This window comes from Dromiciops gliroides, chromosome 1, assembly GCF_019393635.1.
Source record: "Dromiciops gliroides isolate mDroGli1 chromosome 1, mDroGli1.pri, whole genome shotgun sequence".
Lineage (NCBI taxonomy): Eukaryota > Metazoa > Chordata > Mammalia > Microbiotheria > Microbiotheriidae > Dromiciops > Dromiciops gliroides.
In genome coordinates, this window is record NC_057861.1 from 197927290 (window position 1) to 197999378 (window position 72089).

Below are 72089 nucleotides of genomic sequence, written 5' to 3' on the forward strand. Positions count from 1 at the left end.
TACGGAAGAGTTCCAGGGAACTCGTGATAGAAGAGGATCTCCAAATCCAAGAAAAAAAAACAACAACTGCGGAGTATAGATGCTAAATGAACCATACTATTTCTTTTGTTTTTGATGTTGTTGTTTTTTTCTATTTTGAGGTTTTTCATCATTGCTCTGATTTTTTCTCTTATAACATGACTAATGCAGAAATAGGATTAATGTTATTATGTGTGTATATATATATCAGATTACCTGCTGTCTAGGGGAGGGGGGAGGGAGGGAGAAAAATCTGAAATTATAAAGCTTGTATAAACAAAAGTTGAAAACTATCTTTACATGTAATGGAAAAAAATAAAATACTTTATTAATTAAAAAAGAAAGAACTTCACAATCAAAAAAAAATAAAGGAGAGTTTTAAATTAAAGGATTGTTAAGGCCCTTTCCTGATCCAAAATGCTATTAATCTAATGTGGCTTCATTCATTGTTTTCTACTTGTTTGGACCTAACATTAAAGCATGCATTCTTACCAATTTTTTTTTGTGTGTTTTTTTAAATATGTGAATCATGCAAGTGAGTATGCATTATATTTAAAGCATATATCTTTATTAATAATTTACACCAAATCCACAATAATTATGTAAAGGAAAATTACTTTAAAAAATATCAGAACTCTTGGGGCAGCTAGGTGGTACAGTGGATACAACATTGGCCCTGGATTCAGGAGGACCTGAGTTCAAATTCGGACTCAGACACTTGACACTTACTAGCTGTGTGACTCTGGGCAAGTCACTTAACCCTCATTACCCCACCCCACCCCCCCAAAAAAAAGAAAAAAAGAAAAATATCAGAACTCTCATCAAATCATGACTTCACAAGAATGATAATACATTTTCAAGGGAGTGGGGAGTCAACTCTTAACTGCTCTGAGAGCTGATTGTTAAATTTTCAGTGTGAGTTTTTAGACTTTGAAAATGGGTAAACACTACAAATCAGGGCTAGATTTATATATGCACATATACATATGCATATATATGCACACCATATATATATAATATGATAGATAATAGATAGATAGATAGATAGATAGATAGATAGATAGATAGATAGATAGATAGATAGATAGATAGATGATAGATAAACAGACATTAAAATTTAACAGCATGTCCCTGCCTACCTCCCACCTCTTGGCAGAGAGGTGGTAGAGGAGAGGTACAGAATAAGACATGTAATTTCAGATCATTGTATTGATTTACTTTGCTTGATATGTGTTATGAAGGAGGGCTTCCATTTGGGGGTCAAAGTAGCAGGGTATAGGTTAATTGATAGTGATATAAATGAAAAAACCAGTATCAATAAAACATTTTATAAATACACAGATGAAGAGAAAAAGAACAGAGGGGGCTGAGAGAAATAGAACTCTTCTGTCACTGCCTTGTTAAATTATGCTTTTTTCTTAAAAGAAATCAAATACATAAAAGTCTCTTTTCTTTTTTTCTTTCTTTTTTTTTTTTTGCGGGGCAATGAGGGTTAAGTGACTTGCCCAGGGTCACACAGCTAGTAAGTGTCAAGTGTCTGAGACCAGATTTGAACCCAGGTCCTCCTGAATCAAGGGCTGGTGCTTTATCCACTGTACCACCTAGCTGCCCAAAAGTTTATTTTCTTATACAGTCCTTTCTAGGTGGCACAGTGTATAAGGCATTAGACCTGGAGTCAAGAATATCATAAATTCAAATCTAGCTTCAGACAATTGCTATCTTTATGGCCCTGGGCTGATCACTTAACCTCTGTCTGCCTCAGTTTCCTCAACTGTAACATGCAGATGACAACAGCATCTATTTCACATGGTTGTTGTGAGGGTTAAATGAGATAATATTTCTCAAGTGCTTAATCTCAGTGTCTGGTACATAGTAGGTGCTTAATAAATGCTTGATCTCTTCCTTTCCTTATGTGTATTATCTGAAATTAATTTAAAGTTCAAAGTTAGGATAAATTATACTAATGAAGTATATTTTTCAAATCAATCAGTTTATAAGACTAGAACTGTTGTTTTTAATTATCCTTGAATAAAAATGTTTACTATTATTTATAGGGCCTTTTCTTTTTTTGTTGGTATTTGGTATTGATATTTCTCTTTTGCTATTGAATTTGGTTCAGTTCTCCTTTAGATTCTAGATGTTTGACATTGGTCCTATTCTGAATGGATTTAGGGGCAATACAGATAGGGGAAAGAAACAAATGAAAGAGAAAAACTCCAAGGTTTATTTTTTGGTGGGGGGGGGGGGCTAAAATCTAAAATTATATGATGCCTCAAATATGGGCCAATTTCTTCTTTGAAGCTAATCATATGTATTCCCCTCATATTACTGTCTAAGTCTTGAATTATCCTGTGCACCTCCATGAGATAATCAGAATGAGATGGTGTCCTATTATATGGAATTAGATGAAGAAGAGGTAATCCTGTGCCAAGTGCCTCCAAGAAGTATTTCAGACTAATATGACAAGATCAGCATTTTAGGGCATGTGGAGGGAAGTCATGTAACTTTATTCAAAAGGCATATAGAAATATTGAAATGGTGAATGAGAGAACCCTCAGAGAGCTTGTTTACTTTGAAAAATCTTTATTGATCCTCACCTGCTTTGCACTGTATTAGGGTCTGGACACCAAACAAAGTTTCTCCTTGTCCAATTATAGGAAGAAAGAGAGAGGGAGGGAGTGCACATTTAGCACTTCAATACTATCAGCTCTGGTACGTGTTTCAGTCCTATTACTGAAGTCACCACAGTTGCTGCATTCCTACTGAGTAGCTGAAAGTGTTTTACAAACATGAGTTAATTAATTCTAATGCCTTGCACTTATTTATGCATTGCCTTCCATTGCCTTGTTCAACATTTCTTTAAAGGAATTTTCATTTACCCTCATTGTTCTCTTGTATTGAATAATAAAATACAGTATCAGACAAATTTTTAAAATGGAAAAATACACACCTTTTGCTAATTTAATATTCAGTAATATGTTTCTCTTTCCTTTAGACACTGCCCCACCCATGGATGCTCTCATATTGCCCACATCTCATTACTCCCTTGCAATAACTAAAGTTAGAATAGAAGATAGGATTAAATTCAAATTTATTCCATGTAACGATTTGATCTTCAAAGGGCCATTAAGTGTGATATGGTAAAAAGACTGCTAGAGATGGTATTTGCAGACTTGGGTTAAGATCTCCAGTTCTACTTATTATCTGTATGAACTTTAGCAAATCACTTACCTTCTCTTTGCTACAGTTTCCTCTTTTTTAAAAAACCTGCACTTTTAATTTTATAGGTGAAATTTTCCTGGTATGGAAGCTCTTTTCATTGATTGTTGGTCAGTTTTGTCTTACTCCTCATACCTCATTTGGGGTTTTCTTGGCAAAGATATTGGAGTAGTTTACCATTTCCTTCTCTGCATCATTTTACAGAGATGAGAAAACTGAGACAAATAGGGTAAAGTGACTTGCCCAGGGTCACAGAGCTATTAAGGGTCAGAGGCTATATTTAACCTCAGGTCTCCCTGATTCCAGGCTCATGGCTCTATCTACTACACCACCTAACTTAGTTTAGCACCTAATTAGCAAGAATGATTAGTTAAAGTGGGAAGCTACCAGGTGTTGTATTGAGGTGAACTAATAGCTCACACTGTCCCTCTGTTCTCCCCATCTGTCTCTCATTCCACTTCACCCAGACATGATTTGTGGTACTCGCCCCAGGTGCAGAATTTTCTAATCATGGCTTTATTGGTATGGGAAGCCTTCAAGTAATCAATAGAACTAGGTAGAAAATAAGAGTTCATCATTCTAGACCTCACTTATATATACTATGCATTGGTTTCTCACTTGTGATTAATACTATGTCATCAGTCCTGTGTTATAAGTAGAGATAGCACAACATAAAGATAAAGAGCCAGTACTGAAGCCTGGAATACCTTGGTTCTATTCCAGTCTCTTACACATACTGAGCAAGTCACTTAAACTCTCAATGCTCTAGGCAACTTAGTCAAGAAATTGTATAAAAGCTGCTAACCTACATATGTAGAAGGAGTTTCCTCCTCTGGGAGCTTCTTATACCAAAGAAATTAAAAAATCTGGTCCTTATCTCTATTGTTTCGTAAGAGGGAAAGAGGGAAAAAAGTGCTGGCCCAAACGAATTTCTCAAGCATTATTTACCTTTAAATCCCCCAGTAGAAAGTAAACTCCTTGTAAACAGGGGTTGTTCTTTAGTTTGTCTTGTATCCTCAATACCTAGCTCAGTGCCTTGATCATAAACTCTAACTAAAATGCTTGTTAAATTGAATTGAACTAATTTTTAAAGTCCCCTATTTTATTGAAGTGTGGATACTTTCCATCAAAGCAGATCAACTCTTCCACATTTCACAAATTACTCTGACTTAAATAATTTATCACATGTTGGTCACCTTTCTGATAATGACTTTTTTGGAATGAGTTGACAAATATCATCCTCAATCCTGTATTCCAAGCCTTTCCAGCTTGGTGAGAATGACCAGAACTTGGCCTCTCATAGCATTTGAGAGCCAGTTATCAACTTTATACCAAAATAAAATTACACTAGTTCCGATGTTCAATTTTTAAAAATCTTCTATGGTTCTAGATATCCTGTCTCACTGTCAGAAGTCTAGCAATCATTCATTCAATTATCCCAAATCTTAAGTTAGGCTTTTCCAGTTTTATTGAACACTTCCAGCTTTTTCCCCATAGAAAAACTCCAGCAAATGGATGTGCCCACATGAGAAACATAATTCGGGCAACAGCTTTTCAATAAGTTAACTCGCTGCAGATCAGATGTCTGAAAGAACTGAGTAATATTACCTATGGGTCTTTTACTGAAGTGATATTTTCCTGTACTTCTACTCCCTCCCTCCTCTTTATGGTTCAGATTTGGCTAAAAAGTATGATCTTGACCAATTTGAAGATGTGGAAGCCCCTAAATTACTTCCCGTTACTTCCTCACTTCTCAGTCAATAAGAATTTAATTATTATTGGATTTCATAACTAAGCAACATATAAACATGTATTCTGAAGACAGAATTCTAGCTGTCCATATACCTTTTCACATGAATCCCAGGAAATAATGCATATTTTCATTCAAATATTTGGACATTTAAAAAATTCTGTTATGGAAGAAATAATTACAGAAACTAATAGGCAGACTAGTTTAATTCTGGGGAGAATGTAGGGAAAGGAGAAATGGGAACACATTTGTGATTAATAATGCTCATTACTGACTCAGACTTCTGACTGGTACAAATATCAAATTTTCCTCCATATTAGAAATATGAGAAAAATAATAAGAAAAAAACAAGGGGAAATAATATAGTCAGATACATGTCCAAAGTTGGCTAAAACTTTGTTATTTAGGTAACTCAAGGTGCTTTCCACTGGACTTACAAAACATGCCAGGGAGCAGACATACAGTAACTGAATTGTTTCAACTTACCCAAATAGCATTGAAATGGACTTAATTGTTGAACTGAAGGAAAGACCATGTGTCTCCAGAGACTATTAGTGTCATTTAAAAGGCTAAATGTATCATAAAACCTGTCTTTAACAGAATAAAATTGTACAGACCAACACAATTTTAGCTAATGTTTTCCACATTTCTTGTATGAAAAAAGAAAATGGCTGTAAAATAAACTTCTATAGGGTCATTGCATTATTAGGAATATTTCAAATCTATAGATCACTAAGCATCTTTTTAAAAATTAAAAGAGCTTTAGAGCAAGATATTTGCATGATAGTTTGCAGGAATTGTCAATTCCAGAAGATAAATATAACCTATTAGGGTTTCTTTACAATATGCTCTTGAAGCAAACCTGAAACCTAACTCCACACATGGAATCAAATGGTGCCAGTCAAAATGGAACAGGCACATTTGCAGCTGGTTTCATTGACACTTTCTTTTTTTTGTTCTGGTGGGGGTATATTTCCCTATGGTATTTTTTGTTACCTATATTGTACCTGCTGAATGTGTGCTGAGTTTCCTTTTGAGTCAAGTAAATAATTGTATGCTCTTCCTAAACAGAAAAAAAAAAATAAAGGTAGAGAGAAAGGTTTAAGCATTGCTTTTATTCTATCAAAGAGACAAAGGGATATTTCTTTCTTCTAAAGAAGTTCAGAGTATAATGGGGAAAAATCAAGAACAGAGACAAATAGTGGATCAAACCTCAATTGAAAGAACAAATCTTTCTATTTATCTGTCTCATCTTTTCACAGGGGTTGTATATCAACTATCAAGGAAGCTATTTCAAATAACTTTTGCTAACATAATTGTTATTTTATAAGTTTAGTTGCTATGGTAATGAATGATGTAATCCTCTATTACCATCACAATCAGTTACTTTTTTCATACCTAGCCAGCATTTTTTTTCACTTTTCAGTTAGCTCTTTATAATCCAGGAAGGAAGAAATATATGTTATATACGTGTATATATGTATATACATATACATATGCATCACACACATATATTGTTTCATTCTTCTGGAAAGGCTCAGAATCAGGATATAATTACCCATATGCTGGGGCCCTTGTGCTTTTCCTGGAGCTGAAAAGTTTTCAATTTTTCTTGCAACTGCTGCTATTGTCAAGCTTCCCTCATTAAACTGCACGTGAAGGGAAACAACTGTAATTTCTTCATTGTTAGTGATTAAGATGAACTTGGATCATTTCTAGAAGGCAGGGACATTGTGGGGACTTGGTGGTAACTGAATGATGAGACTGTAGCTGCATGTGCTTAAGTAAGCAGCCTTCTTCTAAGACAAGTCTTTTCTCTTTTTTCCCCCTTTTTTGAATTTAAGTATGGAAGAGGCTTGGTGAAGTGAAATTGAGTGGCCCTGATGACTACACCAACCTCACACTGATATTTAAAAAAGGAAATTGCTGCCTAAATATTGCATTTTTAGAAATGTCTTAGAACCTTATCATTCTCCTGTTATCGAGACAAGGATAACACTTTGTTTTTGTTTTTTCCCATGTCTTACTGAGAGACACACTACATATTATTTTACTTATTCCTTAATTACATTGGGGCAGCTAAATGGTGCAGTGGATAGAGCACCAGCCCTGGACTCAGGAGGACCTGTGTTCAAATCCGGCCTCAGACATTTGATACTTTCTAGCATGTGACTCTGGGCAAGTCACTTAACCCCAATTGCCTCAAAAACTTAAAAAAATGTAAACTACCCATTCCTTAGTTACATGAAATCTGGCTTCTGTCCCCAACAATTTTCTGAAACTATTAATTCTAAGGTCACCAGTTGTCTTGGTTGCCAATTGGCCTCTTCTAAGTCCTCATGTTCCTTGACATTTCCACATTTCACACTGTTGATCACTCCTTCCTTCGTCCCATTACTTTCTTCTGTTTCTCCTTCTTTCTTTTTTTTCTCTATATTTTCTCTCTTGGTAAGTCCCAAATGTAACTCACAGTGTCATTGCATTTTAGAGTTGGAAAGAAATTAACCGTTATCCATACCAACCTATATTTACCATGACATGACCAAAAAGTAGTCATCATGATTTTGTTTGAATACCTCCAATGAAGGAGAACCCATAATGTCCCAAGGCAGCCCATTCTATCCTTGGACACTTCTATCATGAAATGTTCTTTTTCCTGACATCAAGCCTATTTGTTTTCCTCCGCAACAACTAGCCATCAATCCTCATTCTTCCCTTTGGGGACAAAACTAATATTTTGGATCCTTCTACATGAGAGTTCTTCAAATGCTTTAAGACAAGCGTGATGTCCCCTTTGGATCTTATTTTTATGGATAAGTATTTCTGCTTCATCATCCAATCCAAAAAGGTGGTACAAAGGATACGAAGGTAGGACCTGGAGTCAGAAAACCTGGAGTTAGAATCTCAGACCACTTACAAGTTTAGACAAGTCACTTAATCTGTCCAGCCTCAATTTCTTCATCTGTAAAATGGACATAATAATAGCACCTGTATTTTAGGGTTGGTTTTTTTTTTTGTTTGATTGTTTTGTTTTTTGTTTTTTTAGTGAGGCATTTGGGGTTAAGTGACTTGCCCAGGGTCACACAGCTAGTAAGTGTTAAGTGTCTAAGGCCGGATTTGAACTCAGGTACTCCTGAATCCAGGGCCGGTGCTTTATCCACTGCGCCACCTAGCTGCCCCAGGCTTGTTTTAAGAATGAAATGAAATAACATTGATAAAATTTAATATACTATATAAATGCTAGCTATTCTTGTTATCCAGTCCTTATGTGGCATGGTCTCAAGGCCTTTATCACAGTTGTACTCCTCTGTACAATATCAATTTCATCAACATCATTCCTAAACTGTCACCCAGAATTTAGTAAAATATTTCAAATATAGTTTAATCAGGGCAGATTACAGAGGCTGTCACTTTCTAATTCTTGTAATCAGTATCTCTCTTAATACAATATGAGATCTCATTAACTTTTGTGGTTGCTGACATGCTGATACACATTGGACTTGCAGTCCATCAAACACGCTTTTCTTTTTCAGATAAACTGTAGTCCAACCATGATTCCCTTCTTCTGTATTCAGGAATTTTTTGTGTTTTAAACTCAAATAGAAGATTTTACATTTATCCTTATGGATTTTTTTCTTATTAGATTGTACCCTATGGTCCAGCATCTCAAGGTCTTTTTGGCACCTTCTCTGTCATCCAGTAAGCTATCCCTCAAGGATTTGTCTGAAAAGCAGATGGATATGCTTTTTCTACCTTTATTTTAGCCGTTGATAAAAATTTGAAAAGCCAAGGGGCAAGGAAAGATCCCTGGAGAAATTGGAGACCACCTGCTAAATGGACTATTTTTTTAAAAAAAATTAATTTCATTCTGAATATAAGAAAACAAACAAGCATTTCCATAACATAGCATAGAAAAAAAAGATGATTTCACATGAAGCTGCAGATTTATTATGCACTACTTGCTATTACTTTTAAATATATACTAAAGTTATTAACTTTTTTATTTTTTCTTCCATTCCCTACTCCACACTAGAGATGGCTACCAATAGACACAATGTATGTCACACACACACACACACACACACACATAAATGGAAAATCATTCTATACATTCTATACAATTCTACACATTCTATGCAATATAAATTCTTTCTCTGGATGCAGATAGTGTGTTCCATAATGGGTTCTTTGTAGTTAATTTGGGTATTTATAAAGGTCAAAATGACTTAGTCACTCAAAGTTGCTCTTAAAAGTATATTGTTGTTACTGTATACAATGTTCTCTTGCTTTTGCTCATTTCACTCTTCATTATTTCATGGAAGTCTATTAATTTTTTTTCTAAAATCTCCAAACTCAATTTCTTATAACTCTGTAGTATTCCATCACAAACATATACCACAAAGAGAGCGGCTATCAATATTTTAGAACATATAGTCCTTTTCCTTTTTCCCTAATCATCTTGGGAAACAGATCTAATAGTGGTACTGCTGGGTCAAAGGGTATAGGCAATTTAATAACTCTTTGGGCATAATTCTAGATAGTTCTCCAAAATGGTGGGATCAGTTCATAATTCAACTAACAATGAATTATTACCCCAGTGTTTCCACATTACCTACAACATTTGTTCCTTTCCCCTTCAATAATTTTAGCCATTCTGATAGGTGTAAAACGAAATCTCAAGGTTGTTTTAATTTGCATTTTTCTAATCAATGATGATTTAGAGCATTTTTTTCATATGACGATAAGTTGTTTTGCTTTCTTCATCAGAAAACTGCCTGTTCATATATCTTTTGACCATATGTCAATTGGTAAATGACACATATCTTATGGATTTGACAAAGTTCTTTATATATTTGAATATGAGACCTTTATCGTAGAAACTGACTATAAAATGCCCCCCCTGCCCAGTTTTCTGCTTTCCTTCTGATCTTGGCTACATTTGTTTTATTTGTATAAAAACTCTTTAAAGTAATTGAAATTATCCAATTTACACCTCATATCATTCCCTATCTCTTGTTTATTCATAAATTATTTGCCTATCCATGTCTAATAGTTAATGTTACATATTCTTCAATTTTTCTTATAATATTTCTCTTTATATCTAGTTCATGTATCCATTTTGACCTTATTTTGGTAAATGGTGTAAGATAATGATCTGTGCCCATTTTCTGCCAGACTGCTTTCCAACTTTCCCCAAAATTTTTTACCAAATAATGAATTCTTATCCCCAAATTTGTCTTTACACTTGTCAAACACAAATTGACTTTGAGCCATTACTGACAACTCTTTGAGCTTAATCTTTCAGACAGTCCAAGCCTCATTGAATTTTGTTGCTGTCCAGTTCACATCCCTCCATTTTTAACACAATAATATGAGATACTTTGTTGAATGCTTCCCTAATATGTAGACAAACTAGTTCTATAGCTCTATCAATTTAATAACACTGTAAAAAAGGCAAATACAATGAATTTAGGATGACCTGCCCTGCAGTCATTCTGCCTCTTTTTAATTTACTCCTTCCTTTGCAAGATGTTCTTCAAACTTTTCATTAATGTTATATTATACAGTTGGTTTTTTCATATATGAGGATGCATTTCATCTAGAACAGGTGACTTGAATTCCTCAAATATAACTTTGTGCTCACTCTCTTTAATTGTGGGTATTATTTTTATGTTAGCTTTTTCGTCATTGTCAGTACAAAGTTCATTTTCATTGGTGGAGAAGACAAAAACAAAGTATAAATGCCTTTCATAGATATCTTGTATGTGCATTGTTATTTGCATATTATACCACCTTTCCTTGAAGACAGCAAGTGAGGGGGAACATACTACTTTCAAAGACAGACTTTCACTTCTGAATAATTCTAATTATTTTAAAACTTTCCTTAATACTCTTTAAATCAACCTTTCTATAACGTACATCTATTTCTACCATTGTGACTTAGTAGCACAAATATAATCCCTCTTTCATATGTTGCTCCTCCATTTAGTCAAACTTTCTCAGGTCTTACTTAATTTTCTCTATCATCATACTAATTTTCCTTGGTTTCTTCAAATAATCCTAATATGAGCCAACCAGTCAGTCAATAAGCAGTTATTAAATACCAACTATGTGCTAGGCACTATGCCAAATTCTTGAGACACAAAGAAAGGCTATGTCCCTGCTCACAAGAAGTTTGCAATCTAGAGCCAAGATGGTAGAGAAAAGCCAGGAAATTGCCTGAGCTTTCCTGTGTCTCCCTCAAAAAATATTAAATCAAGCCTTTAAACAGATTCTGGAACTACAGAACCTACAAAAAGACAGAGACGCAATCCTCCTACTTGAGACAATTTAGAAGACTTCAGGAAAGGTCTGTCTCATATGGGCAAAAGGGGATGGTGGCTCAGCACAGCTCACCTCAGCATAGCTCTGTTCAGCAGACAGCTCAACATAGCTATAGCTCTACATGGCTGAGAGTGGGGAAGTTGAGAGCAGTAAGGTGCTTACAACAGTGACCCATGTGCCCAGGGAGCTGACTTCAACTTTATAAGTTTAAAAATAGGCTACAACATGAGTAAGAAACAAAAAAAGACCCTTACAATTGACAATTTCTATGTTGAAAGGGAAGACCAAAACTCAAACTCAGATGAGTTTATCAAAATGCCTACAAGTGAAGACTCAAGTGGGAAGATAATCTTGTCTCAAGATCAAAAAGCCTTCTTTGAACGGCTCAAAAAGGCTTTTAAAAATCAAATAAGAGAGGTAGAAGAGAAAATGGAAAAAGAAATGAGAGAAATGAGAGTTACACTGGAAAAAGAAGCACAAAAATTGGCCAAATGGGAGAAAAAATTGGCGAAATGGAAAAAGAGGTACTAAAGCTTACTGAGGAAAATAAGGTCTTAAAATTAAAATTGAGCATACAGAAGCTAATAACTCCATGAGACATCAAGAATCTGTCAAGCAGAATCAAAAGACTGAAAAAAAATAGAAGAAAATATGAAATACCCCATTGGAAAAACAATTGACCTGGAAAACAGATCCAGGAGAGATAATCTAAGAATTATTGGACTACCTGAAAGCCATGATCAAGAAAAGAGTCTAGACACCATATTCCAGGAAATTATCAAGGAAAACTGCCCTGAAATTGTAGAATCAGAAGCTAAAATCATCATTGAAAGAATCCATTGATCACCTCCTGAAAGAGACCCCAAAATGAAAACTTCAAGGAATATTGTAGCCAAACTCCAGAATTATCAGGTGAAGGAGAAATACTCCAAGCAGCCAGAAAGAAACAATTAAAATATCACAGAGCCACAGTCAGGATTGCACAGGACCTGGCAGCTTCAACATTAAAAGGTCACAAGGATTGGAATATGATATTCCAGAAGGCAAACGAGGTTGTATTACAACCAATAATCAACCACTCAGCAAAACTGAGCATTCTTTTTAAGGGGAAAAGATGGACATTCAATAAAATAAGGGACTTCCAAGGTTTATTGAAAAAACCAGAACTGAACAGAAAATTCAATGTCCAAATACAAGACTCAAGAGAAGTATAAAGAGGTAAACAAGGGTGTGGGTGTCGGAGGTGGGGGAGGTTGTTCAATGTAGTTAAACTACTTACATCCCTATGAGGGAGGATAATACTTTTAACTCTTGGGATCTGTATCTCTATTAAGGTATTGTTATTAAATATTGACTTCAATGTGATGATATAAAGAAACTTAAGGAGCAGAATAAAAGGAGACTAGGGGAGAGGAAGGGGGAGGTGGAATGGGGTTAATTACATCATATGAAGAGACACAGAAAGAACCCATTACAATAGAGGGAAAGAGGGCAGCTAGGTGGCACAGTGGATAGAGCACTGGCCATGGATTCAGGAGGACCTGAGTTCAAATCTGAACTCAGACACTTGACACTTACTAGCTGTGTGACCCTGGGCAAGTAACTTAACCCTCATTTCCTCACCAAAGGAAAAAAAAAAGAATAAAGAAGGGAGGGTTGAACATTGTTTCAACCTTACTCTCATTAGACTTGATTCAGGGAGGGAATAACATAAACTCATTTGTATAAAAAAACTTAGCTTACTCTTTAAGAAAACAAAAGAGAAAGGGGAAAAGGGTGATATTGATAGAAGGGAGGGCAGAAGCAGGGGGAAAAGGGGGGCAAGAAAAGGAAGGGTGGCGATAAAAGGGAGGGTAGTCGTCAGAAGCAAAATACTGGTCAGGAGGAATAGGGTGAAAGAAGGAAAAAAGAGTACAAACAAAGGGGAAAAGAGGATAGAGGAAAATAAACAGTTAATAATCTTAACTGTGAATGTGAATGGGATGAACTCTCCCATAAAACAGAAGCAAATAGCAGAGTGGATTAAAAAATCATAATCCTACAATATGTTGTTTACAAGAAAGACATTTGAAGCAGAAAGATACACACGAAGTAAAGGTAAAAGGTTGGAGCAGAAAATATTATGCTTTAGCTGAAGTAAAAAAAGCAGGGGTAGCAGTCTTTATCTCAGACAAAGCAAATGCAAAAATAAATCTAATTAAAAGAGATAAGGAAAGAATACAACTTGCTAAAAGGTATGATCGATAAGTATCATAAATACTAAACATATATGCAACAAGGGGTATAGCTTCCAAATTCTTAGGGGAGAATTTAAATGAGTTATAGGAGGAAATAGACAGCAAAACTATACTAGTAGGGGATCTGAACCTTCCCCTCTCAGAATTAGATAAATCTAACCACAAAATAAATAAGAAAGCAGTTAGAGGTGAATAGAATGTTAGAAAAGTTAGACATGATAGATGTCTGGAGAAAAATGAATGGGGATAAAAAGGAATATACATTTTTCTCAGTGGTACATAGCACATATTCATATTAGGGCACAAAAACCTCATAGTAAAATGTAGAAAGGCAGAAATAATAAATGCATCCTTCTTAGATGATGATGCTATAAAAATTACATGTAATAAAGACCCACGTAAAGGTAGACGGAAAATTAATTGGAAACTAAATAATCTCATTCTAAAGAATGAGTGGGTCAAATAACAAATCATAGAAACAATAAATAACTTCATCCAAGAGAATGACAATAATGCGCAAACATACCAAAACCTATGGGATGCAGCCAAAGCTGTGCTTAGGGGAAATTTTATATCTCTAAATGCTTACATGAATAAAAAAGAGAAAGAGGAGATCATTGAATTAGGCCTGCAACTAAAAAAGCCAGAAAAAGAACAAATTAAAAATCCCCAATTAAATACTAAATTAGAAATCTTGAAAATTAAAGGAGAAATTATTATAATTGAAAGCGAGAAAACTATAGAATTAATCAATAAAAGTAAGAGCTGGTTTTACAGGGAAAAAACCAATAAAATAGATAAGTCGTTGGTTCATTTGATTAAAAAAAAGAAAGAAGAAAACCAAATTACCAGTATCAAAAATGACAGGGGTGATTTCACCACTAATGAACTGGAAATTAAAGCAATAATTAGGAGCTATTTTGCCCAAGTGTATGCTAATAAATTTGACAATCTAAATGAAATGGATGAATATTTACAAAAATACAAATTCCCCAGGTTAACTGAAAAGGAAATAAAATCCTTAAATAAGCCCATTTTAGAAAAAGAAATTGAACAAGTCTTCAATGAACTTCCTGAGAAAAAATCTCCAGGGCCAGATGGGTGTACAAATGTTTTCTACCAAACATTTAAAGAACAATTAATTCTATCCCTATACAAATTATTTGGAAAAATAGGTGAAGGCACACTACCAAATTCCTTTTATGACACAAATATGGTGTTTACACCTAAACCAGGAAGAGCCAAAACAGAGAACGAAAATTACAGACCAGTTTCCCTAATGAATATTAATGCAAAAATCTTAAATAAAATATTCGCAAGGAGATTACAGCAAGTGATCACCAGGATCACTCTGACCAGGTGGGATTTATACCAGGAATGCAGGGCTGGTTCAACATTAGGAAAACTATCAACATGATCAACCACATCAATAAGAAAACTAACAAAAATCATGATTATCTCAATAGATGCAGAGAAAATGTTTGACAAAACACAACACTCATTCCTATTAAAAACACTAGAGAGCATAGGAATAGATAGAGCTTTCCTTAAAATAATAAGCAGTATCTACCTAAAACCATCAGCAAGCATTATATGTAATGGAGATAAGTTAGAGGCATTCCCAGTAAGATCAGGAGTGAAACAGGGATGTCCATTATCACCTCTATTATTTAATATTGTACTAGAAATGTTAGCTTTAGCAATCAAAGAAGAAAAAGGAAATAAAGGAATTAGAATAGGCAAGGAGGAAACACTCTTTGCAAATGATATGATGGTATACTTAGAAAATCCTGAAGAATCAACCAAAGAACTACTTGAAACAATTAACAACTTTAGTAAAGTTGCAGAATTTAATAAACCCACGTAAATCATCGACATTTCTATACAGGACCAACAAAGCTCAGCAGCAAGAGCTAGAAAGAGAAATTCCATTTAAAGTAATGGTAGACAATATAAAATCCTGGGGAGTTTACCTGCCAAGACAAACCCAGGAGCTCTGTGAACACAATTACAAAACACTTTTCACACAAATAAAATCAAATCTATATAATTGGAAAAATATCAAGTGCTCATGCATAGGCTGAGCTAATATAATAAAATGACAATTCTACCTAAATTAATTTACCTATTCAATGCCAAATCAATCAGACTACCTAAAAATTATTTTATAGGGTTAGAAAAATAATAACAAAATTCATGTGGAAGAATAAAAAGTCAAGAATATCAAGGGAACTAATGAAACAAAATGCACAGGAAGGTGGGCTAGCCTTACAAAATTTGAAGCTATACTATAAAGAAGCAGTCATCAAAACTATTTGGTTCTGGCAAAGAAATAGAGTGGTGGATCAATGGAATAGGTTAGGCACAGGAGACACAGTAGTAAATGACTATAGTAATGTACTGTTTGATAAACTCAAAGACTCCAGCTTCTGGGATAGGAACTCAGTATTTAACAAAAACTGCTGGGAACAGTGGAAGATAGAGAATATTATGAAATGCAAGATGGAAAACTTTAATTACATTAAATTAAAAAGGTTTTGTACAAACAGGAACAATGTAGCCAAAATTAGAAGGGAGGCAGAAAGCTGGGAAAAAATTGTTATAGCTGGCCTTTCTGATGAAGGCCTCATTTCTAAAATATACCAGGAACTAAACCAAATTTATAAGAATATGTAATTCCCCAATTGAGAAATGGTCAAAGGATATGAACAGACAGTTTTCTGATGAAGAAATCAAAGCTATCTATTTCTGTATGAAAAAAAAATGCTCTAAAACACTATTGATTAGAGAAATGCAAATTAAAACAACTCTGAGGTCCCACCTCACACCTCACGCCTATCAGATTGGCTAATATGACCAAAAAGGAAAAAAAAATGTTGGTAAAGCTGTGGGAAAATTGGAACAGTGAACTGATCCAACCATTCTGGAGAGCAATTTGGAAGTATGCCCAAAGGGCTATGGGACTGTTCATACCCTTTGACCCAGTGGTACCAGTGCTAGGTCTGTATCCCAAAGGGATCATAGAGGAGGGAAAATCACCCGCATGTACAAAAAATATTTATAGCAGCTTTCTTTGTGGTGAGAAAGAATTGGAAATTGAGGGAATGCCCATCAATAGGGGAATGGCTAAACAAGTTGTGGTATAGGAATGTAATGGAATACTATTGTGCTGTAAGAAACAATGAGCAGAGGGCAGCTAGGTGGTGCAGTGGATAAAGCACGGCCCTGGATTCAGAAGGACCTGAGTTCAAATCCAGCCTCAGACACTTGACACTAGCTGTGTGACCCTGGGCAAGTCACTTAACCCTTATTGCCCCACAAAAAAAAAAAAAGAAAGAAACAATGAACAGGAGGAATTTAGAGAAACCTGGCAGGACTTACATGAACCGATGCTGACTGAGAGGAGCAGAACCAGGAGAACATTGTACACAGTAACAGCAACATTATGTGATGAACAATGGTGATAGACTTGGCTCTTCCAAGCAGTGCAATGATCCAAAACAATTTCAAAGAACTCATAATAGAAAATGTTCTCAACATCCAGAAAAAAGAATTGTGGATTATGAATGCAGATTGAACCATACTGTTTCTACTATTGGGTCGGTTTTTTTCCCTTCTTTTTTGAAGTTTTTCTCTTGTGCTCTGATTCTTCTTTCACAAGATGACTAATGCAGAAATATGTTTAACGTGATTGCACATATATAACCTATATCAAATTACTTTTTGTCTTGGGGAGGAGGGAGGGAAACGAGGGTGGGAGAAAAATTTGGAACTAAAAATCCTATGAAAACAAATGTTGAAAACTATCCTTATATGTAACTGGAAAATAATAAAAGTTATTTTTAAAAGAAGTATTGCATTACAATGAGAGAGACTTCATGCAACCATTAAATGCAAACAAGCTCTATAAAGAAAAGACCCTGAAATTAATGGAATTTGGGAATGTCTTGCTTTAGGAAGATCACATTGGCAGCTAAGTGGAGGATAAATCAAAGTCAGAAGATAGACTTGTGACAGGGAAACCAAACAGAAAGCTATTGAAATAGCCTGTACATGAGGGAATGAGGGCCTGAAGTATCAGATGAGAGAATCAGAATATATGACAGATGCTATAATGAGTAAAATCAGTAGGTCTTGCCAACAGATTGGAAAGGGTGGTAAGAGACATTGAGAAGTAGTTTACACCTAAGTTATGAGCCAATGTGACTTGGAGAATGGTAGTACTTCAACAACAGTAGGGAAGTTGGGAGGAAGGGAGCTTTAAGGGGAAAGATAATGAGCTCAGTTTTGGACATACTGAGTTTAAAATGTCTACAGAACATTCACTTCTAGATGACAATAACCAATTGGAAATAAGATACCAGGGATCAGAAGATATTTTGTTCCCAGACAAGTAAATCTGAAAATCATCATCATAGAGCTGGTAATTGATTCCATGGCAGTTGATAAGATCATGAAACAAAATAATACAGAAGGAGAAGAGAATGGGGCTCAGGTCAGAGTCCTATGGTTTTCCACGATTATTGAGAGCAACTTGGATTAAGATCCCCCCCAAAAAAAGGAAATTAAAGAAATATCAGATAGATAGGAGAACCAAGGGAGAATAGTGTCATGAAACCCTAGAGAGAAAAGAATATAAAAGAGAAGGTTATGGATATTGTCAAAGGCTATAGAGAGGTTGAGGGATGAGGTGTGAGAAAAGATTATTAGATTTGGTGATTAAGACATGATTAGTAAATTTGTTAATAGTTGTTTTGTTTAAGTGATGAGGTCAGAAGCTGGATTGTAGAGAGTTAAGAAAAGAATTAGAAAGGAAATAGAGATACTCATTGTAGATGGCTTTCTCAAAGAATTTTGCCACAAAATGGAGGAGAAATATGGAACAATAGCTAGCAGGGATGGTGGATAAAGTGAGAAGTTTTGAGGACAGGGAAATGTGGGCAGCCAGTAGACACAGAGAAATTGACTATAAGTTGGAGGATGGGGAAGATATAGGGGGTAATCTGTAGAAGACAGATGGAATGGGATCATTTGTGCATTTAGAGAGTTTTGCTTTGGAAAAGACTTTCTCATTATGTGAGACAGGGGTGGCTAAGATTCCCCATTTTACCAATATTGGTCCTGAAATGTAGTGTCTAACTTCACTCAGCTTCTTTGAAGACATAGGAGACTGCAGGTATGGAACAGTTTCTATCATGAGACATTTTTCCTGTGTTGACTTATTTAACTCTACTCATTCCTTCATTTTAAAATCTGTTTTAAGAGATTATTCTCAGGCTATAGGAGGGGCCAGAGGACTGAGAGTAGAATGTTTTTGGAAATGAAAGTGACATAAAAACAAAAATTAGCAATACAATTTTTAAAATGTGTTGCCCAAACTGAACACAAAAATCCAGAGTAAATTTGGCTGTGGCAGAGTACAGTTGGACTATCACTTTCCTAGTTTTAGATGACATGCCTCTGTTAACCTAACCTAAGTTTGAATTCTATTTTTTTTTTTGGCTGTCATATGATATCATATTGGTCTCACAATCCTCTAAAAGCTCCATATTTTTTAGACAAATTGCTATCTTTCCACCTCTTCCCCACTTTTAATGCATTGTTCCCAAGTTTAAAGATGAGTCACAGGCTTAAAATAGAAATATTTTGGTTCTATCCCTTCTTAAAGGTAAGTCAGTTGACCAGTCAGTCAATCAATAAGCATCTATTAATCACTATGTGGTAAGCAAAGTGTTAAACACTGGGAATCCAAGGAAAGACAAAAATAGTCTCTGCTCTGAAAGATTATGCATTTTCTTGGAAAATCAGCTTACAAACAACTAGTTACATGAATATTTATGTAATGGGTGTTTGATATATGTACAGATCACCTAATATGGTATCACCCATGTAAGAGGCCTACATCAGTGAGTCAAAAGGACTGGCTCATCTATGAACACCAAGAGTTGACCTACTAGGTGGTTAGGAGCAGGTTTTTTCATTGACTGCCTAGACAGAACTATCTATGTTTTCAAATGTACCTGAATAACCATACCCTCTTTTTTGATAAGGTGAAAGACTTCATTCACTTACAGAGTGATACCATGGATTAAAGTGAGGAAAGACCTGAGGAATACCTTTCCTTCCTCCAAGTCTATGAAGCCAGGAGAAATAGCTTAGGGTTTTGGTTTTGTTTCATTTGGCTTTTTTCAGTTCTAGGTGCAGGGAGTGCAGTCATTAATCTAAAAGCTCTAGCTCTTTGGATTCAGAGTTCAAGAGTGGATGTTGCAGGGGGGCAGCTAAGTGGAGCAGTGAATAAAGCACCAGCCCTGGATTCAGGAGGACCTGAGTTCAAATCCAGCCTCAGACACTTGACACTTACTAGCTGTGTGACCCTGGGCAAGTCACTTAACCCCCATTGCCCCACAAAAAAAAAAAAAGACTGGATGTTGCAGTCAATCCAGAAGTCAGGGTCCTGGGATGCAATCTCAGGAAGGGCTTATTACTTGAAATTGGTGCGAATAATACTATATACAAACTTAATTAACTATGAACAGAATCACGCTTTCCCCACCAGAGATTGAGGTGGTAAATGGAAGGATAATATCCCTGAAATATAGGGGAAATGTTTCTATGTTTGTTCTTGCTATATCTTTAAAATAAATATTCATCTGTAAAAATAAATCTAACTCTTTAGTGGTTAAATGAAATTGAGGTGTGTGGATCCCTAAAACTGGAGGAACATAATTGGCAGTGGCTCTAGTCAATGATAGAGAATGAGAGACCCTTTCCCCATAACAATCCTTAGGGTAGTGGAGAGTCCTGAGGGAAGAATGAAATGTATCATATCTGGCCCTCAATCCCTTGGGCCTCAGACAGTGAGACCGAAAAGCACTACTATTACAATATATACATGTTATATTCAAAGTAAAATGAAAATGCTCTGAGAGGAGAAGGCTCTAGATTCTGAGGAGACCATGAAAGGACTCTTATAGAAGGTGAGATTTTAACATATTCTTTTTTTTTTTGGTGGGGCAATGAGGGTTAAGTGACTTGCCCAGGGTCACACAGCTAGTAAGTGTCAAGTGTCTGAGGCCAGATTTGAACTCAGGCCCTCCTGAATCCACTGCACCACCAGCTGCCCCTAATTTGAACAAATTCTTGAAGGAAACCAGAGAAATAAAAAAGTGCAGGTGAGAGGGCAGAACAGAAATAGAGAGTTAAGGGATGACACCTATTGCAAAGGTAAAGAGAATTGTGATGGAGTATTGTTTCTGAGGAAATGTATGTGCATGTGTGTGAGTGATGCCTGACTTTTCTTAGGATTAGCTATGCATATAATATTCTTACTAAGTTCAAGTAAAAGATAATAGAGTGATATTTTTGCCCATAGAATCTTATTGGTAAACTTAAAAAGATATTCTGATACAAGATAAAATACTGAAAATAATACACAGGGGATTTATATTTTAAAATGAAATTATGATCACAATGAACACAGACTAAACTGTGGTCAGACATTATAACTTCCATTGTCAATGCATTGATTTTCAGGCATTCCAGGACTAATTATGCAAAGAATTACATTTCCAATATGCAGATGACCAATATCCTTTTCTTTAGTCATCACCTCTGTGATCTTACACACAAATGATATGTGGTAATGCCTTTATTTTTAATTGCTTTAAATTTTTAAAAAAGCAATTAGATGCCTGCTAATTTCAGATTAGGTATTTTGGGTCAGAATTAAGATAACTGGCACAATTATTATGAAGCATATATTATGTCTCTATGTCAAATATCAATTGACCTTTATAGAACAGACAGTCAGGGGGTTTCTTCTCGTGGTGATTATAGTTTGTATGGATAGTATGAGTATCACACTTATACATACCCACAGAGACAGAGACAGAGCGGGGAGGAAGGAGAAGGGAGGGAGGGGAGGGAGGGAGTAAGGGAGGGAGAGAGAGGGAGAGAGAGGGAGAGGGGGAGAGAGAGAGAGAGAGAGAGAGAGAGAGAGAGAGAGAGAGAGAGAGAGAGAGAGAGAGAGAAAGTCAATCAATGGAATGATCCAGATGCTACAGATAAACTTTCTTGATATAATTCTTTGGCAAACCAGGTCATAGGTAGTATTTTTGTTTGATATTAGCAATACATAAAACCACAGGAAAAGAATTCTCCATCTGTATTGTCTAAAGTTTAAAATTCTAAAATGATCCAGTCTTCACTAAACTAGCATTTGTTGCTTTAATTATTTTTAACTTTTACCATATTTGAGACTGAAAACTTATTTTTTGGTGTTTTAATTAAGGCAAAATATTTTTTCTTAAGATCCTCTTTAGAAGGGAATCCCATTAAGAAGGCAACTTCTGTTGCTGCTACTTCCTCCTCCTCTCCTCCTCCTCTCTTCCTCCTCCTCCTCCTATTCTTCTTCCTCCTCCTCTACCTTCTCTTCTTTTTCTTATTCCTCTTTCTTCTCCTCCATTCTCTTTAACACACACACAAAAAGAGAAACTTTTCAACAGTGGCTAGCAATTTATTTTCTCATTTAGCTTTTTCTTTTCATCAAAGTTTTTCCCTTTTGAATGTTTTTTAGGCAACACTTTCAACACAAGACCAAACAATTCAGCTGCACCTAAAATGGTCACCTTTGTCCTCTTAGTCAGGCATGTTCACTAGTGTGATTCAAAAGAGTACATTTTATAAACAGTGCTTTCATTCAGACAAGCCCTGCCATAGAATTATCCACAATAGCCTGGCAATGTTGGTACAGATGACTCATTCCAAAATATTTTCTTATTCCAGGGAAATTTTGCAAGCTTGTCAAGACAAATTTGCCCCATACTACAAACAAATTAACTGAAATGACCTGACTTTATTTGTTGGTCTTGTTCATATGGTTTTCTGTAGTGGTGAATAAAGAAATTATGAAAAAAGTGAAATACCTAAAGAAACAAATATAAATAGGAAATTGTGGGGAGGACTCTTTTGGTGTGAACGTTATACATCTGTATTATAATCTTAAATTTCAAATTCCAAAAAGACCCAATTATTCCAGGGGTTCAAAGAGCATTTGCTTCTCTAGAGTCCTGGTTTTTACCTCCTGATCCATAACATCAATATTCTCCATTGTGTTGTTTGTGGCAGCCATCTTGTATTATAGAGCTATAATTCATTTAATATTATTTGCCTCAGAGTTCCATGATGTCAAAAACTGGGCTATTCCAAGAATGGAATCTTTCTGGCATTCTTTTTCCACACCTGGTCCATTTGCATTTTTTCTAAGCAAGTTAAATCACATTCTTTGCTGTGTATTGTTCCTAGGTCTTCAAACTCTATTTGCATCACTTTTGTGTCTTTGTTGGTGTTAGCAATAGCTCCCCAATTAAAATCACCTGCCAATTTCATTGAAGTATTGCTGACTTCTCCCTCTAGATCATTAATAAAGGTCTTAAATAAAACTAACCTCCTGTTGAACTTATGTCACCTCACTAGCCACCTTCATGTACTTGGGCAAATTGCCATTGATCATTTTCCTTTGTTTACAGTCTTCCAGCCATGTTTCAATCCTTTATGTTTGAATGTGTTTTAATTTTTTGGACAAGGAAAAAATCCCAAGGTACTAAAGCAACTGCTCTAATAAAAAAATCTTGTGATTGGAGAAGCACAAGGAGATATCTTAATGTTTGTTGGAGGGGGAAAAGAGGTAGGTCATTAGATTTAATTAGATAAAGTCCTGATGTGCATGGGCTTGAGACCCCCACACAGAGGATAACTGAAGGAGTTTACTTTTTTGTATTAGTGCTCGGCAGAAATCTAGTAATTGCCAGTCAAAGGCAGTTGAGTGAGATAGTGCCATATGCCAAGAAAAAGCAGGAAGACTGCAATAAATAAATTAAGCCTCACTCAGGAGTCCTCAGTGACTGAGCCACCAGAACAGAAAAGAGGAAGTTTACTACAGCAGTTTGCTATCAGAGATGGTCATAAGAGCTATCATCAAGGGCAGGGGTATCCCGAGGATCTCACTGCATGCAAGTATTGAGAACAAGGATATTTTTCAGTGACCTGCAGAAAATTAACTATGTCTTTTTGCTGCTTCTAATAATAGCTATATATGGACAAAGATAGACTAAGAATTAAAGAAGGATGAAATATGGGAGCACTCCTTAAAAGAAGGTGAGAGGGGGCAGCTAGGTGGTGCAGTGGATAGAGCATCAGCCCTGGAGTCAGGAGGACCTGAGTTCAAATCCGACCTCAGACATTTGACACTTACTAGCTGTGTGACCCTGGACAAGTTGCTTAACCCCAATTGCCTCACAAAAGAAGAAGATGAAGGAATAAAGTACTCCTTAAAAGAATGTAATAGTGTCTAAAAGAGAAAAGAAAAAAGAGACTATATGACTGAAGGAAATCCTAACCTGAATTAGGAAGTCAAAAGATGGAAGATTACAACACAAAGGAGGAAAAAAAAGGACTATTGAATATATGGAGCTAAGGAATAGTATGAAGTTGTTTGGTTTTTTCTATAGAGGGAAATACATTTTTCTGAAGAAAATATATTTTTCTAGTTCCAAGGAGTTGTGATGTAGCTACACAACTACCATCAGGAAAGAAGTCATTTACATAGGTTAGAAGAGATTCCTTGCTGTCATAAATAATGGAGAGGTCTGCTATCATCCCTAAACTCATTTCAAGATTATGACAGATAGCCTCCTGGGACTTGAAAAAGCTGATGACCACTACTCACTGATGCCAATTTATCTATGGAGAAATGATAGAGCTGAAAGAAACCCAGAAAGCATTGTAAAGGATTACAAGTATTAGCCAAAAATTGAAGACTTTAAGAGCATAAGCCCTGGTTTTGTTATTGTTACCAGGTGAAAGTAGGGCCTTTCAAAAGAGTCAGATTTGAGAGGAGAATATCTAGTTAAGAAGATAGTGCCTGAGGATGCTCTCTAGATTTCCATATCATCTTTTAAAATTTAGGAATGTTGGGCTCTTGGACTGTGTTGGAGTACACCTAAAAAAGGCTAATGAGGATATTATTTGGCTATATTTGAGCTAAATAAGTATAGTTTAAATACTCAAAAGTTCGTCTTAACCATTCACACAGGAAAAACCTAGTGGATGAAGAATGCTCATAACCAGGCTCGGATAAATAAGTAGTTAAACAATTTATAAAAGAGCATATCCCTCAGTATATATTATATACCATGGACAAACCATTAAAATGGACAATTAGTTGAGTTCAAAATTAAACATGAGGGGGCAGCTAGGTGGAGCATTGGATAAAGCACCAGACCTGGATTCAGGAGGACCTGAGTTCAAATCTAACCTCAGACATTGGACACTAGCTGTGTGACCTTGGGCAAGTCACTTAATCCTCATTGCCCACTCCCCCAAAAAAATTAAACATGAAAAGTGTATCATGCAGAATTGTTTCTGAGAAATCAGAAATATTAATTAATGACTAAGCTTCTCTCTGGAACAAAAGTCTATCTTTTTAATAGCAATATTTTATCTGTCTTGCTGTGTGGCCTCATTGTGGAACATTCAAATGTTTGTAGTATTGAAAATGAATATTAACCAGAAGAAAATGGCCAGGCATAGGGTAGGTAGGAGCAGCCTAAAGCATATATTAAAGAAGGAATTATTTAAAAGAACAAGAATAATGATGTTACCCAAGAAATGAATGACCAAAAGAGAAGGTCATACAGTGAAAATAAGTAAAGGAATAATTGATGGACTGACTCCATACATCACTGGTATTCTCATTGTTTTAAGAGAATTCAAAGAAAGCCTCCAACATCTTGTATGTGGCCAACTTATGCGACTATTTGGATAAGAGCTGCATACAATTGGCAGGTATAGATGGGTTGGTTTCTAAATAAGCAAATGGAAAAGCTTACTGACCTATGTGAATATATGAATATAGTCTAATCTGTCATTTTCAAGGTTTATAATTGAGTTTAAAATATTTAATTTGTTTATTGAATCTTGGAGCGAAATGAAATAAATTTTATTTTCCTGCTTGATTGTGATCTTTTGCCACAGAGCCTATGGATATTTCATAAGGGGATTCTTAATTTTAGACAGAATAGACCCTAAGTTTGCACAAGACTAAATAGGACTTCCTTGAATTTGGCTTGACTATTGAGAGTTTCATGTACATTTTTATGAGGTTTTGTCACATCTTTCACTGACAAAATCTTCACATTTAGTATAATTGGAGAGTCTAAAACTTAACTTCTGCCTCTCATATTTTCTTATCATATATCCTTTGGCAGACTTTACCCTTTACTGCTAAAATAATGACTTAGCAAGAAGAAATATGGCCTTTTAAGGGAAGAAATAATATGTAAATTTGTTTTCCAGGGTTTTTTGTGAATTATTCTTATTCTTTTATCATTTACTAATTTTTCTGCTTATTCCCAAAATATTAGGGAATACACTGACATCTCCCTCATTGTTTTTCCTTTTTCGTGTATGCTTCTACCCATTTGCTCATATTCTGCTCCCTTTCTTTCTAGCATTTCATGTTTCATCTCTAATGGTTCCACAGCTCCTCCCAACCCCCACCCTGGTCACCTAAATCATGTTTTATTTCTGTCTAGGAAGGCCTTATGGTAATTAAATAATGGTGTTTCTTCTAATGTTTCTAGGAACACTTTATTATTTTGTAGTGAGGGTATTGGATGCTGTGAATTGAAATGGACTGGGGGCAATTGCTTACTTTCACTGTTTTTCTGTCAGGTAATGTCTGGAGGACAAACTCGGACTTAGTCTATGTTTTCAAATGTAGCACATTTAGAAAAAGTTAAGGCTGTTTGCCTCTCTATAAATAAAATTCTCGCGTGTCATAATAGAATATTTAGCTTTCTTTTCACCCTTACTAGCATCAGTAGGAGTCCTGGCTACTAACATGCACATGAACGAGAAATAGAACTGCCAAGTGCTTTGAAGTTTGTCTTTCTTAGGCTGAGTTTACCGTTTGATTCCAATGTAGTTTTCCTGGACAAAAGAGACAGTAATGATGGTAAGAGTAAGATAAAAATTCCTATTTGGATGATCCTCTATTGGTCATATTATTTATTAAACCAATTCAAACTTGTGCCCTTTTATTTTTTTATTTTTGGGCAATGAGGGTTAAGTGACTTGCCCAGGGTCACACAGCTAGTGTCAAGTGTCTGAGGCTGGATTTGAACTCAGGTACTCCTGAGTCCAAGGCCAGTGCTTTATCTACTGCACCAACTAGCTGCCCCAGCTCTTTTATTTTAAAATATCTAATGATAAAACCCCAGTTTTTTTATTAATTGACAGAAAACTTATACACATTCTCATATGCTTGGTTCTGTTAGTATTTCATAACAGAATAGTAGCAAAGTTTAGAAAGCTTCTTTCTGTAGGCTGTACAACTCCATTTGTGCCTGACATGAAAGACCTATTTCAGGAAATTTGAGAGATATGCAACTGCTTTTTTCAGGCTGGACTCTGAGTAATCCTAATATAATCATATGCTTTTGAATTTACCTGTGCTCAAAAAGGCTTGGGCTTCATCAAAAACCAAAGCATATATTAATACATCTTCTCCTTTTCTTAACATTTGAGTCTCACTATTTCATCCTTGACAGAATGTTTTTTATCTGTTTCATAGTAGAAATTCCTAGGTAGAAGAATTGCATCAAAATATTCTGTAACACGTTTCACTTTATTATTTAAATTATATTCAAATGAAAAATTAATTCTGGAATGTTCACTACATTTTTACATCATAAAATTATTATCCCTGCCAGCTCTAATTTTAAGTGAAGCATTAATAATAATAACACTTAGCATTTGCATAGCACTTTGTACTTCCAGAGTCCTCAACGATTATTAATTAGTTAATCCACCCAACAGCCCTGTGAGGTAGGTCAGGATTGACCTCTCTTTTTACAAATGAAGAAATTGAGACACAGAGGTTAAGTGGCTTCCCCAAGGTCTTACCCATTCAAGACATATTTGAATTCAGAGTTCCATTTCTAATATATGTTGGGAACACAGGGCTGAGTTACCAAATATTAATAGATTAAAATATTATAGATAAGTCTTCTATACATGAAAATACCTGTACTTTTTAATGATTTTTTCAAAATTAAATATATAAAAACCTTCATCTTGTTTTGACTTTCTTACAATCTTTAATGTGGAAGATCAGTACTTTATGAAGATGCCTCCTGTAAAATTATAGTAATTTTAAAACAATTATAAAATTAAACAGGGTTTCTTATAGAAAGGTCAATTTGAACAAAAGATATACCAGCTTCTTTTTTAATAATTGAGTTAACTGAAAATTGGACTAGTTTGCCAGAAGCATTTCCAGTTAGTTTTATGGGGGCCTCTTGTGCAGATCACTTCACAGTAAAGAACACGTTTAAGTAAGAAGAGAAATTCAGTGGTTTTCTTCTACGTCCCATGTGAGCTATTCTTTAATCCAATAGGGCCTCAAACTAGCCCTGCACACTCACTGAACACACACTTTTGGAGATGGTAGTTTATCTAGTGGGAATAAGTGCCCTACTCATTGATGGTGCATTAGCAGGATGCTGTCTCCTGTGCTTTGCAAAACTGCTTCAACCTGTGTTTTCTTGTGTTAATGCCTAGTCTCATGTCAATAAAACCCAAGACTCCATTTTTCATTATCCAATTTTTCATAAAGGATGTTCGACTGAGTCGTTATTCACCAACTCCCCATCTGTGTTTCTTGAGGCTCTTTTTGGAATGTGATGGATGGTTTGCCTCAACTAAATGTCTTTCCACTTATCAGCTGGAAATCATCATTTTTTTGAAAAGTGTAAATGATGGTTTTATCTTTATCTCCTCCAGGGTCTGGTCCCAGAGTCCTTCAACATGAAAGTCAGCAAGAATTTAGTACAAGAAAGGATGCTACAATGTTTGACCTTGCCTAACTTGGCCGTTTGATAAAGACTCTTTGCTACAAAGAGCAAACCAAAATCTATGACTGTTATTTTAAAAAATAACAGCAGGTGCTTGCTCTAAAAATGACCAGTAGCATCTTATGGGAACATTGAAAGGAAAAAGAAAAGTATCTTAAGGTTTTTCTCATGTCCCTAAAGAAATGATCACAAGATGTGAGTTATAGAATTGAAAATCCCTAAGGATCTATTTTAAATGCTAGATCATATTGAATTTCATTCTCTTAGGAAAAGTTGATTGCCTCCTTGTTTGTAGAATTAGTAAAGAAAATAAGATAATGCTAATACTCATCAAGTAGTCATAGGAAAGTGAGGGAGAAAGGGTCATTTTATTTTAAGGTTGTGAGATTCTCCTCCAATACAAATCTGTTTAATGAGGAATAATTGCATTCTTATGTATAAAACAGAAATATATTAGAAAGGATGATTGTCTCACTCTAACAATTAGTTTTCTGAAAGAGATGTTGAATAATAGAATCTCAAAGTTGAAAAGACTTCTGAGGCTACCTACCTTTATAACATTTCTAATGAAAATTAATGTCTTAGTTAATTTGGGGGAAGGGACATGGGAAGTTGTGTGTATATCTTTTTTTTTTTTTAACTGATAGTGTTCAGCGACTATACACACATATTTGTATCCAAGACTTTTTTATACACATACACATACACACATATTATCTATCTGTTTGTAGTAAAGACTTCTTGATGTGGCATAGCTTGTAAAGAAGCAAGAATAGAACCCTCTACCATCCTTTCCCCAATATGCTTCTTCAAAAGAGACTTTGATTCCTGCCAGGAGGAAAACAAGAGATTGGGGTAATAGACTCATCCCTTTGAACTCCTAGGAGATAGGGGGTACCAGGTTAGAATTACATATGCCTGCTTCCTTAAATATTGTTAGTCTAAGGAATGTAATTGATATTTTAACATAGAAAGGAGGACCCCAAATTTTATATGCAAGGTTTCACTTCCTTACCACTAAATGCCAATTCAGAAAAAAACACATAATAATAGCCAAGACCCCCTTTCAATCTAAATCAATAGTAAAACAGAAATCTGAGAAAGTATACACATGAGGATATATACCAAACAATATGGATTAAATAAGTTCTCCCTTTGGGAGTGAGATACCTTGGTGTAGCCAATTTAGTTCTAGATCTCAAAGGAAAAAAAACCCCAATCCTCCAGTAAAGCACTCTGTGGGAGACATGATAGAGATTGGCTGTGGGAAACATAATGGAGCCTTCCAGCTCCTCTCATGTTGACATTTTCTCAAAATCTTAGAGGTTGACATTGTAGATCTTCTCTCTTAAAGTGAAGAACTCCAGATCTCTCTCTTCTTTTGCACTCACCAACTCTGCCCCTCCCCTCATGAAGCTAAAGGGTCATAGCCTCCACCAGTGAGGAGAAAGTCCCCATACAAATGGGCTTTGCTGCTACCTACATACATACATACACATAATTTATATAATGTATTGTGTTTTATAAATATATAATTCTTTATATATGTGTACATATAAATACACATACATACATATGGGTTTGTGGAATTGCCCATTAAAATATAAAATCCTTGTGAATAGGGATTGCTTTACTTTTTGTGCACGTATCTCCATATCTAACAAAGTGCCTGGCATATACTGGGTACCTGTTAATTGTTCATTGATTGTCTCATAGACACGTCTAAAACAGAGCAGACCTCAGCATCTTTTCCCTAAAATTAACCCATTTCTGGGAATTCCCTACATCTGTTGAGGTTGCCATTATCCTTACTACCTCAAGTTTCTCTCTACTCAATACATCCTCCCTAAAACTGCTCACATGATTTCCTCTAAACAGAGACCTAATCTTGTCAGCCAATAAACTTTGGGTTCTAAGTGCCTTTAGAATAAAATATAATATTTTGTCTTTTAAAGCTCTTCAGAGTGACCCAAAATACTTTTCTAGACATAATACTTATTAATATTATTCCTATATGCTATGACATAGTCAAACTGGCCTTTTTCTTGTTCTTAAACACACGGTACTCCATCTACCATGTTACCACCTCTGCATAGCTCTCCATGACTGGAATGCACTTCCTCCTTGTTTTCTTCCTATAGAATCCATTATATCCTTCAAGGCTCATCTGAAGCACCATCTTCTATATAAAACTTTATTTGATTAATCCAACAGCTAGTGCACTCCCTCTTACACTATCATGTGTATGTATACACATATATGTATGTATGTATTATCTTACTCATAGGTAAGCCTTTACTTTTATTACAAAAGAAGCTATTCATATAGATGTTATATTTATATATGTACATATCTTCTTTAATATAATGTTAGTTTCTTGAGAGGAGAGGCTTTTATTTGTGTCTTTTTATCCTCAGAACTTAGCATGGTATCTGACATATATTTACTAAATGCTGTTGATTGATTAAATGACTGAAGATAATTCTTTTTCAGTTCAGTCATGTCTGACTCTTTGTCACCCCATGGACCATAGCATATCAATGTTGTCCATGGGGTTTTCTTGGCAAAAATACTGGAGTGGTTTCCATTTCTTTCTTCAGTGAAAACAATTACGATAGTATTGAGAGCATCTTGTTGCCTTAGAGAAGATCAAGTTTTCAGGATGAGATGAACCACATTTTCAAGTCCTTGAAATAATAAGCAGATGGGAATAATGAACTAATGTCAGTAATCTTTGGTATGTTGTAGGGAATGAGAGGAATAACAAAATATCAGAGGATCAATGATATCCCAATTTTCAAAAAAAATGTAAAAGAATAGAATTTATATACTACATCCAATGAGTTTGACTACACTTCTTAGTAACATACTAGCAACATTTAAATTATTAGCTAATTAACATTTAGAAAAGGAAGCCATCAGGGTTTTCATCAAACAAAGATCTTGCGATAAAAGATCTAGAATATAAAAGAAAACAATAAAAAGTAAAACAATGTTTGGATTACTTGGGATAGAAAATAATTTTTATACCCTTCCAATTTGTGACAACAATGATCATGTATTTGTATTTCTACTGATATTAGGCTGGCTCAAAATGTCTGATCTTGATCAGATGAAAGCAAGATAAGGTGGCTTCCTCATTTTGAATTAATCCTCTGTCATTTGAGTGATAGATTTCATGCCATACACATATTTCATTACTCCATTCTTTGTGATTTTAATTATTTTTTGTGATTTTAATGATTTTGTTCTAAAGAAAGGAAATCACTGCAACATGCAAAAGTTGTAACTTATTTTATTTTTTTGTTTGTTTGTTTGGAAATGAGGGTTAAGTGATTTGCCCAAGGTCACACAGCTAATAAGTGACAAGTGTCTGAGTCCGCATTTGAACTCAGGTTCTCCTGAATCCAGGGCCTGTGCTTTATCCACTGTTGCACCTAGCTGTCCCCTAAAAGTTGTAACTCTTAAAGGGCACACGTTCAATGATTTTTAGAGATATAATATATATTGTCATTGGGAAGTCAAGCTCTTCAGGGATTATTCAAAAAGAGGACCAGTTGCACCAAAAAACAGAGTTGTCAAAAACTTTTAAAATGTCTAGAATTATGAGAAACTAATAGAACTAGTTTTAGAAATAATAGAAAAACCATTGTTCTGAAACATCCCAATTAAGTCTCAGAAAATAAGCAGACTTTTATTGGGACCTAGAAACTACAATGGTTAATATGATCATAGATATAGATAGAACTGTAAGTGACCTTAGAAATAACTGAATATACCATCATAATTTTACATGAGGAAACTGAGGGACAGAGTGGTTAAGTGACTTACCATGGAATTTTAAAAGTTAGAAGATCAGTAAGAATAATTTTAAAAAGAAGGTGCTAACTGTTGAAAAAAAGGCTTGCTATGATCAAGACAATATTGACTGAAGTGCTAAAGGTTAGAAAATTTTTTTTTCACTGATAAATTTATTTTTTTCTTCCAAAGCTACACCAAAATCATCTTCATAAGAAATCAATGTGAATATATAAGATTTGAGAATCTTCCACAGACTGAAATACATACATTATAAAAAAGTTTGATCCTATGACTTCATGAAATTATTATCAAGCATGTCCACACAAAAAGAGGTATGAGAAGGCCTCACCCTTTCTTTGCAGTGCTGTGGCACTATGAGTTCAGAATATCACATAAAATGTCATTTTTTCTATATACTAATTCATTTTCCTCAATTTAAAAAATGTTTTTAAAACATGTCTCATAAATATGTTATTCTCTTTAGTGTAAGAGAGGGAAGGGATACATTGGGAATGCAGGCTATATAAAATCTAAAGATATAAACATTTTATTTAAAAACTCATCTTTCTAAATGCATTTTATTTACTTTGAATATAATTATTCAGATGATAGGACTGAGAAATGCCAGGAATATGATTTACCTAGATTCTAGCAAACCATTTGCCAGTCCCTCATGTTACTCTTGTAAAAATAAGGGAGAAAAAGAACTAATCAATAATACATTTAGGTGAAATCAAAACTAGTTGAATGACTAAACTTCTACAGAGTAGTCATTAATAGTTTGATGTCAGAGGTATCCAGGGAAATGTCCCAGGAACTTGTGCTTTTTCCTATTTTGTTTTACATTTTCGAATCACTTGGACAAAGTCATGGAAGACATGCCTATAAAGGAAGGGGATGACAAAAACCTGGGAGTAACAGTGAATAGCAAAGGACCATATGAATTTAAAGAAGTTCTTGACAGTCTAGAACATCATAGGGTCTGTGAACTTAAAAAGGTTTTTTTAAATAAAATTAATTTCCTTTGCAATCCTCCATATTTTATGTATTCAAACACATTCTGAAAAGCAGTCCATAGACTTTTACCCAGACCAGCAAAAGGGACTAGGCCACATAAAAAGATCTGATCTTAAAGGAAAATAAAGATTTAGCCTACAGAGAAGAAAATCTATGGGGAGGAGGGGAGATGATAGCTATCTTCAAGTGTTAGAAGTGCTGTCTTGTGGAATGGGAATTCATTTTGTTATGTTTAATCCCAAAGGGCAGATTTAAGACCTATGGAAATATGTTGCAAAGGGGAAACTTTAGTCATGATCTAAGTAAACATTGCCTACCAATGGGAATTGTATAAAGAACTATGAACCGCTTTGTTAGAAAGATGGTTGCTCCTCACAGAAGATCAGTTGTCAAATGTTTTATAGAGATTATTCTTATTCAGGGATGTTTTGGGCTAGGTGAACTCTGAGTTCCCTTCCACCTCAGATCCTGTGAAAACTATAGGTGAATACATGAGCCACACAAGGGAATGATACATTCAAGTAGTGAACAACTGGTTAGCAACATAAAGTATGATAATGGAAATTAGATTTCAGGTCTGGAATTTCAGATATAAGAATCCTCTGACTTTTGACTATAGCTAACAAGAACCAATACATTTATATTGAACTACAGACTTTTGAATCTGATCAAGAGAAATTTAAAGTGTAAAGGAAAGTGATGGAGAAAAATGTCCATAAATATCCATCAAGTTACATATCACAGATTGTAACTGGAAGTATAATGTCATTGGAGAATTCATAGAAGACAATATCCAAAAAAAAGTCTCAGATATCTAAATACAAGTTCATGGAGTATGGGTAATACAAGGAAACTATTTGACCTCATAGGTATCATTGAGGTTTGGTGAAATGTAGTTTCTGTCAATAATATGGTTATTGAAGACTATGAACATAAAGTACTCATAGATTTATGGATGTAAGTTACCTTAGAGACCAGCTCATTATCTTATTTTACAGGTTAGGAAACTGAAGCTTAGAAAAATTGTGAGTTATCCATGATCACATAGGTGATAAGTAAAAGAGCCATAATTTGAACTAATTCTCCTGACAATATAGGTCCCTCCTCAAGATTAGACAAAACAAGTAGAGGCATAGATTACTATGTTAGGTAAATATCAATAACTCAAAGTACAATGGAAAAATACAGGGTAAGAAAAAGCAGATTATCACATATTTCCAAGGATGCCTTATGGCTCAAATAGCAGTTTAAGGGTATCACTGAGAAAATGCCTAATTATAAAAGAAAATAAATTATTGCACAGGTAATGGGAATGGAGTGCTCCATTGGTATCTTCAAAATTTAGAAAGATCTAAAAGAACTTGAACAGCTTGACTGGATCCTTAGTGAAGGGTGTGTGGGAGAGCATAAAAGCAATCAAATAATATGTAAGGGCATGAATGAGTTGTGATTTGCACAAATGAAGAGAATATATAATATACATGATGATCAGAGACCCATTGGAGTAATAAAGTGTACTTATATGAGTAAATCTATACATTGTACTGGCAAAGTGTGGTAGAGAACATTAGGGTAAGATGTAATGGAGGAAAGCAATATTGTTCTGGTATTTTAGTACATATGGTTTGAAAAAATATCTGTAAAAATGCAGATTGGGGGAGGTATGACTAAACAAAGGTTTACATGAGAAAGATCTGTGGATTTTAGTAGCTTTCAAGCTTACTGTGAGTTAATAGTATAATATGTCAGGCAAATTTTTTTTCAAAAATACTAACAGTCTTGGGCTTCATTAGAAGAGACATAAAATCCAGAGCATGATAAGTGACTTCATTTACTGTACTCTGCCTTGGGCAGAGCTCACATTTTAGGAAAAATATTGAAAAAACTGTGGTATATAAAGAGGAAGGCAGTTGTAACTGTGGACCTGTAGTCATTAAGACATGAGTTCAAATCCCACCTCAGGTACTTATAGGTATGTGTCCTGGGCAAGTCAGTTAAAGTCTATTTGTCTCTTTATTTGTAAAGTGGTGGTTAATAGTAGCAACTATCTTCCAGGATTGTTGTAAAGATCAAATAAGACTATTTGAAATATTTTAAACAAATCTTAAAGTCCTACATAAGTATTTTATTATTATTAATTATTTTTATTATCCTATTACTATAAAATGGATCATAGCAACTGGGCAAAGTTTAACTGGGAATAGAGAAGCTAACTTGAAATTGTCTTATGTTGGTTCTCTTCAAGAATCTAAATTAATGTCATTTGAAAGTGAGACTAGAGCTTTTTTTCCTTGGCCCCAGAAGGCAGAAATAGGGTGAATAGATAGAAATTGAAGCAAGGAGGATGTTGGCTTTCTTACTGTTCTAATTGGCCTACTTCAAAATTGAATAGATTACTTTAAGCAGGTGTGTATTCTCAGATCACAGGAGCTTTTCAAGTGAAGGTTTTATAGTCACTCTCTGTCTATGTAAAATGGTATTATATTCAACTCTGGTTAGATTAGATGATCACTTAAAATCCTTCTAGTGTGCTAATATTCTGTATCTGTGATTTGTCACTGAATGTTGGGAGTAGACCTAAGTTCCTGAGAGAGGAAATGGTCATGATCTTCAAAAGCAACCAATTTTGTTTTTGAGGATTGTCTGTTATTTTCTTTGCCAAATAATAAAGTATTCTTCTGCTGATGTTGTGTGACTGTGAGTCATGTAATACCATAGTTTCTGAAAAATTAAAGTTGAGGGTCAACCAAAGGACAATTGCATGATGCATGATAAATATGAGTGGGCTGCAAAATATCACTAGTGAAGAAATGCAAAGGAAAATCTGTATAAATTTTGTAATTATAGAGATAATTGATATCCCTGCCTTGTCTCACCCACTCTTAAATTCATTCTTCATTCAAATGCCAAATTCATATTCCTGGTCTAAAATTAATAAGCACAGGTCAGTCTACGGTACTGCCCTGCTCAAGAAGTCTCAGTGGTTCCCTCTTGCCTATAAGCATACAATGTGATTACGACCTATTTTTCAAGGCTCATTGCACATTCCTCTGCTTCACTATTCTACATTTCACCCAAATGAATTTGCTTGCTGCTCCAAAATATCTTCCATCTCCATGTCCTTGGACAGACTGTTGGAATACCCTCCTTCCTCACCTCTACATCTTAAAGAAAAATTCAGCTTCCTTCATAATTCAACTCAAGTGCTATCTCCTCCATACTTTATCCTGATCCTACCACAGCTTTTCCTTTATTATCACCATCCAGAAATTATTAAATGACTTTGAATGCGTATACATATATATGTGTATGTAACCTACAATGTCAAGAAATTTAGATGACATTCACCAGCGTGGTAGGTATATTTTCTAGAAATGATTTGTGGGAGAATATTTGGACAGGATTCTCACTAGATAAAAGTGACTAGAGTTTGGGTAGAGAGGGGAGTCCCTGAAATGATGAGTTCACAGATGCATGAAGACATCAATAATCTTGTTATTTAAGAATATGAAGTAAATTATCCTGCATATCCTTATTGGATATATTGTTCAAACTTGTATTCTTGGAAAACTTTGCCCCTGATTATTTGAGCTTTTTATTCACTAAATATAGGAATGATTGTCCTTCAATTGAGGTGAACTCTAACAATGTTGATAGTCTCTACTGTTGCTGATGATGAATGGTTGATAAATGTGTGCACAAGAAAAAAATGGAAGAGTTTGGAATGTAGATTTGAAATTCCAATGATGAGAGCAAAGGAAGTAATTTTGTTCTAATTGCATCATTAACCTTATGATTGGCTGCTTAAAAATGTTCTACCACTATCTCTACCATTTTTACTTTATATTATTGAGCTAAATGGGTAGAATATCACAGGACAATAGCTTTAGAGATAGAAAAGAGGTCACCCATTCCAATCCCTTCTTTTCACAGATTTGGAAATGGGACTGGAGAGGTTGAATTGTTTACTCAAGGTCACATAAGTAGTAACAAAGCCAGAATTTGAATTCAGTAGCTGACTCCAAACCTATGCTCTTTACCCTGTATCACACTGCTTAGTTGTTTTTCACTTTCTCAATAATTATTTTAATCAAACAAATCATATCATTAGAGTAGCCCATCAACACCATCTTGCACAAAGCAAGAAAAAGAATAAGCAGGGGCAGCTAGGTGGCTCAGTGGATAAAGCACTGGCCCTGGATTCAGGAGGACCTGAATTCAAATCCATCCTCAGACATTTGACACTTACTAGCTGTGTGACCCTGGGTAAGTCACTTAACCCTCATTTCCCCACCAGAGAGAGAGAGAGAGAGAGAGAGAGAGAGAGAGAGAGAGAGAGAGAGAGAGAGAGAAAGAATAAGGGAAGACATCACGTCTACAAGAAGAGATATTCATATAGATTTCCTGAGACTCATTCTAATTGGGGCAGTTTTTGTACCTGTCTCCCACCCTATGGCATTATCTAATTCTCTAAACCTAGTATCTTCACAGTAGGGTTTACCGCATTACTCCTTACCTCTATGGCAATAACTATGGTTTTTAAATGACTGGAAAATTAATCATCAATCTTTCCAAGAAAATAACTAATAATAGATCATAGAATCTGAAGCCAGATGATTCCTTAAATTATGCCATAAGAGGTAGGTGATACCTACTGTGTTAGATGGTAAAATAGATAGAGTGTTGGGCTTGGAGTCAGGAGTTCAGTAAATAGGAGGTTTACAGTGTTATAGTGGACCACCAGCTAGCTTTGGAGTAAGGGAAGACCTAGGTAAAGGTCTTTCTGTGATATACCCTGGTCGTGTGAACCTGAGCAAGTCACTTAACCTTGAAATACCCCAAGCAACAACCTAACACCATAACTTTCAGTATAACTATTGATTGGTGTTGGTATAGAGAGTTTTCCACACAGGGATGCTCCCTACACCCATGAAATTACAGGACCAAGACAACAACAAAATCACTGGTATCAGCATCCAAACTTTTCCAAATATCTAGGACATATATTACACTAAGAAACTGGAAATCTAAGTATATCTTCTACAGTATTTCTGTGTACCTCAACATGTATTCCTGGAGAAGGGAGTAAAGTTTTAGGCTTAAAATAGGGTTTTGGGGGCAGCTAGGTGGTGCAGTGGATAAAGAACTGGCCCTGGATTCAGGAAAACCTGAGTTCAAATCTGGCCTCAGACACTTGACACACTTACTCGCTCTGTGACCCTGGGCAAGTCACTTAACTTTCATTGACCCAGAAAAAACAACCAAAAAAACCCCCCAACCAAACAAAAACAAATAAAAAAAATAGGGTCTTGTATAATCATATGGTATCTCTTTTCAATCGGAATTATGGATAGATGAAAGGTGGATAAAGCATTTTGGAAAAGAGTAGAACTTAACTTTGATACCTTTTACCTTGGTAGGAGTCACTTTTGACAAAAAAAAAAGTTCTTTTTTCTGCTCAAGCCTTATGTTATTATTTATATGAAACTCGGCTTCCATGTGTGCTCTATTCAGTAGGGAAAGAGGTGGAAAGGTCATGTGTGTGTCTGGGGGGAGGGTTCACCCCCACAGCACCTTGATGTTGACCTTCCTGAATATTAGGGAAATGAGATCTCAGGCCTCAAGGTGAAAGCTGAATTCATATTCCCTCAAGGTAAATGATAGTGATTTGGCCTTTGTCTTTAAACTTGAGGATATTGTATTCCTTCTCCATGTGAATGTTCTGGACAGTCCTTTTTTTAAAGCCATTTGGCTTAACACGACTTAAATCTTAGAAAATATGTCAATGAATTTCAGCACCTGGGCACGCAATTAATCTTCATATATCTCTGGTAATACAAACACACCTGTGGGATGTTTTCCATTGAATACATGAAAAGAAAACTCGTAATAAATCTCCGACTGATAGCTTTATCATGACTGACAGTGCTGCTGGAGGCTTCTTCTTTATGAGTATAATTTGGGAGTATATAAAGCAGACGATTGATTTCTACAGAGCCCTGGCTTTTCTTTAGTATTTATCCCAGGCTTCATAGATCGCCCTTCCTTTCCCATAAAAAAAAAAAAGAAAAAGAAAATCCAAAGAACAGGTATGGTTATTTTGCTGAATTTATCAAACACAATCCACATCAGTTTATGTGTGTGTGTGTGTGTGTCACACACACACACACACACACACATGCATGCATACATACTCATGTATATGCCATGGGTTAGAACTAGTTAGATACTTGAATACTTTTTAAGGTGGGAGGATGAGTTTCTTGGGGGGCTCTGGAAGAATAATTTATCTCTCATCTGGAAGTACTATCCATTAAGGCCTCCTTTAAGAAAGATGTTCTTAAAGTATCTTTTTTATAAGGATACATTCTCTGCCCAACACACAATGGGCCTACAATACAAACAAGAGACCTAAGATTTCGGGATGGGCCTAGAATCAGTGGAAAGAAAGGAAATACAGTTTAAAATGGTTTTACCCCCCCCAAAAAAAAACCATATCAAATTTGTATTTGCTTTAGTTTTTTTCATTTTTATTTTTAAAAAATATTAGAATAAATATTTTTCATTATTTCCCCTTTAAGAAAACAGGTAAATAAAACTTTGTTTCAATAGAGAAAAGGGCAACTTCTATTGTTGTTAGAGTCATCTTTTATAAAATACATAAACAATGAAAATTTGCATTCATATTGTCTATAAGTGACTCAGGGCAAGGCAAAAGGTTGTCTCTGTGTATGAGAGCAATTAAAAGCTTATTCTCATCTAAAATATATTTATGTGAACAGACAGGGAGATTATTTTTTGGATGACAGAAAGGAGTATAATTTGAGCTGAGATTTTGTAAAAAATCAAACCACCTTCCTTCCAAACCCTTCTAAAATAAGAGAAGAAAAAAAAATGAACCTTGAATCTTTATCAATATAAAAATGCTTATTTTGCTGCAATTTAAAATGATGAGGAGAATAATGCCCCATTTCTAAAAGAGAAAACATGAACTTTGTGCTATTCCTTTTGTCATGGGACACAGCATCTAAATTTTATTTATTGGAAATGAAATTCACTTTGGGAAAAGAATATTACTCAGCAGCATACTTGAAGGTAATACAACTCCATATGTGCTCAATTAAACAAATAGGTGTTCACACTTTTGACCCTAATTAACTGGATTGCCAAAAATACTTTTGAAATAATTTACTCTTACAAGGGAAAAAGGAAATTCCAGTTTATGGAGAAAGTACTAGTGCTAGAAAACGTCAAAACATCATATTATGCCTTGGTTTCCTTATAAAGCAAAGCTGTAAGGCCGGATAACTAGGGCTTTGCTCAAAGGTACCAATACTTAGAGGGTGACAGTATTATATATCTGTAGCAGAAGAGATGTGACCAAGTTTAATACTGAGTCAACAGAAATAATCAATAGGAATCTCCCAGATGTTACTCATTTTCCCCTAACTGATGAACCTCCAGTGATGTCTTCCTGTTCTGGGGTCTCTGTCTTTCTCCCTCACTTTAGTTTAATTTATCTGTTATAATTGATTTATGAGTGCTTTTCATTCTACATGTCCCAGTAATATTTTGCAAAGATCTCTTTGGGCACAAAAAAGTGCTACTTCTGAGTCTGCGGAGCAGTTTCTCCCTTTATTTCTCAATATTCAGTGTTCTCAGTTTCTCAATATTCCCAGCCTTTCAGTGATGATATTACTAACATTTTGGGTAGTAACTAAATGAGAAATTTTGCACTGAAACACTAGTTTTCCACAGCGGGAATGTGGACAACCCAGTGGTATATATGTCTTTATCCCATTGTTCTGGGTTTACCCTTTTGTCATTCAATAGAATGGAATGAGGAACGAATGTTTCTAATAATGTGAGTTACTTCCTAATAATAATTTGCCTTGATAAAGAATATAACCATCTCTTCCTAAAATATGAAAGTAAATTACTTCCCCTCCAAATACCCTGCTTATGATGTCTACAATTCAGTTTTCAAGGAGCTTCTGAGCCAGCTTTGATTTATGTGGGAAAGTATGCAAGGATGTCGAACTTATGCATAACAGAGATCTGGACAGCCAGAGCTGGTGCGTTATCTCATCTTTACTTTGACAGCTGGGGTGCTTAGATACTCCTTATAATTAATTGCAAGAGAAGAACCTATTCAAATGGTAAATGATGCAGCAGGATAGTGCCTTGCATCCTATAAAAGCACAACACACACAGTGGGTGCTTAATAACTGTTTCCTGAATGAACCAAGTAGATTACTAGCCTGCTTTTTTCCAGAAATACAGATAGGTAGAATTTTAGAGCTGTAAAAGACCCTAGAAAACATCTAGTCTACCCACACCTTTTACTAGGATAACTGAGGCTCATAGGGGTGAATCACCTTGTTCAAGGGCAACTATACACCTAGCTAATGGCAAATCTGGAACATCAACCCAAATCTCTTGACTCCCAGACCAGTGCTATTTTCACCAGAACATACATACACATACACACACATACACACATACATACATACATACATACATACATACATATTATATCTACAAATATGTGTGCTATTGTATATAGTGTTGTAGCTGCTGTTTAATGTTATTAAATTATTATTATGGGGCAGCTAGGTGGTGCAGTGGATAAAGCACTGGCCCTGGATTCAGGAGGACCTGAGTTCAAATCCAGTCTCAGACACTTGACACTTACTAGCTGTGTGATCCTAGGCAAGTCACTTAACCCCAATTGCCTCACCAAAAAAAAAAAAAATTATTATTACTAGGTCTAAAACAAAAGACAATGATTGGAAAGGGACCTGATGTAATTAGATGAAACTTCTTAACCATTCCCTCTAGACAACTAGGTGGTACAATGGATAGGATCTGGATTCAGACACTTATTAGGTGTGTGACCCTGGGCAAGTCACTTAACCCTGTTTTCCTCAGTTCCCTCATCTATAAAATGAGCTGGAAAAGGAAATGGCAAACCACTTCATTATCTCTGCCAAGAAAACCCCAAGTGGGGTCAGAAAGAGTCAAACAGGACTGAAAATGATGAACAATAACAATTCTTGATAATTAAAATAACTAAATCAAAAGTGGGTATCAAAACCAACTTTGTCAGTGGTCTCTAATAGCACATGTTTTTACTCTTGCCACAAGGTCCCATGAAATAGGGTGATAATTACCAACCATTGAAATGGTGCTGTGGTTAATGAGGACTGTAGAAAAGGTAAGCACTGAAGTTTAAGTGGAAGAAAGAAGAGATTAAGAAAACAAAGTATGAAATGCTGGAGTGGTTTGCCTTTCTAGCTGGTCGTTAATGCCTAGTCACTGGGGAGAAAACACTGCAGTGCACTTAACCAAACATAAAAAAACATATTAACTTATTAATAATAATAAATAATATTAATAAGCATTTATATAGCTCCCTATATCTTTGAAGCACTTTAAGAACATTAGCTAATCAATTTCAATGGCTTTTTTCCTGATACTAATCTTAGCTTTGAAAACAGATACCACTTTGTGAATTGCAAGCTGGTAACAAATGTGCTTTCTCAGTAGATGAAATGGACCTGCTATTGCCCACAATGGACCATGTGCTCTGTTGTGCAGCCTGAAACTCTTCAAAATTGCAGGGGTTTCTTTCTATCCTATTTCTTTTGGGTAGAGAGAGCTGAGACCCACCTTTTCCCTATGGTTCTGATTATTCTTTCTTCCCTGCACTGATAACTGACTCTTTATGCAAAAGATAACTGCTGCATATTTTTGTTATTCTCCATTCTGCTTAATGTTGCAGGGGAAACTAAATGAGATTGCAACATACTCAGGCTACAGATCCATGGCATATAAACAGAAATGCTGCCTGGGCAGTGCCTGAATTGCGAGGCAATCCTTAAAGGAGGCAGCCATCTTTCCTCTGGAGAGCTGTCCCATTAGGCAGGTCACAAAGGAAACCTTTTGAGAATACTTGAGAAGCCCACACTATGATCATGGAGCATCAGCAGTTAAAAGGACAATTCAAGTCAGGTTACTTCTTTAGCCTCATCATGCTAGTGCAGAGGATTTCTGTTCATCTCTGTTGACAAGACAACCCCTGAGATTCCTTCCACTCTGGAGATCCTATGAGGGGAGTATTATCAGTTTCTCTATCTGGCATCCATCAGATTGGGCAAAAAAAGGTAGAAAGGACCTTGAAGGTTATCCAGCCCAGACCCAGTGCCTGATACATAAACACTTTCTACACTATTTTTGATGGCTTATTATACCAACTGCTTGAACATTTCTAGTGATGGGAAACTCACTACTTCAAAAGGGAAGCCTGTTACATTTCCTGAGTGCTATAGCTACTATTTATATAGCACCTACTATATGCCAGGCACTGTGCTAAGCATTTTACAATTATTATCTTATTTGATCCTAACAACAATTCTAGGTGCTATTATTATCCACACTTTACAGTTGAGGAAACTGAGGCAAACAGAGTTTAAGCCCAGAGTCACAGAGAAAGTAAGAATCTGAGGTCAAATTTGAACTCAAGTCCTCTTGATGTCCATTGAATCACCTCAGAACTTCTTATATTAAGCTAAAATGTACCTTCTAATAAGTCCCACCCGTTATTCTTAGTCCTCCCCTCTGGAGCTATACAAGAAAGTTTGCTTTATCTTCCACAAGTTAGCTTTTCACTTTTTTTTTAAAAGACCTACTACATGTCCTCCATATTAAACATAACCAGCTAATTCCTTCAACAAATTTGAGAGGCTCGAGTCTGCTCTGCAATCATTTGAACCTAAAATTCTATAAAACCTCATTTGATTTAATTCCTTCTAGTCTAAAGGTCTTGAAAGGTATCATTCTGTTCTAGTCAGAGAATCATTCATCGTCAATAGCCTTCCCTAAAGCTCCAAATGGGTCTCATGTGTACTGCTGAATGTCAATCAGTAAGAGTGGAACCCTCTACCTACAGAAGCCACCCTGGAAGTGAATGGACATTAAGTACTTTACTGCACATCTACATCTAAGGCAATACTACTTAAGGCTAATCACATACTAACTACATATCCCGATGACAAAGCTGCATCCCCACTTCGTCTGTATTGATCTCCCATCAGTCATTTGTAAGTGACCGAGCTAGACATGGCCCTTGGGCATTTTTCCAATACAAAAGCCACTTAACATTAAAATTGCAGGATCTCTTTTGGCTTTTTTACAAGCCTTTATCAAACCCATTTAAAAACCTACCTTTAATCATGAACCATACAGATTTCATCACCTTTGACCTTTGACCTCTCATCAAGACAATAGGAATAACTGTATTTTATAATGATGGAGGTTTAACAAAATAGATGGAGTAGGTGGGTGGAGTTACAGATATGCAAAATATGAAGATGGGCTTTGCTTATGAATACAGGAGGGTGCTTGTTTTTATCTGTATAAATTTACATGCCATCTAACTGTGATTTTAATAACAGGGAGAAAAGTAGTAGAATAAACAAATGCAAACCTCAAATTTAGGAGGCAAGTATTTTAGAAAGTTCAAATTAGCTCAATTGATGACTTTCAACTCTGTTTTCATAATTTACCCTTAAGAAGGGAGGATATTTTGCAGTGCATTTAACAGACATCTGTTGAGATCCTCATGTCCATTTTAGGCAGCATGCCAAAGAACTACTCAAGGAAGCAGTTCTTCCCAAGTCCCACCCTCAGTCACTCTTTTTTTTTTTTTGACTATCTGTTTTGATTTGTGTCTCATAAATACATCAGTTACTGAGACACTGAGAATTTCCTTGGAAGAAAAGACACATCTCATGATGGAAATAGTCTAGCATATAACCAAAGGTCAAAAGCACTGTGACTGATTGTTTCAGAATAAAGTCCAAGTCCCTAAAAAAGGATGGGAGTTGACAGCAAGGATAAGAGAATACAAGTCACATCTTGGGGCCATTTGTTTGAGTGTCTTCTGCTGATGATTCTGTCTTGCAGTTACCCTTGCCATATTACAAGGTGCTCTTCTCTAGTATAAATTCTCCTTTAGAGAAAGATTAAAAGAATTCTTTGCAAGTCAAGTTGTCTGGAGATGAGACACCCACTTTGAGGAAGCCTCTTTCAAAAGCTTCTATAATAGTTGGAGCCTTTTTCCAAGGACCTGCCCAGTAGAAGACTGCATATTTTTGAAGTAGGGACCAAAATTCTATCCATGTGTTGCATTTTACTCTCCTTTAATCTCCTTTGACTTGAGTCAAGCACGTAGAAATTGATAGGCTTAAAATCTTCTGAGAGAACGTACCCTGCTTCTCACAGTTTAATGAAGCCATTTCAAGGACGGAAGATATACTGGAGTTTCCAAGAAGCACAGAAACCATGACCTTTTACCTGTCTGAAATCTTCTTATTTATCTCAATAAAAATGATTCAAAGTCAATGATTTTAGGAAGCAGAGAAAAAAGGAACACAAATATTTAATATTTAATAATAATAATAATAATAATAAATAAAATATTTAATCACTAACCAATGCCCATAGAATTGTACCCTCACTATGTATTTTTTATTACACTGTATTTCCATTGGATATCCATTTGTGGACATCCCCATAAGTGTGCAGAAGTATATTCAGTTTCATTGTTAATACCATCAACCAAGAGTTCTACCGTTTTGTTCAGCAATTGGCAAGTGACAATACTACAATATCCAGTCACTTGGGTAACCTTAACCATGTTTCTTCCTTACTGCTTTCACTTTCATATTTCACTAATGTGTATATCCCTACAGAACTGTAGCTGGGCATGCCAATGTCACTTGTGCTTGTATGTATTTATCTGTGATTGTCTTATAAGATTCTTCATATTACTGTATGTTCTTCAAAGACAGAAATGGAATCCTTGATCTCTTTAGCAATAACCCACAGTGCCTAAAGCAGTGTTCCTTTTATTGTGCATATTCGATAAATGGGGATTAATTTCTTCTGGGTAATGTTATCTCCTTTATACAGAGGGAAAATGATGGATACTTCTCTAGGTATTCTGTTTCACAGTGTGGTCGTTCCTTTGGAACTGTTAGGGTTTTGTTGCTGTTCTTTTTTGGAGAAATTTTGAGAAAGAGACATAAGATCATACTTATATGGCATGAATGCTGAAATTATATGTACTTTCTTCTCGACTTGATCTAGGAGTGAGGGTTATAGGATAATGATAACTAGGTTTATAAAGAGTTTTACATATATTATCTCATATGATCCATACAACAATCCTGTGAAGTAGATATTATTATCCCCATTTTATAGATGAGGAACTGGGTCCCAAATTGCCCCCAATTCTAAACTTGCCCCAAATTATATAGTATTATAGACAGGAGTTAAACCCAGATTTTATCACTGAAGAGCTAATACTTTGTTCTACTATAGCATCCTGTCGCCCTTCCTTTGATCTTTTAATTGTTGTTAACTATGATGTTTGCATTGTGGTAAGATTATTTCATATAAAGTATTAATAAGAATTAATCTGAGCCCTTCAAATCATTGTATCCACACCAACAATACAGACAGTTAATAGGGACTTCATCCAGTGAACCAGGTGTTAAAGTCTTTGAATTCAATCACTAGCAATTAACTGAATAATAACACATGCTTCCAAAAGCATGTTATATGTTAATAATGTTCAATTCATTGTTCTACTTGTTTTTTCATTTTTGGAGTGCATATATTCGAGGATTGATTAAAATATTAGTGAAAGCCTCTGAAACACTAAATATTCTGACATTCTATAGACTACTGAGAGAAGAGAAAATGTAAACTAATGTTGTAAAATGTATTTTCACACAACCAGCTTTTGTCTCCATATTGCTAAAGAGACCCTTTCCAGAGAAATGACACATTCAATTAACCTCATGAATTCAAAACCCTTTGATGGAGGCAATAGTGAATCTTGGCAGATTGTACTCTGTAACTTATACATATAAATAGGTCTCTACTTGAAAAACTAAAGTGCATGTTTCTGGACTAAACAGAGTTAAATTATAGAATAATTACTTTGAAGAAATATAAAATGGGGAAACTATCAACATGCCTACTTTGTTGTTTTGGCTTTTTTTTCTCCAAGTCTGAAAATTTATACTTCATTCTGAACTAGCTCTCTGTTTTGAGGCAGGAGTCATGTATCACCACAGTCCTCTGAAGTTATTTGTGGATCATGCATTGAAATCTTTCAATGTTCTTTCCTTTTATATAATTCTACAATATATTATTATTTTATTTCTTTTATATTATTTCTATTATATTATCATCATAGGATCATTGAATTATAGTTGGAAGGAACCTTAAAGATGACCAAATCCAATCCTTTCATTTTACAGATGAGTAAACTGAAATATACATAGGTTAAGTGACTAGCTCAGGGTCAAACAGCTAGTAAGTGAAATAAGACTGGAACTCATTTCTTCCAGATTCCAAATCTAGTGCTCCATGTACTATGCAATATATTTTCCCCATGTAAATTATTCTCCTATTTTTGCTTACATAATAATGAAAGGAAGGACAATAAAATCCTATTCCTTAGCACATCCGCAATATGTTCAGCTTGATATCAGGGGCTGAACAATCTTACTACTGAGTAGAAGTGATGGAGGTCTGATCCTGTACCTCATCACTTCAGAGCATACATAGATATTCTTTGTTTCCTATTGCTGCTGATGAAATTCCTTTTAATTGGCTGCATGTGCATATATAAGACATGAATAGAGGAAATTTCTCTTGGTGGCAAGAAAGACAAGAAATACTCTAAGTCTCAGGAGAAAGCTAATAGCTACTGCTGCCACTGGCTGTCCTATCTTCCCACCTGGCCTACCATCTGGCCTTCAACTCATCTCCTGCCTGAAATTTTTTCATCTATTGCTGTTGTGTATGGCCTTAGGGGAATAAATATCAAAGGGAATAACTAAACTAGATTATGACCTTACAACCTTTGAAAGGTTAGAAACGTGCCAAAGGAACCCAACAATGGGAGTCTATAGCAAAATTTGTCAACGTCAGCCCATAGAAGTACCAGGCCTGAGAAGCAAACTGCTTGACCTTGTCTAGCAATGACTTGATCAAGCATCTAGCATTCTCTGTGCCGTTGGCCAAAGGACAGTTCATCCTATGCTGAAGTGACCTTGGGGGTGGGGGTGGGGAGGGTGAAGGGGTGTTTTATAGCAAATGCTTTAAGTTTCAGAAGACTTCCTCAAGACACTGAGTGGGTGGGTTTTGAGAATGTGCCATTCACTGATCAGTGGACACCCATTTTCTTTATAATTCTTTGATTATTCAACCACAAAGGACTCATGATGACATATACTCCAGAGTAGGAACTGAGACTGTCTGAATAACAACTGAAGCAAGCTATTTTTCACTTTCTTTCATCCATTAATAAATTAATTTAATAATTAATTAATAAATTAATAAAAAAATTTGAAACTTCATGTACAAAAAGACTAATATGGAAATGTTTTACATGATCACACATATATAAACTATATTGGATTGCTTACCATCTCAGGGAAGGAGAAGGGAAGGGTGAGAGTTAAAGATAGAATTTAGAACTCAACATTTTTAAAGAATGTTTTACTGGGCTATTGTGAAGAAAATTCTTTGTCAGGTATAAGGTACTATATAAATGTTATCTATTACTGTTGTTACAATAATCAAGCTCATGGGTTTATTGTAAGGAAATCTCTCTTTAAAGTACTATATAAATGTAGTTTACTATAAGAAAAATGATGATCAGTATGCTATCAAAAAGACCTGAAAGGACCTGCATGAGCTGATGCAGAATAAAATGTACTGTATACAAAATAACAGCAATATTGTGAAATGTCCTGCTGTGAATGACTTGGTTATTTTCAGCAATGCAATGATCCAAGACAACTCTGAAGGTCTTATGAAAATGCAATCCATCTATAGAGATAGAACTGATGTTATCTGAATACAGATTGAAGCATAATTTCTTTTTGTTAATTCCTTTATCAGAAGTTTTGTTTTTGTCTGTTTTCTTTCACAACCTGGCTAATATGGAAATGTTTTGCATGACTGCTCATGTATAGCTTATATTGAATTGCTTGAGTTCTTTAGGGGTGGGTGGGGAGAGTAGAAACGAATTTGGAACACAAAGTTTAAAAAAAATTGATGAGCAAATTTGTTTTTTGCATGTAATTTGGGAAAATAACATTATATATATAAATAAGAATGTTTTAGAAAATTGTTTTTAGCTTGTAATTAGGGAAAAAAATTTTTTTTTGGTGAGGCAATTGGGGTTAAGTAACTTGCCCAGGGTCATACAGCCAGTAAGTGTCAAGTGTCTGAGACCAGATTTGAACTCAGGTCCTCCTGAATCCAGGGTCAGTGCTTTATCCACTAAGCCAACTAGCTGTCCCCCAAAATATTATTTTAAAAACCCTGTGACTAAAATCTTAGGTCATTTAACTAGTTGGAGTTTATTGTATATGAAATAAGGAGGTGGTTTAAACCTAAGTTTTGCCAAAGTTTTTTTTTCTAGTTTTCCTAGAACACATATAAAAATGGGGAGTCCTAACCATAGTAGTTGATATTCTTGGATTTTATTGAACACAAGACGTCTTTTTTAACTGGGGGCCTAGCTCTAATAAATCCTAACCACCACTCAAAATAAAGATATGCACACAGAAGTGAGATGGATGAAGACAGGGCTCATGAGGGAGAAGATATACATACATGTACATAAAAAATTAGGAAGAAATAGATGTTGTAACATATAGATAAAGTATGTCACAGAAGATAATGGACTGTTCATGGTGAAGAACCTGACCAGGCAATAGGATAGTGTGAGACTGAAAAAAGGAATTCCATGAAAGAATGTCAAGTGAATTTCAACAAAAAGCTCATGGTAGAAAAGAAAAGAAAAAAATGGAACTAAGAGGGATTGGAATCCCAAAAGACCAGTTAAGAACAATAAGTTATAAGTTGTGAGTCAGGGATACTTATAAGCTCTTAACTCCTTCGAACAGACATCACATTCTTTTTGATGTCATATCAGGAGACATCATCAATCTCAGAGCCTCAACTTCTTCTATAAAAGAAAGGATTAACTTCTCAGTTTTCTTCCATCTCTAATTCTTAATATCTTATGAGATAATAGAGTCAAAGATCTGATCTTGCTCTCAGGATGGAGTATTATCAATCTCTTTACCTAAGGGTATGAGAAGGGAAGATGCTTGCCCATGCCAACCAACACAATTAGATGCCCCACAGACTATCAATTTAAGTGAATTTCAATACTGGCTCTTTATCTCTCCCTTTCCTATTGTATATATGTGTCCTTTGCTTCTCTGAGGAAACCGAAGATGAGAAGAATACAGTTCCTAACTTTTCCAACTAAGTCAGTGGTTTAATCACTAAGTCTATGGTCAACCAGTTTCTATCTTTCTCCAATCTCAGAAATCCTTGCTTCCACCTTAGCAAGACTATTTCTGTAATTGAGATCAATTACCATGTCATTTGAGCCCCATAGGGTTTTTCTTTCACATATCTTTATCTTCAGTATGGCCCCACAGGTATCCCTGCAAATTAGTTTGAATTCCTCAGGTAATTAACTTATCACTCCATTGTTATAATGTGTATAATGCCAAGGGGTTGCTCTATATCATAGAATATCATGATTAGAAAGTACATCAAGTCACATAATCTAATTTATGTTTGTATAGGTATCCCTTCTAAAATAGGAAGGAATGGATGGATGAATGAATGAAGACATTTATTAAGTACATATTATTTGCTAAATCCTATACTAAGAACTGGAGATATAAATGCAAAGGTGAAGATGGCCCCTGTCTCAAGGAGCTTACATTTTAGCAACATGAGATGATACACATAGGGAGTGGTTACTAGGGTTATTTGGGTTTGGAAAGCTACCTGGATTATGAGTGGACCTGTAGGGTTGTAGACAGGCATCCTTTTCAGGAGCAGTGAAAGGAGTTATTTTATTACAATTCCAGAGTGGGAAAGTTAGGGCAGGAGTGTAAGGAAAAGGGGAAAAGGGATCCAGTATAACATCATGATGGAGTGAAGTGAATCATGTCTGAAGCAAGGTTTAAATAGATTGGGTGAGTGAGGCAGTTACATGTCAGAACAATGGGTCTTTAGGGCAGCAGTTCTAGGTATGTAAAGGTTGAGTCCTCTAGGTACAAGCACCTTGATGGCTAAATCAGGGATGGCTCAGAAGTGAAAGCCATTCCTGTTGAGTCATCATCCTCCATCTGCTTGAAGACATAAAATGTTGAAGATCTCACTTTTCCTCAGGCAACCTATTTCTGTTTTGGATAGCTTTAATTGTTAGCAAAATTTTCCTTAAATGGATCGCAAATTCACCGCTCTAAAACCAATGTTCCATTATCCAAGGCCCAGCAAAACAAGGCTAAATTATGTGTTTATGAGAACCTTTCAGATATTTAAAGATAGTTATCATTCCTATCCCTAACAAACTATCCCCTCCCCATTTTTTTCCAGATTTAATGTCCCAGGTTCCTTCAGCCCTCATATAGATTTGTTTTCTCTCCAACATTCTGGAGTTCTGACACTCTTCCTAGATCCCATATTTGCAAATTTGTAATTGAGCATATTTATAAAAATTAATTTATTTTCAGTAAGATGTCTTCCAGCAACATCTCTTAGGGAAGCCACCACATTATTACTAAACATGCTTATTTCATTCTTCTCATAGGTGAAATATACAATCAATCAAAAACTGTTTTGAATTTCGTGGTAAAGAAATTATATCCAGTTCTGTAATTCTCATATCCTACCATATATACAATAACAAAGTACCAAAAGCAAAAGGAGTACATGAGGGCCAAAGAAGCCACTCTGAATTACCTTAGCCTCAATTAAAGTCAAAAGTAATCAGAAAGGAGTATGGCATAGTTGATAAATCACTGGGCTCAGAATTGGAAAGCTTGGGTTCAAACCTGGCTCTGACATTTGCTAGCTGTGTTTCTATGGGCAAATGCTTTATATGATAATGACATGGGTATATAAATGTGGCCCTCTGAAGAAATGCCCCTTTCCATGTGGTTTCATTCATTAATGACTTCCTTGTTCCTAGATTATTATAATGGCTTCCTAAGTTATCTCCCTGCCTCTAACCGTTTCCTCTTCCAATTCATCCTAAATTATTAAACTTCCTACTGAACAATTTTGCTTTTATCAATCCCCTGATGAAAAACCTTTCAATGGCTCTCTGTTGTCCAAGTCCAAGTCCAAGAAAGCTCTTTATTTGGAAAGAAGGCCCTTCACAACAGAAATCTAACCTCCTCTTTAGTCTTAACTCACACTACACCCTACATTGTAGGGGCGCTAAGATTTTTGTCATTTACTATGCAAAACATGGGTTTTCCTGAATCTAGATTATTAAGCATAGATTTAGAGCCAGAATGTAATTTAGAGATTCTTTAGTCCAGGGGTTCTGAAGTTTTGTTTAATTTTGGTTTTTGTTTGTTTTGTTTTTTTGTGTGTCTGGCATGGACTGTTTTGGCACTCTGGTCAAGACTATGAAAGTCTTTCAGAATCATATTTTTAAATGGATAAAATTGAATACAGAGGATTACAAAAGAAACCAATTATATTGAGTTTGTCTGTCTATCTATCCATCCATTTATCCATCCAAACAAATTCACAGACCTTAAGTTAAAAATTCCTCATCAGGGGCAGCTAGATGGCGTAGTGGTTAAAGCACCGGCCCTGGATTCAGGAGTACTAGCCTCAGACACTTGACCCTTACTAGCTGTGTGACCCTGGGCAAGTCACTTAACCCCCATTGCCTGCAAAAAAAAATTCCTCATCAAATTCAATCTCACAATGAGCTGATGTTTCTTCTACCTAGAATACTATTGACCCTCCCCACCACTCCATCTCTGACTGTTCAAACCCTACCCAAGCTTTGATGTTCTCAACAAATATTATATCCTCTGTGAAGCCTTCCTGGATTTCCACAACTGAAAAGGACTAGTTCTTGAATGTCAATAAAGTATGTGTCTATATACGCATGTTTATATCTTGTTTGTAACCCCAAAGGCACATAGTAGCCAGTAGTGTTTTGTTTATATGTCTTTGTCCTTTGCTAGAGAATAAGCTTTAAACTTTTTGAGAACGGGGATTAAGTATTGTTTATCATTGTTTTGTTTCCCAGTGCTGAAGCTTGTTGCACTATATATGACAGATGATCGATACAAATTATTAAATGAATGACTAAATTCTGAGGGGAATGATTTCTTCCTCCTGGGAAAGATACTTTGGGGCACATGGTCCCTGTAGTACCCTTTGAATCATGCTTCATGGCTACTGACTATTCTGCCTGGGATGAAAACAAATTCAATTGGTTAAGGAAACTTTTAGTTTGTCTCAGTGAGTCAGTTGCCCCCCCCCCTTGCAGGATAAATATCCATTTCAGTGTCTTTTTATTTCCCCCCTTTTAAAGTTCCTCAACAAAAGAATGAGTCTTCTTCATTTCCCAGAACTGGTTACAACTTGCCTAAAGAGAGTGTTTTGACTTTGGTTATGTATATATGTGCTTAGCTGCATTACATTAACATTCCCAAATAGAGACTTTTTAATGTGCTAATCTTAGGGAGGCAAAAATCAACATTCAAATGGTAATTATTTAGAAAGTAAATTGATCAATTTGTCCTAAGCTCCATGAAGATGAACTGAGGTCAATCCACTTTGCCTATTAAGATTTTGAAGATAGCTGGTTGGATTACTTTCACAGTAAAAGCCTGTTTTCCACTGGGGTTTAGGAAGGATTAAAAAAAAAAAAAGCTTAAGCTCTACTGTTAAACCTTAGGAAAAACAAACTTTTAATACAACTGCATTTTGCCTAGTCTCAGCAAACTGTCCATGTAAATAACCTCCATGTTATTAGTTTTTAGTAGTGTGGTGCTCCCTTTGGTGAAAAGAAAACTATTGCTAACTAAACGTATTGAAAGTGAGCCAATTTGACACTCCAGGGAAAGAAAGGAAGGGAAGGATAGAGAGGGGGAGAGAGAGAGAGACAGAGACAGAGACAGAGACAGAGAGACAGAGACAGAGACAGAGAGAGAGACAGACAGAGACAGAGAGAGACAGAGACAGAGAGAGACAGAGAAAGAGACAGAGAGACAGAGAGAGACAGAGAAACAGAGACAGAGAGACAGAGACAGAGAAAGAGAGGGAGGAAGAAAGATGGGAGGAAGAAAGAGAAAGAAAGGAAGTAAGGAAGGAAAGAAGGAAGGAAGGAAGGAAGGAAGGAAGGAAGGAAGGAAGGAAGGAAGGAAGGAAGGAAGGAAGGAAGGAAGGAAGGAAGGAAGGAAGGAAGGAAGGAAGGAAGGAAGGAAGGAAGGAAGGAAGGAAGGAGAGCATCTTTTGTTTGAGATATTTTATATGAGATATTTCTTTTGAGAACCAAGGTATTCTTGGGGGCAGCTAGGTGGCACAGTGGATAAAGCACTAGTCTTGGATTCAGGAGAACCTGAGTTCAAATTTGGCCTGAGACACTTGACATTTAACTAGCTGTGTGACCCTGGGCAAGTCACTTAATCCTCATTGCTCACCCTCTTCCCCCCAAAAAAATGAGAACCAAGGTATTCTATCATATTTAATGTAGAAAAAGTAGGAGCACGCATATTAAGCAACCATTTATATAAGGTACTGGTTAATATTAATAGCACTCATAAAGTGCTTTAAGCAAATTACATATATTATCTCACTTAATCCTCACAACAATCCTGTGGAATGCTATTATTTTCTGTTTCACAGCTGAGGAAACTGAGGCTGAGAGCAGTTAAATGACTTGTCTAGGGTCATGCAGTTTGTAAGCTTCTGAGGCAGTATTTGAATCTGACTCTAGGTTTATCATTCTAGTCACTATAGTCACTATTCTAGTCCAGCTGCCTTGCTATGCACTGGAAGGACAATAATAATAATAATAATAATAATAAAAGAACATAGTAATTATCTTCAAGGAATTTAAAAACTACCTGAGGGGATTGAGTAACATGATAACTAGAAGGCAGCATGCTATATTGTGGGAAATGCACTGATTTGGGAGATGGAGGATCTGGGTTCAAATCCCAATTCTGTCATTGACCACCTGTCTCTTTGGACAGGTTCCTTAACTGTCTTGGTTCTCCGATTTTTCATCTGTTAAATAACTAGTTTGAAGAAGATGACATCAAAGGTCCCTTCAAGCTCTAGATCAATGGACTTATAATGCAAATAAGAGCCTGATTATATTCATAGTAGACACCATACAGGGTGTGCTAATAGAGGGAAATATCACTTCTACTTGGCGTTGACAGCCTTGAAGGATAAGAAAATTTTCAACAGACAGAAAGATAGGAGTGAGGAGGAGGCAGAGCTTAATTGGGGTATGGGGGATGGCATGAATCGAGGGAGAGGCTGCAGAGGGTAGGATGAGTTTGAAGGAGACTAGGTAGGCCCCTTTGGCCAGAGCAGAGAGTATATTAAAGTGTGCAATATGAAATATAGCTGGAAAGGTAATTTGGAATGAAATTGTGAAAACTTTTGAATATTCAGCTAAGGAGTTTGTTTTATTTGGTAGGCAATCAAGAATAACTGGAAGCTTTTGAATAGGGAAGTTTGTGGTCAGATTTATGTGAAAGTTGGATTGTAGAGAGGAGTAATTGGAGGCAAGGAAACCAAGGTGAAGCATATTAAGACACACCAGGTGAGAGGGGATTAAAGACTAAACTAAGCTGGTGGCAGTGGAATTAGAAAGGAGATGAATGGGGCAGCTAGGTGGCACAGTGAATAGAGCACCGGCCCTAGAGTCAGGAGGACTGAGTTCAAATCCGGCCTCAGACGCTTGACACTTACTAGCTGTGTGACCCTGGGCAAGTCACTTAACCCCAATTGCTTCACCAAAAAAAAAAAAAAAAAGAAAGAAAGGAAGGAAGAAAGAAAGGAGATGAATGAGAGGGATGTTCAAAGATAACAAATAATACCCATGAAAATGGGGAAAGGATTTAGATTTCCATTTCCTTGACTCTCCTATGGCATGGGATTTAAACGTACAGACTTGGTGTCTTCTTACAATAAATTAAGATATATCAAAGGAAAACTCTTCTGGGCTGAGTCTGACCCTTGCCAGTTCCCTGATAGTTTAGGTTCAATATTGGAACAAAATGAGACACTCCTAGGTAATTTAATAGTTAATTTACTTAGCAATAGTAGCAGAAATATTTTGAACAAGAATAAGAACTGAGGACACCTGGAGTTGATTCAGCTGAGCAAAACTCCCTTTCCTGAGTTACCCGTTATGACCCAGAAGCCAAGCATCAGAGGGCCTCTGGCTCTGTGTGGCTAGTTGGTACTCAGATGATGAGGAAGTGACTTAGCAGACTAAGCTGTTAGGCTTTTGAGCCAACCAAATCTTGAGGAATATCTCAATCAGTCCAGGCATACCTCTGAGATATTGCAGATTCGTATTCAGACTACTGCAATAAAGAGAATATCTCAATAAAACAAGTCACACTAACTTTTTGGTTTCCCAGTGCATATAAAAGTTATGTTTACACCATACTGTAGTGTTCAGTAATACAATCTCTAAAAAACCAAAGTATATACCTTAATTGAAAATATTTTATTGCTAAAAATGCTAATCATCCGAGTCCTCAGAGAGTCATAACCTTTCGACTGGTGGAGAGTCATGCCTTGATGTTCATGGCTATTGACTAATCAGGGTGGTTGTTGCTAAAGGTTGGGGTGGCTGTGGCAATTCTGTAAAACAAGACAACAATAAAGTTTGCAGCATGGATTGATTCTTTCATTTGAACACTTAGAGGCCATTGTAGGGTTACAAATTGGGCTAATTTCAATATTGTTGTGTCTCAGAGAATAGGGAGGCCCAAGGAGAGGGAGAAAGACTGCCATCTTATATGGGAATTACAATGGTAACATAAAAGATCACTGATCACAGATCACCATATCATATATAACATTAATGAAAAAAGTTTGAAATATTCTGAGAATTAACAAAATGGAGACACAATGTGAACACATGCTATTGGAAAATGATGCCAATAGACTTGCTGTGTGCAGGGTTGCCACATGCCTTCAAATTGTAAAAAATGCAATATCTGTCAAGTGCAATAGAGCAAGGCACATTATAATGAGGTATGCTTCTAGGCTTAAAGGAAAAACTAGCCTAACTTGCATAGAGGGAGGAGTAAGGATATTGCTACCACCACAAAAGTGAATATTGTTATTCAAAAATATTTGTTTATTAAGCTAGTGCTATACTTGCCTAGCCAATTAAACAAACAAACAAAAAATCCATCAAATAAATATCTTAATATTTTTATTAACTACAAAAACAATACAATCATAAAGACAAAGTCCCTGTAGTCAAGGGGTTCATGTTCTTCTTGGAGGATGCCTGTACGCAGATAAATATAATACAAGGTAGGAAGTAAAGGGGGTAATGTTGAAACCAGAAAAGCGTCCTCAGAAAGTTTGAGGGAGAATAGAGCACTTGTTCCAGAACTAATCAGAAGCATCATTTAATTTAGGTGTATGGTTTTAGTGTAGGTGTGTGTGATTCAAGAGTTGGTTATTCCTCTGCCAGGGCTTCCAACAGTTAGGTAGCTGTATTTTGGACTTAAGTAATTGGAAGCAAAGAAGTTGAATGAGGAATGTGATTCAAAGAAGCCAGGTTTCAGGCAGGATTGGAGATAGAACTGAGACAATATTGGGATAAGAATATGGCAGCTGAAGCAGGAATTTAAGCAGGGAATCCCTGCTAGACAGTCACTTCATGTTTGGGGGAGGAGGACAGCCACAATGTCAGTTGAATATTTTCAAATAGTGGCTGGGCTAGGTTTTATTCAGGCAGCCAATTAAGTGTCAAAGTTGAGTTGGAAGCAGATGGGCTGAATCAGGTATGTCCTTAAAGTGGGCAGGAATTAGAGCTGAATACTCATGGGGGTGGCTATGGGCTGGTGTTATTGGTTGTCAGACCCTCTGGCAGATAGGTCGGTGATTTGCATTAGTGGCAATATTTAAGGGTAATGGAACAAGAAGGTACGTGGCCATATAAGTTAGAGCCATGATGAGGAACTGTGAACTGAGGAACTGTGAACTGAGGAACGCCTGAAATGTGACTAGGACAGTTTGTGATATAGTCAGTAGGGCTGAGGTTGGGAGGAGAGAATCAGGAGGCAAGGAATATAGAAGCTGTAAACCAGAGTATGGGATAATAAGAAAAATTGCTCCCAGTAGGGCTTGTTAGAGTGATGGAAATCTGCTGCCAAATTCAGCATTTTGGCTGAGGGGCTGAGAGTTTTCCTTAGCTCCCTTCTCCTGGGGTCAGCTCATTCATCAACATGGTGGAACCTGTTTTCTTGCTCAGTGGTTTCCTTCCTCTGTGAGCTTCTCCATGACTATCATGGTGGCAGTGTAACATTTTTGTAGCAGGTTGGGGACTTAAACAATGGATACATGAAGATCGATTCTTAAATCTCCATGGTCTTCCTTTATTATCTAATCCTTTCTTAGGACTGGTTCTAGGATTCTGCTAGTTTTGGATGGGAAGCCAGACATTCCTCCTTTCAGACATAACTAACTACAGGATTATAGATTTAAAATTTAAAGGGACCTTTGGGACCATCTAGTTTAACATCCTCATTTTATAGATGAAAAGACCAATAGTAATTAAATGACTTGTTCAGGGTCACAGAGGCAGCAAGCAATGGAGCCATCATTTGAATGTATGTCCTGCAACTTCATATCTAATACTTTTTCACTGCATCAGGTTTCAGCAGGGAGATGTTTGGATAAGCTTTTTGGAATGTTGACCATATTAAAATAACTAGTGGAATTACTCGAAGGTGGACCCTTCATAACCTATCCACCTTCCAACTACCACACATCTTTGGAATCTTTATTAACTTTATTTCACAACATGCACTCCAATTTGGGGACACTCTCCTCCTTGCTGTTCCACAAACAAGATGCTCCATGACTTCAGGAATCTTCTCTAGCCTTTCATGCCTGGAATACCCTTTCTCTCACCTCTGCCTCCTGTCTTCCCTGAAGTCCCAAATAAAATCCCCTTTCTCCTAGAAGACTTTCCCAAATCTAGTGATTCCCTCTTTTAATTATACTGTATTTACCCTCTATGTAGCTTATTTGTACATATTTGCTTATTTTCTACCCCATTAGATTGTGAGCTCAGGGGCTGCCTTTTGCCTCATTTTTTTATCCCTATCACTTAACACAATACCTGGCACATAGTAGGCACTTAATAAATGCTTATTGGCTGACTAAGCAATGAGTGCATAGGACCTTTCCTCATACCTTCCCTACTCAACAACATAATGGGGCAGTCTCTGGACTGGCAGAAAGTCCAAGAAACCATACATGACATATTAAATGGCAGTTAGGAAATAGCATGATTTGGGGAATAGAGAATCAATTTGTAGTCAGTGGACTAAGGTCCAAATTTTGGCTGTGCTTTCTATGCTTTCCCAGTTGTGTGACCTTGAGCATATCAATTAGTGTCTTTGGCCTTCAATTTCTTAATTTTCTAAAGCGAGAGTTCTTAATAGTTTTCCCTTCCTGGACTCATTTGGTTGACTGGTGAAATTTATGTAAGCCTTCTTAGAATAATGTTTTTAAATGCACTAAATACACAGGATTACAAAGGCAACCAAAGGTTAGTGACAATAAAGGTGTATTTTCCCCCATCCAAATCATGGACTCCTTGAAATCTATCTGTGGATAGAGATTGAGTATTTTCAGTGAAAAGCCACCTCCTGAGTCAATCCTTTATGCTTTTAATCAGCTCTGTTCATTGGGCAATTTCTTCTTTTTTTGTTGTTATTTAGTTGTTTCAGTTGTCCCAAATCTTTGGGGTTTTCTTAACAAAGATACTGGAGTGTATTTCTATTTTTTTCTCCAGCCCATTTTACAAAGATATTAGAGTGGTTTGCCATTTCCTTCTCCGGCTCATTTTCCAGATGAGGAAACTAAGGCAAACTAGGATTAGGTGACTTGCCCAGAGTTACACAGCTAATAAGTGTCAAGTGTCTGAGGCCATATTTTAACTCAGGTCTTCCTGAATCCAGGGCCAGTGATTATCCACTACACCACCTAGCTGCCCCCTGCCATTTTTTCTTTACATCTAGCCTAAATTCATGTTTCTGCAATATCTACTCATTGTTCTCATTTATCCTCTCTTGGAGTCAAGCCCAAGAAGTATAATTTTGCTTTCCCTTTGACAATATTTCAAATAGTTGGGGATTATGGCACAATACAAAGAAGTTAGAAAGCCTGAATTCAAATCCCACCTCAGACACTTTCCAACTATTTGATCACTGATGAGTTGTTTTATGTCTCAGAGCTTCACTTTCCTCATCCGTGAAATAGGGATTTCAAAATTTATAACTCTTCAGTCACAGGGTGTGACCTTAAAGCACAATCTAAATGTAAGTTATTATTGCTCTTATTTCTTCTTCCTCCCCTATGTTCATTTTTTCACATTAAAGATCCTAGGTTCCTTCAAATAATCCCAATATGGCGTATTTTCTAGCCCCCTCATGATCATATATATATATATATATATATATATATAATGGTAGCTATCATTATAATGACTATTGTTGTTACCTGGTTGCTCTTTTTGTCTTCTTTTTATCTTTTCTATGCCTTTCTTAAAATGTGACACCCAGAACTGAATATAGATCTGATGATTGTAAGCTTCTTGAGGGCAGGGATTATCTTTTGTCTTTTTATATATCTAGTACTTAGCACAGTGTCTGGCACACAATGAGAGCTTAAATAAATGCTTATTGATTACTGTATTGATTTAGATGTGGTCTGACCAGGGGAAAAAAGAAGGAGAAGGGGATAAACATTTATATAGGACTTATTATGTGCCAGGAACTATGCTTAGTGCTTTTCATAAGTATTATCTAATTTGATCCTCACAACAACCCTGTGAGGTAGGTAGTACCTCATTTATATTGTCACCATTTACAGATGTTAAGTGATTTGCCCAATGTCACATAACAGTATCTGATATAAGATTTGAACTTAAGTCTTTGTGATTCCAGGTCTAGCACTCAATCTGATGAGCCACTAGCTGCCTTTTGGAGAAGATTACCACCTCTTTCTGGACACTATGCATCCCTTAGTTGTAGGATTAGCTTTGGGGGCTGCCAGATTACAGTGTCATCACATATTGCTATTTACTAGAACCTTCAGTGTTGTTTTTTTCCATAGGAACAAGATTGTGGATTGTGATATCATTAGGAGTTCAATGACTCTCCAGACTTTTTTCACTATATCCCAGCTGCCTTCTCACCCTAGAAAAAGGATCTACCCTGTGGCCTTATCCTCTAATTGGTGAGTTTCTCTAGGGACTTCCATTTTGAGGAAGTGCTCAAGCCAGTCATTCCCAACTCCTTCCCACTTCTTCCAGCTTCATCATTTCTCTCCAGACTTCTCCACTCCACCCTTATGTGCCTGACATATAAGTAAGAGTTGAAATGCTTGCTCACTTGACAGAATCATAATTCACTATTTGCCTTTAAAAAAAAACAACAATAGCAATGGGACTCTGGTAAGGGAGACAAAGACTAGATAAGACCTACTTTTATTTCTTTTCCAAAATCTGCCCTAGTACTAATGTCTTCAGCCTGGCCAATGAGTAGATTTATCTGGCCAGAATTAGAATTCCTCAAATTAGGTTGATTATATAATCATGCAGTCTATGTGGAGGCAACTTATCTGTCTTGACCTTACTAAAAACATCTGTTAGTGGGGAGAAATCTTTGGTTCAAGGCCCAGCTGGGTGCTATAACTAGACAAAGTGCTACAGGTCTAAAACAATATGTTTTGTAATGCTTGGAGTATAGCAATAAAATATTAATTTCCCCCAACCTTAGGAGGAAGGGATTATGTAGCACCAACTGATTCCCATTATCACTGAGAAATAGGAGCATGGCCTGAGTACCTCACAATGATTCCCCACTCAGACAAGAAAGGAATTGTTTTTTGGATCATCATTTGAGCCTCAAGTGATCATTTTATTTAGCATCACCAATTTAGTTCATGTTTTGGGCCAGAAATCATTCCCTAGGTAGTCCAGAACCAGTGAATGAATAAAGTATTTTTAAGAGCTTACTGTGTGCAAAGGACTGGGCTAAGCTATAGGATTAGGAATAGAAATAGGAATTCAGACAAGTTCCTCTCAAAGAGCTTCCATTATAATAGGGGAGACAATGCATGTGGAAGACTTCAGCTATGTTTGATGAAAATGTCCCATAATGCTTAGGATGTTAATAAAGCAGATATCATTGCCTCTTCTTTAATGTCATTTCCACTGACAAAACTATATTGATTTCTGATGGGGCTTTAGTAGCTATAGGAGCAACTGCTAAGCTGTATTTCTACATGGGTTGCTTCCAAGGGTAATCTCTAAGAGAATTTTTCTGGAAGCATTGCTAACCCCAAGGCTCTTGGACTAAGGGTCCTGGGCTGTCCCCATCAGGGTCTGAGGGTAGATGATGGTCAAAGTACTAATGTCAGTTGCTTGCCTTTCCTGGCACATGATACCTCCTGTCTCTCCCTCTGGGTGCCTTACTACTTTGGCTAGCTTGGCTTGCCAGCCCTGTGAGTGGCAATTGGTTGAAAATTGGTGAGAATAACTGCTCCCCTTTCCATATAAGTTGCTTACCAGATGATGACCATGAAGAGTGAACTAGAAGCAAGTTAATAAGGTATCAAAAGCTACCAAGCTCACAGTAGCTTGGCCCACAACAGGTATAGGGCTAAGTTCAATCACAAGGATCAGGACCATGGGAGTTAGCCTGGGGATGGTTAGGGACAAGATACCATTGTGGTCCCCCCTCCCCATGGCCTTAGGCAGGTAGGCTGGCAGACTAACCTGTGAGAGGTTCCTTCCCTGAATGAAACTTTGTGATGAGTAGAAATGGAGGCTGGATGATTCACCATGTTGTATGAGGCAAGGCCACTAACTCGACTTTAGAGTCAGCCATAAATTCCATGCAAAGTTGAAAATCCCATCCCTTCTCATCACTCCAGTGAAACTGGTTTTTCAGAGATGTGCTCTAATTATCACTGGACTTTTGAGGCATCTAGCCCTTTCTACAGACCAATAGAGAACCAGGTGACTTGGTTATTACCTCAGGAAGCACACACTTGGAGGAAAGAGTTGGAAGTAACACTCAAAAGAGCTAACATTTGCTAGTAAGTAGGGAAATTACCTGGGCTGAAGGAAAGTACTCTTGCTGAGGGTGAGAATAATGGAATCCAAAAAAGAATACAAGTTACTGTAAACCAGAGTCTGTTTTGGATTGGGAAGTAGAGATAATAAGATCGTAGAATTATAGGTGGAAGGGACCTCAGGGGCCATCTGATGCAAATCTTTCATTTTAAAGATGAGAAATTGAGCCCCAGAGAAGTTAAGTGACTTGTCCAGTGTCACAGAGGGTTAAGGGGCAGAACCAAGATTGGGAGCAAAGTATTCTACCTTTTAATTCAGCATTTGTTTCACTATACCTTAGTGTATCTCCAAAGGATTTAAAGAATTGGAGTCCTGAAAAAAGGTTTCACTCCTGGGAAATCTGCCTAGAAATCAGGGATGGAGGAGTCATAGAAATGACTTTTTTGGCCACAATTTTCATCTTGAAGTGCTGCCTTTTCATCATCTACTGGTCCAGGAATATGACTAAGTATATGCTGGATCTCTTCCCCTGCCATGTCATTCCCTATGCTATGGGCGCTTGTATTTGGTTTGAAAACTGAAGAAGTTGAAAAGCATGCCAGTGAATAGGATACTGAGTTTTGAGACTCTCAATTCTAAGTCACAGGGTAACTCCAAATTAGAAGTGCTGACACAGGTCAAATGTGGCCTTGCTTGTTAATAGTTTTTATTTCCAGGTGATGTTTTTCGCTCTTCAATGACTGAGTCTGTGGGAAAAGTGAATGTTGCTCAGACTAGGATTGTTGTTCAGACATTCTCAGTCGACCCCATTTAGGGTTTCTTGACAAAGATACTGGAGTGGTTTGTCATTTCTTTCTCCAGCTCATTTTACAGATAAGGAAACTAAGACAAACAAGGTTAGGTGAGTTGCCTAGGTTCATACAAGCTAGTAAGTGTCTAGGGTCAGATTTGAACTCAGAAGATGAGTTTTCCTCACTTCAGGTCCAGCACCCTACCTTCCCAGACTGGTACAGTACTCTCCACACTTCTACATTGGAAAGATTTTTCTTTCCTTGTTGTGACAGGCCACTAAAGAGCTAGATGGAGTACAGCTGGAAAGATTTTAGCGTCTTACTTGTTGGACCTTTGGTAGCCAGCATAAGGTATAACTTTTCTTGTGCAAAATTGGTAAAGAATATCATATTGTGGGAGAAGTAGAATGCAAACTGTCAATAGTAACAAGTATCAAGAAGTATCAAGAAGTTCTTCATGTGCTTGAAGATTAAAGGAATGATATCCTCTTCTCCTCCATACTCACCCCTTTCCACCAAATAGATCATACTTCTCTAACTCAGTTGTTTCTGTCTGTGATACACTGACACCAGAAAAACAGGCATGATGGGGGCTTTGTTGTATGCCATTAATCAATGAGCATATTATTAAAATGTGTAATCTGCCAGTGATTTGAAGTTCTTGGATACTATGATTCATAAAATGTTAGACTAGAAAAGGAACATTAACAGAATGACTATGCATTTGGAATGGTGACACAGAGCCTGGAAATCATCCTTTCATTTGGTCTACTCTCTGCTCTGAATGAGGTTTTATGTTCCCAGTAGGCCTGTTTTTTTGTTGTTGTTCAGTTCAGTTATATTTAACTCCACATGACCCCATGGACTTTGTCCATGAGGTTTTCTTAGCAAAGATTCTGGAGTAATTTGCTATTTCCTTCTCCAGCATGCCTTCATTTTACAGATGAGGAAGTGAGGCAAATAGGGATTAAGTGACTTGCCCAGGATCACACATCTAGTGTCTGAAGATGGATTTGAACTCAGATCTTACTGACTTCAGACCCAGTGCTCTAACCACTTTACCACCTAGCTGTTTCTATCCAATAGGCCTATTCAAATATAGACTTTCATAGATTATATTTAATTCATCAATTCACTGAGATGGAGTTTTGGTTCCAAACAATGGTTTCATGAGTGCCTCTCAGATCAAGTAGGCCAAAATTAAAATCAACTTAGTAGACTTCCAATTTGAGACAGAGAATCACTGGGGGTGGAGGGAAGGACAGAGTGAGAGAAAAAAGAGACAGACACAGAGAGACAGAGACAGTCAGAAAGAGATAGAGACAGAGACAGAGAAAGAAGCAAATAATAAGACAAATTGAAAGTGAAAGAGAGTAAGACAGCTACAGAAGAAAAAAAGGATGACAGAAATGACATAAAAGTAAAAGTAAACTCAAGGGACTGGAGTATGGGAATGGATGAGAGATAGAAAGGGATTTATGTAAGGAGATAACGTTAAATTAGTGAATGCAAAACAAAAATCACGGACTAAATGATGATTAATTCAATAAAAGAAGGGATAGTGGATGCAAAGAAAATAAACAATGACAAGCATTCAATGTGAATGAATTCAATTCACCAATACAATGTAAGAGAAAGGCAGAAAGTATATATTACTGAAATTTATTGCATAAAAGAAACCATAAAGATAAATATAGAATGAAAATGGGTCCCTGCAACAAAATTTATCATACTCTATGTAATTCAGAAAAATTGAAATTGCTATTTGCATAATGTGACAATAAAACCTGAAAATGTCAGGAGACATAAAAAGTAAAAGTACATCATGCTAAAAGGTATAATATGCAATAACACCACTATTTTCTGTTTCTATTCCTTTTATTCTTTATTCCATATTTGTCATGCAGTGGAATGAGCATGAACCCTGGAGTCAGAGGACTTGTATTCAAATCTTGATTTCAATATAAACAACCTTTGGTACTTTAGGCAAGTTACAGCCTTCCTGGAGCTCACTTTTCTCATATAAAGATTGTGCTGTTAGTGCTATCTGACCTCTAAATTACTCTCTATCTCTAAATCTATGACATGATTATTTTTTCTTTTCCATCAGATAATCAATGGTCAATAAGCATTTATTATATAAATGCCTTCTATGTATTAGGCTAGGTATGGGGGATAGAAGTATAAAAATGGAAATAAATTCTCCCTATTTTTATTCTATTCTATCAGAGGATACAACACACATGAAAAAGAAATATACAAGAATATACAGAATAAATATGCAAGTTAAATAAGAGTTAGCTATAGAGTATGACCATACTTAGATACTACAGAATTAATGTCACACACCTGAACAAAAAACTGGCCCTAAAGTCATAAAATCTGCATTCAAATCCCACATTTGATAATTCCTATATGACACTGACAACACAATTAACTTCCCTTCATCTAGAAAATGAAGGTGCTTATTCTATATGGTTCTTTGAGGTCATTTTCACAGCTCTATATCTATCAACTTGAAGTGGATAAATCACTTCCACCTATGAAGGTTGGCAATATGCCTGTAACTTTTAGTTTTATGAGAGTTGCCTGCAGGCATTTAGAAGTTAAATGGCTTGCCTGGAGTCACACAGTAGGTATAAGAAAGAATCAGGATTTGGATCCAAGTCTTATTAACTCAAAGATTTGTCTTCCATTCATTATACCACACCTGTCCTTAGTGAAAAAAAAATCATTATTAAATAAATTTGGGAAAATGAAATAATATCTAAATCCTTAAATGAAAATCTAAGTAAAATGTGAAAAAAAAAGAGTGAATAGTAACTGTAGGAGAAATTCATATTCCTCTTTCAGAGGAGAAAAATAAATAAAAAGGAAAATGCATAATTGAATAACTTATTGGAAAAAGATTTAAAAGACAAAATGTTATTTCCTATCAGAACTATTAAATTATATGCTACAGAATATTACATGGCATCATTATTAAAACTGATCATGCTTCAGAGCATAAAGAAATAATCAAGAAATATAAAGAAATGTGGAGCAGAGCCAAGATGGTGGAGGAAAGGCAAGAACTTGCTTGAGCTCACCATAAGACCCCTCCACTTTCAAATAATGCCATAAAACAATACCTGGAGCATCAGAACCAAAAAAAAAAAAAAGACAGGGTGAAATAATTTTCCAACCAAAGACTACTTAGAAAGTTGGCAGGAAAGGTCTATTATACTGGGGTAAGAGTGGAGCACAGCCCAGCACAGTCTGAATCATCATAAACCTAGTTCTAGCCCCAGAAAACCAGAAGCAGGCCTTGGGAGCCTCTGAATCATCAGCAGCAAGAACTGCTTCTGAAACTCTTATCCCACACACTAAGAGGGGTCAAACAGTTGGCCAGAAGGAGATTGCAGGGGTCTCTTTGCTAGCACTGAGGCAGGACTCTCTTGTCTTTCCCATACTCCTATCAAAGTCACAGTCTTGGGTGGCAGTCCCAGGGCCAGGAAGGAACACAAGCAGACTCGAGCTTTTGTCCACAATGGAGTCAGACTATGTTCATAGTTCAAAGGCAGAAAAGCAGTCTTGTGGTTGCTTGCAGACCAGAGCACAGGCCAGGAGAGTAGTAAACATACCTCTCCTTAAATCACACTACCTTAGAAGAACTAAAAACTGACAAATCCCTAGAAGTATCTCTGAAAACAGTTGCTCGAACCCCCTGAAGCTTAGGACAGTGAACCTTCCACTCTGGAAGCAGTGCCCCACTTTAACAAAGAGTTAAAAATCAAGAAAATGAGGGAAAAAATGCTGACCATGGTGAAAGGGAAGATCAAAATATACCATCAGAAGTAGATAACAAAGTCAAAGCTCCTACATTCAAAGCTTCCAAGAAAAATGTGAATTGGTCTCAGGCCATAGAAGCACTCTAAAAGGATTTTGACAATAAAGAAAGGTGAAGGGAAAAATGGAAAGAGAAATGAGAGTGATGCAAGAAAATCAAGAAAAAAGTCAACAGCTTGGTAAAGGAAACACAAAAAATACTGAAGAAAATAACACCTTGGGGCAGCTAGGTGGCGCAGTGGGTAAAGCACCGGCCTTGGATTCAGGAGGACCTGAGCTCAAATCCAGCCTCAGACACTTGACACTTACTAGCTGTGTGACCCTGGGCAAGTCACTTAACCCTCACTGCCCTGCTCCCCCCCCAAAAAGAAAAAAAATAACACCTTAAATATAAAAAATAGAAGTATTAAACATATTCTTTATAATGTATATAGTTAGTACATTCTTTATAATTCTTTTATCATGAAAAACTAAGGAAACACAAGGAATAGGCATACATATAAATGAAGAAAAGCTAATCACATCCTAAATAATGAGTATGTCAAAGTTCAAATCATAGAAATATAGCATCCTTACTGGTTCCCCAATCCCACTCTTAAAGGTACAGCAGTTCTCTAAAGGGCAGGTGGCTACTTCCCTCATGATTCTAGGAATAATCATGAGGGGCTAGGTTCCAAACACTGTAAATCACAAATCCCACTCTCCTGGCTTCCATAGCCTCTAGTTATCAATTAGACTTCAGAAAAGGTACTTAGTAAGATGGTATAATAAGTCCAGTTGGTTAAAATTTAGAAAAAAAAGCCTATTCCCCTTTGACTATGGGCTTGGTCTCCTACAAATATACACTATACCCAGGAGAAGAATGAGTTCCAACTTAAGAGTACAATAGGAGTAAGATGCATGTGTAGAGAACACACATGGACAAAGAATAAACACTCAGATTCTGGATACTGGAAGTCATTCTATGAGTTATAGCTAGCATTCTCTGGTACAAGGTTTCATGCTTCTTGAAAACAACTTTCTCTCCATTGTGGCTATCTTTCTGCAGCTATATTTGTCTATGTGTATTTAATCTATGTTTGTCCTCATTGTATTCTTAGTTTGCCTTCAATGCTCTGTGCTTGATGTATTGATTCCTAGTGATCTAGTCTCTCATATAGCATGAACATTGAGAGAGGGGGAAAAGAGAGAGAAATGCTCCCCAACCTTGTCCAAGAATGAATCCCACTCAGGAACCAGACTAGAAACTCAGCTTGATTTTTGTTTTACTATACCACTACAATTAGTCCACTTGACTAAACAAACTGCTGAACTTTCTGTAGCTATTTAAAATTTGGGTAGTCAATCATACTGTTCCCATCTTTACCCACTTAAAGAGGAGTATGTGCACCTGATAAAGAAATACAGGGTATAGATAATTTTGTTCACGTTAAAAAAACCTAATAATTATTGATGATTGATTGAATTGGGTATGGCACCTCCTTCATTATACTCTCCCCTCAGTTAAACTTTATATGTCCCTAGCAAATCAATTGTAGTGCTTTGGGCAAACTCCCAAAGTCTTGGGAGCACTCTAGTTAGTTGTTGAAGTATTGTTCTTTTCAAGTGATTTCCCAACTTCCTTATACTACAGTGTCAGAAAAGTCCATAAGTAAAGTTCAAAAACAAATCAAGAAATTAACAGGCTGCTCAGAACGTCTCAGTGTAGTACCTCATCCAAAGATATGCTCCCTGGACAATGCTCTATATAACAACTCTCTCCTCAACCGATGTCATGTTCCTTGTTTAATCAATTGATCAGTCGGCAAGCATTTACATTTATTTATTTAGTAAGGCTGATTATACAAAGACAAAATTAAACAATCCTCATCCTCAAGTAACTTACATTCTATGACAGAAGTAAAATTGAGTAAATTAATCCATATCCACGAACTAATATTACATTTAAAGAAATATGTGCATTTTAACAATGGAGTCAGTGGCTTAACCAAAAACAATTACTTTAATAGGAATGTCAAGTGCTTAATCAGGTTATTGTTGGAAATAATTTAGAATAGGAATTGTCTAATTACACTAGATAGGCATCTGCTTACTCTATTTCTTTCTTTCTTTCTTTTTAGTGAGGCAATTGGGGTTAAGTGACTTGCCCAGGGTCACACAGCTAGTAAGTGTCAAGTGTCTGAGGTCGGATTTGAACTCAGGTCATTCTGAATCCAGGGCTGGTGCTTTATCCACTATGCCACCTAGCTGCCCCTGCTTTCTCTATTTCTGACCAGCCTTGCTTTGGTGCTATGGTGCTTTTGGTGGTATGGTACTATCTATTGTATTATCTACCATAGAGTAAAACCCATCAAATGAAGTCTTCTTTGAATGGGCTAATCATGCTCAGTGAATATCCTGACAATCAAAGGTATAAATTGATGTCATCCTTTGTCTTATGTTTGAACCTCATAAAAACATTTTATTAAAAATTTTGAAAGCTTTTTTGCTCCCATAATATATGATATTGAGCTTTTCGTGTAAGATAGACTTCAACAATAACAGCAATAACCAAAGAGCCATTTATTCCCAGTATAAAACCTTCCTAGTCAGGTTCAATTTCTAAGTTTTATTCATTCCAGAGAGGCCTGGGTTTTAACAGCAGAGGGTGTTGTGGGTCAGCATCGTCTGGGAAAAGTATTTATGCTCCAATATTTTGTGACTGGAACATGCTATCATATTAGTTTTCCTGATTTCTGAATAACAAAATATGATCACATTTTAAAAAAAATACAAAAAGAAATAGAGGTTATGCTTATTTTATACTTAATTCAACATATCTTTATTAAGCTCTGATTGTGTATAAGGCAGTGAGAAAGATGTTGTAGATGCAAACACAGACTTCCTGTCCTCAAGGAGTTAATATTCTTCTAAGGAATATGCAAGCACTGATAACTAGATAAGTAACTAGAGCATTAACAGCCAGGATTAGTTATGTTTATGCACTGGGGAGAAGGGGAAGAAAGGGAAGGACTCAGAAAAAGCTTCACATAGGAAGTAATACATGAAGCCTTGAAGAACAATAAGGATTCTGTGACATTGAGGTGAGGAGTGAATGCATTCTATGTGTAGGGAAAGAGCCTACGCAAAAGAAAAGAAGTATGAGACAGAATGCTGACTTTAGGGAGAAGCAAGGACATTGTAACCCAGAAAAAGGCAAGAAGAGGAGAAATATGAAAATAAGTTTGGAAAGGTAGGCTGGAGCCCATGTGTGATCACTATTCTTTGTGTAGCTTTCTCTCTTTGACCAGACACCTCACAGCAATTCTTGTTTCACTTAATGTCAATAGGGAAAAACCTCTAAAGGGTGGGGATCCCCCCATTTAGTATAGTCACAGAGGCTCAGCAATGAGTTGAAAGACTTTTTGTAACTCTGCTGTATGAACCCTCTGAGTCATCATGGCTGATAAGAGTCAGGCAGAACCTATCTGTGCATGCTGGGGATGGGGATGGAGAGGGGGAAGAAGAAAAAGAAAGAAGAAAGAGGAGGAAGGAGAGAGAAAGAACAAATAAAACAACCAAAACTCTGCATATAGTTTCTTTTTCTGTTTTAAGCTTTTTTTTTCAATTGTGAATTTATTTTCTCTCTCTCCCAATTCCCCTCCCACTGGAAAAAAAAAGGAAAATCAAAGTGTGCTTTCTATAGACTTCTCCAATCCTGTCACTATCATGATATTTAATGTTAATATCCAATCCAAACAACATCATGGTTTTTAATTTTATGCAATTTTCCCATCTTTATCTTTGACAGGAATATCTGCAGTAATATCTGTCAATGCCTGATGGACCGTCTGGAATCAGGGCTGACCTTCGACAAACCACAGTACTTCTCTTTACCCTATTTCTCAGTCTAAGTCATGAGTATTAAAAAAAAACCAAACCTAAGTTTTTATATGATTCTGGAATGTTGAAAAATAATGA